General features: G+C 38.1%; 4 protein-coding genes and 1 non-coding gene across 5 annotated transcripts; 3 read left to right on the top strand and 2 right to left on the bottom strand.

The window, feature by feature from the left end:
* Positions 1–2,700: 2,700 nt before the first annotated feature.
* LOC148574185 (uncharacterized) lies at positions 2,701–3,069 on the bottom strand. Its single transcript, XM_088505867.1, has one exon. It carries the CDS (start codon positions 3,067–3,069, stop codon positions 2,701–2,703), a length of 369 nt encoding a protein of 122 aa, XP_088361993.1.
* Positions 3,070–39,943: 36,874 nt separating this feature from the next.
* On the top strand, positions 39,944–51,412 carry LOC148574183 (uncharacterized). Its single transcript, XM_088505866.1, has 4 exons — positions 39,944–40,083; positions 40,185–40,575; positions 50,039–50,566; positions 50,798–51,412. Exons 1-4 carry the CDS (start codon positions 39,944–39,946, stop codon positions 51,410–51,412), a joined length of 1,674 nt encoding a protein of 557 aa, XP_088361992.1.
* LOC148574184 (small nucleolar RNA R71) lies at positions 44,414–44,521 on the bottom strand. Its single transcript, XR_015906099.1, has one exon. It is a non-coding gene; the product is annotated as a small nucleolar RNA R71 (small nucleolar RNA).
* Positions 51,413–51,546: 134 nt separating the features above from the next.
* LOC148574182 (uncharacterized) lies at positions 51,547–51,921 on the top strand. The gene has a single exon (XM_088505865.1). The coding sequence runs from the start codon at positions 51,547–51,549 to the stop codon at positions 51,919–51,921; it is 375 nt and encodes a 124-aa protein (XP_088361991.1).
* A 2,031-nt stretch (positions 51,922–53,952) lies between these two features.
* LOC107625344 (multiple organellar RNA editing factor 2, chloroplastic-like) lies at positions 53,953–57,476 on the top strand. Its single transcript, XM_016327965.3, has 4 exons — positions 53,953–54,441; positions 55,634–55,731; positions 55,815–55,880; positions 57,001–57,476. The coding sequence occupies exons 1-4, from the start codon at positions 54,035–54,037 to the stop codon at positions 57,129–57,131; spliced, it is 702 nt and encodes a 233-aa protein (XP_016183451.2). The 5' UTR covers positions 53,953–54,034; the 3' UTR covers positions 57,132–57,476.
* Positions 57,477–72,089: the final 14,613 nt, after the last annotated feature.

Raw genomic sequence — 72,089 nt, 5'->3', positions numbered from 1 at the left:
AACTTCCTTTCCTTTCATTATTTTTTCTGTTTTCTGTTATGTTATGTTATCTGTTCTCTTGTTCTTATTGCATGATCATTTGCATTTATGCCTTAAAGTTGTAAAATGTTCCATATATCTCTCACCTTGCTTAAAAGAAAATTTTATTTGAAAAGAATTGAGAGATACACGAATTTCAAGTTTAAAATAAGAATAGTTCAATTATCTTGATGTGGTGACATTGCTTTTGTTTTCTGAATGTATGAATAAACAATGCATATTTGAAGTTGTAATTTTAGAATGCTCTTGAAAGAATAAGGAAAAAGGAAAAGTATTATTGGTAATTTGAAAAATCCAAAAATTGATTCTTGAAGGAAGAAAAAGCAGCAAAAAGAAGAAGAAAAAGCATGTTGCAAAAGAAAAAAAATAATATGCATGCGGAAAAAAAGAAAAATGGCAAAAAAAAATAAATAAATAAAGAGAAAAATCCATTACTACCCAAAAATGTAGGAAAAGAAGGGCAGATTGAAAAAGCCAATAACCCTTTAAACCAAAAAGCAAGGGGAAAAAGATCCACGGCTTTGAGCATTAATGGATAGGAGGGCCTGCAGGAACAAAATCCTGGCCTAAGCGGCTCAACCAAGCTGTCCCTAACCATGTGATTGTGGCGTGAAGGTGTTAGGTGAAAATCTTGAGACTAAGCGGTTAAAGTCGTGGTCCAAAGCAAAAAGAGTGTGCTTAAGAACTCTGGACACCTCTTTCTGGGGATTCTAGCAAAGCTGAATCACAATCTGAAAAGTTTCACCCAGTTAAAGTGTCTGTGGCATTTATGTATCCGGTGGTAATACTGGAAAACAAAGTGCTTAGGGTCACGGCCAAGACTTTGAAAGCTGTGTTCAAGAATAAAAAAGAACTGAACTAGGAGAATCAATAATATCATCTGGATTCTAAGTTTTTAAAGATGCCAATCATTCTGAGTTTCAATGGATAGTGAGATACCAAAACTATTCAGAAGCAAAAAGCTACTAAGTCCCGCTCATCTAATTGTAATTGAGCTTCATTGGAAACTTTGAAATTTATTTGTGTCTTAATTTTCTTTTTTTCATCCTACTGTGTTTTTAGTTGCTTGGGGACAAGTAACAGTTTAAGTGTGGTCTTGTGATGAGCGGATATTTTATACGCTTTTTGGCATCATTTTCATATAGTTTTTAATACGTTTTGTTTAGTTTTTATTAAGTTTTTATAGGTTTTAGTGTTAAATTCACATTTTTGGATTCTACTTTGAGTTTATTTGTTTTTGTGCAATTTCAGGTGTTTTTGGGATGAAATTGAGGAGCTGGAGCAACAGTCTGATTCAGAGACAGAGAAAGCACTGCAGATGCTATCAAGATCTGACCTCCTTGCACTCGGAAGAGCCTTTCTAAAGCTACAGAAGTTCAAACAGAGCGTTCTCAATGGCTATGGAAAGCTGACTTTCAGAGCTTTCTAGAAATGGAAAGCTGACCCCCTAGCCAGTGTTCAACACCTTAGAAGCCTACTAGCATATGGATCTCATCAAAGCTCAGCCCAAACACTCACTAAGTGGGCCCCAGAAGAGGATTTTAGCACTAAAAAGACTGTTTTACCCATACTAGTCATTTGTTAAGTATTTAAGGGATTAGATTTATGTAAATCCATCATCAGACATCATCTTCAGCCACTTTACACATTTTTTACCATTATATTTTCTATCAGTATGAGTTTCTAAACCTCCTAGGTTTAGGGGAGGATCCTTGCAGAGTCCTATGAATTAATAAAAGTATTACTATTTTCCTTTGATCTGTGTTTGATTCAATTCTAAGATGTATACTCGTTCTTCAACATGTTGAATAGGATGATCAGTGACAATCAGCTCTGTTCATCAAACTAGGATTGTGTGCCTGACAACCACCCATGTCTACTTGGGTTCGTCTGTATACGTGACTGGAAAGTACGAACCGCCAGCTTGATTATACATCTCTCAGATGGCTAATCCATGACTTTGTTTGGGACTTCTCGAGACACCTGTTCAACCAATTTTCGGGGAGATTAGGGTCTCTGTGGTAGAGGCTAGAACCCAAAGAAGTAGCATTCTCTTATCCGAAAGATTCGACCTTATCTGTGGCGCTTTGAGTAGGATCGATAAGAGAATGAACTGCTAGAGCGTCACCCTCGTTCAGATTGGATGACCACGGCCAATGGCGTTTGATTTGAAGCATAGGAGATTGATGACCACGGCCAATGGCGTTGATCACATACAGCCTACGATAGAATAGATCATTCAGAAGCAAAGGAAGCAGTAATATAAGAGTTAATTCCAAAAGACAAAGCAACTCCAATCCTTAACTAATTCCTTATCCTTGTTTACATTCCAATTCACAAAGCATTCTATACCCTTTTCTTTATTCCTCTTTTTTACATGTCAATCTAGTTTAGATCTCACAAATACAAATTAAGAATAACTCTTCTGATTTGCTTGACTAAGACCTGCAGGATTACCATGGCTTGCTTCAAACCACAATCTTCGTGGGATTGACCCTGACTCACTCAGGTATTACTTGGACGACCCAGTGCACTTGCTGGTACAGCTGTACGAAGTGTGGGGATTCGTGCACCACATGCTATTTCATTGAATAAATGTGAGATAAGTTGACAAAAAATCCACTAAATTCAACACAAGATAAACCACAAATTTGGGGTTTATCAACCCACTCCGGTTGCTGGAGTAACTTTCAGAAACACATGCTCTCCTTCCTCAAATTCTAAAGGCTTCCACCTCTGATTAGCATAGCTCTTCTGATGGCTTTGAGCGATAACCATTCGGCTTCGGATTTTCTTTATTTGTTCAGTGGTTTCAAATACCATTTCAGGCTCTAACAAACTTTTCTCCCCAGTTTCGTACCAGTATAGCGAAAATTGACACTTCCTTCCATACAGAGCCTCATATGGAGCCATTCTGATGCTCACATGGTAGCTATTGTTATATGCAAACTCCAATAGTGGTATATACCGATCCCAGCTCATTGGCTGGTCCAAAACATAAGCCCTCAGCATATCCTCCAAGGTTTGCATTGTTCTCTCCGACTAACCATCTGTTTAAGGGTGATACGCAGTACTTAAACTCAACTGAGTTCCAAATGCTCGCTGGAAAGCCCTCCAAAACCTTGATGTGAATCGAGGATCTCTGTCAGATATAATGGTGGTAGGCACACCATGCAATTTCACAATCTCGTTAATGTATAAACGTGCTATCTCCTCTAACATACAACTCATTCGAATAGAAAGCAAGTGAGCCGACTCTATCAGTCAATCCACAATCACCCAAATAGTGTCATATCCAGCTCGAGTTCTAGGTAAGCCCGACGCAAAATTCATCACAATACTGTCCCAATTCCATTGCAAAATTTCTAAGGACTGAAGGGTTCCTGATGATTTCTAATATTTAATCTTGACTTTTTGACAAGTCAAGAACTTAGATACGTGCAATGCTACATCGTTCTTCATTCTCAGCCATCAGAACATTGCTTTTAGATCTTGGTACATCTTAGTACTTCCCAGATGGATAGAAAATCTGCTTTTGCACACCTCCTTTAAGATATCCTACCGTAAGGTTCCAACATCCAGCACACAGATCCTACCCTTAAATCTCTACAATCCGTCATCATCCCACAATAGTCTCCACCGCTTCCCTTGCTCAATTGCCAGCCATACCTTTTGTAATTCCTTCTCGTCTTGTTGAGCTTTTTCGATCTTGGACTTAAAATCACTTGAAATTTGCAATAAGCTTAAACATAGAGTACCAAACTCCTCTCTAATCTCCAATTTCAGACCTTTGAACACCTTTAGCAATTCTTCCTCTCATAGAATCATCCAAGCAGCACATAGGGACTTTCGGCTCAAAGTGTCCGCAACAACATTCACTTTTCCAGGGTGGTAATTCAACTCGAAGTCATAATCCTTTAGAAGCTCCATCCACCTCCTCTGATGCATATTCAGTTCTTTCTGTTCAAAAAGGTACTTCAAACTTTTGTGATCTGAGAAAACTTGAAACTTAACGCAATAGAGAGAATGCCTCCAAACCTTTAGAGCAAACACAACGGCAGTAAGCTCTAAGTCGTGAGTTGGATAATTCATCTCGTGTGACCTTAACTGCCGTGAGGTGTTTACCACAACATTACAGTGCTGTATTAGCACGCACCCCAGATCCTTTAGTGAGGCATCACAGTATATCTCAAATGGTTCATTCGGCTCAGGCAACACCAATACAAGTGCAATGGTCAATTTTTGCTTCAACATTTGAAAACTTTCCTCGCACTCAGAAGTCTAGACAAATGGCGTATCCTTCCTGGTCAGCTTGGTCAAAGGCAAAGCGAGTTGCGAAAACCCTTTGATGAACCTTCGGTAATAACCCGACAAACCAAGAAAACTTCTAATCTCCGTCACAGAAGCTAGTCGCCCCCAGTCCATTACCGCCTCAACCTTAGCAGGATCTATAGCAATTCCTTGTTGACTTACCACATGACCAAGAAACTTCACCTCACTCTTCTAGAACTTGTATTTAGATAACTTGGCGTACAATTTTCTCTCTATCAAGATTTGTAGTACAGTTCGCAAGTGATCTGCATGCTCTTCAATATTTTTAGAATAAATCAATATTTTCTCAATGAAAATGACTACAAACTTATCCAGAAACTGACAGATAATTCGGTTCAGGTAGTCCATGAACACTGTAGGAGCGTTCGTCAGCCCAAAAGACATTACCATGTATTCGAAGTGACCATATCGCGTTTTAAAAGTAGTCTTCGGAATATCCTCGTCTCTAACCCTTATCTGATGATAACTGATGCGTGAGCATCTTATACCCTTTTTCATATCATTTTCTAATTGTTTTTAGTTAGATTCTATTTATTTTTATTTGATTTTAGTGCAAAAATCCCCTTTGGATGCTGCTTTGAGTTGTTTTGGTATTTTTATGATTTCAGGTGAAATTCGGAGCAATTTGGCAGAGTTTTGAGCTGAAAAGGAAAAGCTGGCAGCGCCCCCCCCCCCCCCAATTCTCGGGAGATAAACGCCTAACTGGCGTTTAACCCCAGCAAGGGACCCAATCCAGCAATGCCACTGCACCCTCTAGGGCGCCAAACGCCTAGCCAGCATTTAGCGCCAGCAAGCTTGGCCCGGATTCCCTCTCTTAGGGATTTCCAACTAGATTTAGCACCTATTAGTTATATTTTATCCTTTTCGTAATTTTTATTTACAAACAATATCTTTTAGTCTTAGGATTTATTATTTTATTTTTATTCCCAAATTAAATTAGGTTAGTATAAAAGGAATAAGATCCATCCTTTCTGAAGGATCAGACTGCCGCATGTTTTCCAGAACGCTAGTTTCTCTGTATATTATGAGCAACTAAACCTCTTGGTTAAGGTTAGAAGCTCTGTTTATTTCTATGGATTTAAACTATTACTTTTCTATTTTAATTAATGTACTGATTCAATTTCAAGGATTGTTTTCATTCTTAATCTTATCAATCTTGGTGGAACGAGAGTATAACCCTTATTTTACTTGAGTTCTTGTGATTCTTGAGAGAGTTAACTCGCTTGAACAACAGCTTGAAAACAAATTTCTCCTAAATTGCTAATTACATGAACTAATTAGGATATGTGACCTATAATCCTGTTAGCTTTGGGTAATTAGGGTTTTTGTGGCCATAAACTAGTTTTTGAACTTAACCCTCTGATCGGAATTAAGTGACCACGAGAGTGGCGGTTAACGAAGGTTAGAGAAGACTGAATCACTAAGAGATTACGGTTTAGTCATTTACAGTTTGCCATGAAATGAATCATGCATTGTTAAAATAGTTGGAAAGAACTTTTAATTTGAGAATATAAACATCTCTAAAGCCTTAAATGTTTTCTCTCACTGTTTACACCAAACCTTTTAATTGCTTTCTTACTCTCTTGTTTATTGTCTTATGCATTTTTAACCATCAAAACCCCTTTTTTGTTCGCCTAACTAAGCTGATTGGATAACCATTGTTGCTCAATCTGACAATCCTCGTGGAATCGACCCTCACTCAACTGAGGTATTACTTGGATGACCCAGTGCACTTGCCGATTAAGTTGTGGGAATTCTAAATCTCGCACCATTAACCGGATCGCTAGTCAATCTTGGAAAATACTCTGGCTCCCTGTATTTGGTCCATTAGATCATCAATCCTTAGTAACGGATATTTATTCTTCACAATGACTTTATTTAGTTGCTGGTAGTCCACACACAGACGCATACTCCCATTTTTCTTCTTTACCAATAGTACTGGTGCTCCCCACAGAGAAACACTCATCCGAATAAAACTATTACTCATTAGTTCTTCTAGTTGAGATTTGAGTTCAGTTAATTCTAGTGGTGACATTCGATATGGAGCAATTGAGATTGGCTCGGCTTCAGGCACCAACTCAATCGCAAACTCGATCTCTTGAGCAAGAGGGAATTTAGGAATGTCGTCCGAAAATACTTTAGGAAATTCACATACAACTGGAATTTGCTCTAAGCTTTGTTTCTCACCTGACACATTTGCCACCAACAGAACAACACCCTCGCATTCACACCCACTGTAGTTCACAACTACAGAGTTCAAATAATAATCCTTCGCCACAACTGGCCCTTCCGACCCTTCCCTTATAAAGTGCAACATCCTTTCAGAACAGTTTAACAACACGCGGTTCTTAGACAACCAGTGCAATCCCAAGATGAGATCAAGACTAGTCATCGGTAGACAAATCAAGTCATGAACAAAATCACGCTGTTTAACTTGGAATGACACTTGTGGACAGCCTAACCTAGTCACGACGGCTTCAGAAGTAGTTCACTAGCCTTGTCAAATACTATAAATAAATGCGTTGCTCCCAAATCAAACAAAGCATTTAAAAGTTTACCAGCTACTTCACAGTTGCCTCTAATCAATGTCTCAGATCCCTCGTCACCTGCTACAAATGTCGTGAACACTCTTCTCGATTGCTGTACTCTACCGGTCTCATACTTCTTCTTTAGCCAATTTCAGGTCAGGTGTCTCAGTTGTCCACAAAAGTAACATACCCCCGATCCTAGTCTACATGGAACTCCAGGATGATACTTCCCGCACCTCTGACAACTTAAGTCAGTCTGTGGCTTCTTTCCATACCTTCTTCCTTGATCAGCATTGTTATTCGGCCTTCTGAAGTTGATTTGACCCTGATTGTACTATGGAACGAAACCTCTATGCTTAAAGTTTCTACCCCTCAGTGCAAAGTTCCTTCCTTGAGTCCTTTGAAAAGGCATCCTCTGACTTTCTTTCTCCACTACTACCTTCCTCAGACACTCCTCAGCCACCCGGCTTTTGTTTACAAGCTTAGAGAATACTCTAATTTCCATCGGCCCAACAGAGCTCAAAATATCAGTTTGGAGTCATCCCTCATACTGTATGCACTTTCATTCAGCAAAATCCTCTAGGGAACCTTGACAAATTCAATAAAACCGACACAGTTTTTTGAACTTGTTCGTGTACTCAGTAACAGTCATCTGGCCTTGTTTTAACTGCAGTCTCAAGCTCCTTTGCATTTCTAACCAAACTGGGAAAGTACTTCCTGTAAAACTCCATTCGGAACACCTCCCAAGGTATCACAGCACAACCAAGCTGCAGGATACATCGTGTTCCCTGCCACTAGTACTGGGCTTCACCCTGTAACTGATAGGTCCTGAATTTGACCCACTGTTCCTCAGGAACCTACTGAGCCTGCAGAGCCCGTTCGATCGCCTGAAGCCAATTATCTGCTTCAGTGGGGTTTGTAGTCCCCTTGAAGGTCGGCGGGTGCACCTTTGGAAAAGAGGCAAGCGTCATTGATCCCTTGATGAGTCCATATTTTCCGATATATTTTAGCTTGATTTGGATGAATTTCATCACAATAACTCAAACTTAAGCACCAAAATAGCATATTTGTTGTGTTTGATCCCATATTGAACCTGAATGTGAAAACATGCATTTTTGTGCTTAAATTAAGCAATTTAATCCCACTTTTATTCCATTCGATGCCATGATATGTTTGTTGAGTGATTTCAGGACTTAGAGGCAAGAATGGTTTGGTAGAAGTAGAAGAAAGCATGTACAAAAGGAGAAAACATGAAGAAAACAAGGAGGAAGCACACAGCCATGTGTGTACGCACAAGCAAGCGTGTGTACGCACAAGAAGGAAATCAGCATGTGTGCGTGCGCACAACAACCTGTGCGTATGCACAAGAACCCAAGCAGAGCAAATCCAGAGCATCGCGAAGTGTGCGTGCGCACAACCCTCTATGCGTACGCACGAGTGCAAATTCGGCGAAGTGTGCGGACGCAGACATCTGTGCGTCCGCACAGGTACCAGCGCATGCATCCATTAAAAAGTCACGTGATGTGCGGTTTTGGGGATCTCTAGGCCCTTTTTTGAAGTGCTGAAGGCTGGTTTGAGAGGCTATATTAAGGGCATATCAACACATAACAAGGAGAGCTCACTTGTAGGGTAGAAACTCATAGTAGGAGTAGGAGTAGAATAGTATAGAAAATTCTCTCTTAGGGTTCTAATTAGGGTTTGTAGCATTTTATACTTCAAGTTTGATTTTGGATTATAGCAATTGAATTGTAAGTATTTCTTTAATTTCTCTTTTAGTTACTACATTTGTTCTACACTTTCTTTTATTTTCATTTCTCTTGGCAATATATACATAGTTTTGCAATTTTGATTTTCTAGTTGGTTAATTTGATGTTTGATGATTATTGCATGTTTGTTTGAGTTTCTTTTATTGATTTTGAGCATTTGTGATTCATAGCTTTCATTAATTTTCCAATTTTTCCATATTTTATGATTATGCATATTAGGTGTTTGATGAAATGTCAATTTTGATTATGGGGTAATTTCCACCCCTTGGCTAGGGAAAAATGAGTTTATAGATTACTAGAGCCATAATGTCCAACATTTAGTGATAATTCTTGGGTTGTTAATTATTTTTGTTCCCACTAACGCTAATTTGTTGCTAAGGTAATTAGCAAGCAATTTAGGACTTGTGGGTTGAGAACACTTATGCTCATTTAACTTACTCTCCGATGTGAGGGTTGACTTAGTGAGATTAATCCATCATAATTATCATAGTTGTGGTTATGGCAATGAAGGAATTCCATGACTCATCCCAAGTCAAGGTTTCATTTATGTTTTAAACCATTTTTCCATCACTTTATGGCCTTACTTGTCCATATTACATACATAGTTCTTTTGATCTTTTATTACTTTATCAATTGTAATTTTGGATTGTTCTTTAATTCCTTTATTTTGTTTGCTCTCAACCATTAAAAACCCCCTTTGATCTTCACAACCAAAATGGTGCACTTATTGGCATTAGTTCCTACGGAAGACGACCCAGGATTTAAAACTCCCGGTTAATTTGTGTTGATTGTGACAATCTTTAGAATGATAATTTGATTGATGATCAATGGTTGGATTTGGACTATACTTGCAATGGACAAATTCTATTTTTAGTGTGAAAATCTGAACCCGTGCTTTTGGTCATTCATCAAATTTTGGCGCCGTTGCCGGGGAACTAGCGTCATGAGTACTATATTTTGGTTGTTGTAAATATGTCCATAGTGTGAATAGATACTTTTTGGTTGCTTGTTTACTTTTGTTGGTAATTAGGATTTTGTTTATTTTATTAATTGATGTCTTTAGTTGTTATTTTCAATTTTCTCTATGAGTTATCACCCTCTTGGTTTGGAGTTTGGTTGTGCTTATTTTGTAGGGCTTGATAACCTCAATTTTGGATTGCATCATGGGATTAGAACATCAATTTTGGAAGGAGCCACCTCCTCTATATTATAATGAGCCATACCCTTCCCAATGCACATACCCAACCCAAGGATATGGTGGATTTCACTTTGATTATGCACCTCCACCACCATATGCCTATGACCCTTACCCCCAACATAACCCTCAATTACCACATTTTCAAACACCACATCAATACCAACATCCACCTTCTTACATACCAACTCTAAACACTTGCCAACATGAGTCACCTCCCACATATACAACCTTTCTCCCAAATTATGAATATCAATTTTCACCCCAATGTGAAGCTTTCCCACCCTTGGCCCAAGACCAACAAGACCTTCAAGCCTTTCTCTAAGAAAAAGAAGGATTCCGAAGCACACAAGGGCAATTCATTGCTACCATAGCCAAAGCAGTGAACCGCTTGGTTCTACTACGCTCATCCAATCAAGGCACTCCTCTTGAAGAGTGTGAAGGAGCAATTGAAGGGTGTAGTAATGAGGAGAGCATGGAGCCACAAGGGAAAGAAGAAGAGATGGAGCATGAACTGAAGCAAGAGGGAGAAAGCGGAGTATTGGAACCGGAGGAGAGAAATGAGGAGTTGAGGGAGATTGATCAAGATGAGGATTCCATCATTGATGATTTTTTGTCCTCCTTAGTTAATCCCCTCAATGATCCTAATAAGCCTCTCCCCATTGAGTTTGAGAGAGACATGGAGGTAGCTTTCTCACAACCTCCTTGTTATTATTTGAGTGATGGGGAAGAGGATGTTGGTGAGGAAGAAAGTCCGTTCCAAGAACATATTGAGTGGGTGGCAATTTCACCTTTGAACTTCATTGGCCCACATCAATATGTTATCTTGGAGACGGCCTACCAACTCAAAGTCCTTCTTGGGTTGGTACATGATGGAGGAAGGGGTGTTGGTTGCCAAGAGAATCCAAGGCCATTCAAGAAGAACAATTCAAGAATCGGAGTTCAATTGGCGTGTAGAGCACAATTGGGTAATTTTTGGAAAATGTTAGGTTGTTACAAGGGTCAATTAGGAGCTTTTTCATCCGGCTTGGAGCATGGAAATCAACAAGAAGGTGACCGGATGCCTAGAATATGGGATCCCGGAGGACCTATGAAGTGCAAGCATGGATGGAGATTCAAGGAAGAGTGGAAACACAAGCCACCCTAGCAAGAATCTCCTCAACAAGTCCAACTTAAGGACTATAAACCAAAGTGCTAGGTGGGAGACACCCCACCATGGTAACATCTTTTTTACCCTTTCTCTTTATTTATAATCTTAGTTTCTTGTATATTTGCTTGTCTTAGTTAGCTTAGGATTAGTTTAATTTGAGCTTAGATATGTTAATTTGCATATGGATCATGATTTTATGATGTTTTGAATGTTTTGGGGTTGAAATATTGATTGAGCTAAGGCATAACACCTTAGAAATGAAATTTTTTTTGTAAATCAGGGCATCTGTGCGTACGCACGCTGCTCTCCGTGCACACACAACTGTGAGTTTCGCGACCTGTGCGAGCACACAAGCCTGTCGCCCGCACACTCTTTGTATTGCCCTCTGTTCGCAGCGCCAGCGTGGTCTGTGCGTGGGCACGTCCTTGTTTTCCTTGGTCTGTGCGCGTGCACCACCTTGTGCGCGCGCATGCATGTTCCTTATCCCGCCCTCTGTGCAAGCGCACAGCTTTGTGCGTCCGCACGCGCACTTGCAGCTCTTCTGGTGGGAGCGTTAGCACAGCCTGTGCGCCTGGACCCCCAACCCTTTTTGTGCATGCGCACGGACCTGTGTGCGCATGCACACAAGATCCTGCTTCTAAAAAAATAAAGAAAGAGAGAAGTGCGTTCTGTGTGCGCGCACAGGCTTGTGCGTGCGCATAGTTCTATTTTCGCCTTCTGTTTGGAGCACTTGCACACCTTGTGCGAGCACACACACCCCTATTTCGCCTTGTGTGCGTACGCACACGTACCTGTGCGTGCGCACAGGTACTGTTTTGGGCAACTTTTGTTTGCACACTTCCTTAAGCCCTAACGCACTTCCCGCCCACTCCATCCCTCTCTTCTCTTTCTTTTACCTTATTTTCTACTTGTTTTACTTCATTTTCATTGCATCTCATTTTTGTTTTAGTAATTATATTAGTTTTAGTTTAGTTGTTTCTAATTAAATAAGTTGCAAGTGTTTGTTTGATATTGATTGGGTTGCTCCTTGATTGAATTACACCAATGCACTTATACTTGCTTAATTTACTAGTACCTAGTGGGTTTGAATACTCATGTTTTGGTTGTACCACTAGGACAAATTATATAAGTGTATTGAATTGAGTGACTAGAGTTGAAATTACTTTTTCATCATGATCTTTCATATTAAATTCATCACATGAACGGTACTTGTTCCTTGTTAATGCTTTGCATTTGTTTGAGTGACTCAACTTGATTCTTATCAAGCTTCTCACTTTTTGTAACAAGTATCTTTATCATGTGACTTTTTCTTAATGTTTCATTATGAATAAGTGGTTCTCTTTTCATTAATGGATTGGTTGTTGTTTATTGTACTATTTTATCTCACTCTTGCGCTTTTACTTGCACAATTTCAATATCCAATACCTCATATACTCAATTCAACCTTGAGGTTACCTAGGTTTGCTTGCGCTTAAAGTTTTGCTTATTCTTTAATAGCAACCTAGGCCATCTAATTGAGGAACACATGCTTACTTTTTTATTCTGTGGATGGCTTTTTAACCGGCCGTTGTGTGTATTCTAACCGCGTACACACTTGGAATACACACATGGCTCCTCTTTCTATCAAACCACACCACTATGCAAAATTCCTCAATTAGATGCTTATTTACTCTCTCCTTTTCCATTTTTGTGCTACTTGCCATGTGAGTCCTAATTATACTTTATTCATTCTTTTCCAGGATGAGACATAAAGGTGAGGAGCCAGGAGAGGAGGAGGACACCGAGGACGAAGATGCCGAGCATACGTTGGACTTGGCGATCTCCACACAACCCAAGCCCCTGCATCCTCCAGCTGAAGGTGGAGGAGCGTAAAGCTTCATTCTCCCCGGATTGTGTTGTGCACGGAAGTCCATGCAATGCTTAAGTGTGGGGGAAGATTCGTCATTTTGGGGCGTAAACTTTCTTTTCCGAACACTTTGCACTTTGTTTTGTTTCTTTTTATTATGTTTCTTGTAGATATTTGGAGTGTTTTTTATTGGTTGCATTGCATTTTTTTCATAGTTTATATCCTATTGCATTTTGCATCTTTTGCATAGTATATATTTTATAGATAGAAGTTGTGATTGGATGATGTGAATAGTATAGCACCTAGTTCAATTTTGTCCTAATTGTTCATATTAATTTTTGTGATGTTTAGAATTAGGAAATTTTTGAAAATTGCATCCATCACATCACACATGTAGGAAATAATTTTGGTGAAAAACAACAAGAATTTTCAAAGAATTTTGTTTAAGGGCATTCTATTGAATTGATTGACAAAACTATTTTCAAAGTTGCTTGAATGATTTCTTTATGGATCATAGAAGAGTGAAGAATAAATACCTTGTGAGTTTTTGAGCTATATTGAGTGGTACACATTCTAACCACTAATTTTGTTTATTGTGTGATTTTTCTCCTTCAATGATTGTAATCTTGGTTTTTCTTGATTCTTTATTTCCAATGTTCGATGTTGTGATTGCATTTAGCATGATTGAGGCTATTTTTGAATTAAACTCACTCACCCATATGGACCTACCATTGCATCTATCTTTGTTAACCCCTTTTGAGATTATTAATCCCCTTTATTCTAATTATTAGCACATCACAACTCTAAGCGAAAAAACCATGAATTATCTTGAATTGCATCTTTGATTAGCTTAGGTTGAGATGTGTGTGTCATTTAAGTGTGGGGGAAATTTTGGGAAGCATTGGTAGAGAAAAATTTTTATTTTGGGTAATTATTAAAAAATTTGAAAAATGGGTGCACATTCATGTTTCAATTTGCTTTAACCATATGCATTTGTCATAGAAAAAGAAAAAAAAAGAAATAGAAAAGAAAAACAAAAGAAAAAAAACGATGAAATGGAAAAAATAATAAGAGGGGACAACAGTTGCCCCAAAAAAAGAAAAAAATGAATAAGAAACGCATATATGTTTTGAATAGAAGCTAAAGCATGAATGTGTGTGTGAAAAGAAGTAATGGGTGGCAAGGATGCATTGTTGTGATTTGATTGATATAGGTTGAGTTGGATACTTAAGCTAATCAAAGATTCAATCTTTTAGTCCACTTAGCCATATATTCATCTTACCCTTACCCCAACCCCATTACAACCTTCTAAAGACCTCATGATACTTGCATACATACATCAAATACTTGTTGATTGTTAGATGAAAAGCAATTCCTTGAAAGCATGATTAAAGGAGACCTGAGTGATTAAACCCTAAACACCGAGTGATTAGAGTGCATACACACCTAGTGAGGGTACGATCACTCAACTCTATGTTTCCATACTTCTTATCATGCATTCTTGCAAGTTGCTTCTTTTTTATGATTTAAATCAATTCTTTAGATTTTGATTGCATTGAGTTACTCCTTTGCTTAGCCCTATATGTCTATATACTTGCTTGGAAATTTGTTTGTTTATTTTTACCAATTTTAGGGGATACTATTGATAGGTAGATATATATAGATAGTATATAGCATAGTTGCATGCACATACATAGTTGCATTGACTAAGTTGCTTGCCCTTTTATCCTCCTCCTTGTTGGTTTAGCATGAGGACATGCTATTGTTTAAGTGTGGGGGAATTGATGAGTCCATATTTTCCGATATATTTTAGCTTGATTTGGATGAATTTTATCACATAAACTCACACTTAAGTACCAAAATAGCATATTTGTTGTGTTTGATCCCTAAATTGAACCTAAATGTAAAAACATGCGTTTTTGTGCTTAAATTAAGCAATTTAATCCCACTTTTATTCCATTCGATGCTGTGATATGTTTGTTGAGTGATTTCAGGACCTAGAGGCAAGAATGGTTTGGTAGAAGTTTAAGGAAGCATGTACAAAGAGACAAAACATGAAAAAAACAAGGAGGAAGCACACAGCCATGTGTGCGTACGCACAAGCAAGCGTGCGTACGCACAAGAAGGAAATCAGCATGCGTGCGTGCGCACAACAATCTGTGCATACACACAAGAACTCAAGCAGAGCGAATCCAGAGTATCGCGAAGTGTGCGTGCGCACAACCCTCTGTGCGTACGCACGAGTGCAAATTCGGCGAAGTGTGCGGACGCACACATCTGTGTGTCCGCACAGGTACCAGTGCATGCATCCATTAAAAAGTCACGTGTTGTGTGGTTTTGGAGGGTCTCTAGGCCCATTTCTGAAGTGCTGAAGGCTGGTTTGAGAGGCTATATTAAGGGCATATCAACATATAACAAAGAGATCTCACTTGTACGGTAGAAACTCATAATAGGAGTAGGAGTAGAATAGTATAAAAAATTCTCTATTAGGGTTCTAATTAGGGTTTGTAGCATTTTATACTTCAAGTTTGATTTTGGATTATAGCAATTGCATTATAAGTATTTCTTTAATTTCTCTTTTAATTACTACACTTGTTCTTCACTTTCTTTTATTTTTATTTCTCTTGGCAATATATACATAGTTTTGTAATTTTGGATTCTAGTTGGTTAATTTGATGTTTGATGATTATTGCATATTTTTTTGAGTTGCTTTTATTGATTTTGAGCATTTGTGATTCATAGCTTTCATTAATTTACCAAATTTTCCATATTTTATGATTATGCATATTAGGTGTTTGATGAAATGCCAATTTTGATTATGGGGTAATTTCCACCCCTTGGCTTGGGGAAAATGAGTTTATGGATTACTAGAGCCATAATATCCAACATTTAGTGATAATCCTTGGGTTGTTAATTATTCTTATTCCCACTAACGCTAATTTGTTGCTAAGGTAATTAGCAAGCAATTTAGGACTTGTGGGTTAAGAACACTTATGCTCATTTAACTTACTCTCCGATGTGAGGGTTGACTTAGTGAGATTAATCCATCATAATTATCATAGTTGTGGTTATGATAAGGAAGGGATTCCATGACTCATCCCAAGTCAAGGTTTCATTTATGTTTTAAACCATTTTTCCATCATTTTATGGCCTTACTTGTCTATATTACATACATAGTTATTTTGTTCTTTTATTACTTTATCAATTGCAATTTTGGATTGTTCTTTAATTCCTTTATTTTGTTTGATCTCAACCATTGAAAACCCCCTTTGATCTTTATAACCAAAATGGTGCACTTATTGGCATTAGTTCCTAGGGAAGACGGCCCGGGATTTAAAACTCCCGGTTAATTTGTATTGATTGTGACAATCTTTAGAATGATAATTTGATTGATGATCAATGGTTGGATTTGGACTATACTTGCAATGGACAAATTCTATTTTTAGTGTGAAAATCCAACCCCATGCTTTTGGTCATTCATCATCCCTCTTCACCATTGTTCCCATTATTCCCGTTGTTCATCTGATTTTCCAACGCCTCGGCTATCACCTGCATAGCCGCAGCCATATTTTCTAGGGCAGTCATAAAGTCTACAGGTTTATTCTCTACTGATTCAGGACTTGCATTTCCTAATTTACCTCTGCCTTGCCCCCGACCGTGTCCACGAGGCACCATCTGGTTTTTATACACACCAAACAAGTGATACCAAGTTGATCAGTCTCAATATCGCAAGCCTAGTGCTTCAAAGTCCCAAAAGCATGCTCATGAATGTTTATGCTACATATATCAGTTAGATATCCTAGTGGCACATAGACACACACACTAAGAATGTACAGATGCATAGACAGTCCGTTCCTTAGGCTCTACAGGAACAAACAGCTCTGATACCATAATGTAACACTCTACCACACAGAGCTTTATGATTAAGTTGTAAAGCAGAAGTGGTATGGTATTACGACCTCTAAAATAAAACATATATACGTATAATACCTGAAAGAATATAATATATGAGGAGCCTTGAAGGATAGGTAAAACAACATCGCAAAATTAAAAGCGCCACACTAAAGAGTAAGGATTTCTTGTGTACGAAGAAAGCTAAGGTGCATAAACATATATATGTAAAAAGTGAGAATAGAAGGTCAAGAGTACAAAATAACAAGCTCCTAACTCAGCCTGCGAAGCTAAGGCTAGCCGGAGAATATTTACATACATATATGTGAAACTCATAACCCAAAATATACAAAAGTAACCCTAGTTCTCCATACACCTCTAAGAGGCACAAAAGTAAAACAAGTTATTAAGAGAGTTCTATACGTAAGGTCATCTATAAACAGTACACAAAATAATGTCCCAAAAGATCCACTTCGCTGCAGAAACTCCAGACGTCTAGCGAGATGCCTTTCGACCTACATCTAAAAGATACAAATATCTGTATAGAATGAGAATCGGGGGTTCTCAGCATGGTAAAGGTGCCGCATACATAAGATATAAGGTCCCAGAAGAGCCAGAGGAAATCCTAGAACTCCGACACTCAGATTATAAAACTTAAAGAACTAAAATAGAAACCATAAACGGGTGGTCTTCTGAGGTTCTAACTTAACCAAAACCAAACTACAATCCTCAAATCCTCCACCTTTACTCTGATCCTCCAATACCGGTGAAACCGCACAGACAAACAAGCAGACAATGACAATCATAGGTAGAATACAAGTACTGCAGATAACAAATATAATAATTAAGCATATTAAATTCACTGTGGTGTTCCATATTAATGCACAAGCAAGCAATTCAACAATATGCATATGATGTATGCCTATCCTATGGCTGATAAGTCTCATCTGTCAGTTATCAAGCCAACCCGATAAGTCCGGCTGCTAAACCCTGGACTATCCATCGTCACGCATCCCTAAGAGTCTACGCATATCTTTTTCTCATATATAAAATTTGCTCAATGGGGGTATCTGATGTGCGGATATTTTATACATTTTTTGGCATAGTTTTTATATAGTTTTTAGTATGTTTTGTTTAGTTTTTATTAATTTTTTACAGGTTTTAGTGTTAAATTCACATTTTCGGATTCTACTTTGAGTTTGTGTGTTTTTGTAAAATTTTTGGCTAAAATTAAAGAGCTGGAGCAAAAGTTTGATTCAAAGACAGAGAAAGCACTGCAGATGCTGTCCAGATCTGACCTCCTTGCACTCGGAAGAGCTTTTTTAGAGCTATAGAAGTCCAAATGAAGAGTTATTAATCGATAAGGAAAGATGACTTCCAGAGCTTTCCAGCAATATATAATAGCCCATACTTTGCTTCGGATTAGAAGGCCCAAAACTGGCGTCCAACGCCAGTCTCCTGCCCCCTTCCAGGTGTCCAGCGTCCAAACGCCCAGAGAGGCCCCCTAGCCAGCGTTTCATGCCCTAGGAGCCTCATAGCACGTGGGCCTCATCAAAGCTCAGCCCAAACACTCACCAAGTGGGCCCCAGAAGTGGATTTTAGCACTAGAATGATTGTTTTACCCTTACTAGTCATTTGTTTAGTATTTAAGAGATTTGATTCATGTTATTCGAACACCTTTTTGACACATTTACCATTATTTCGAGTTTTACATTGTATTTTCCTTTCAGTATGAGTTTCTAAACCTCCTAGGTTGAGGGGAGGAGCCTTGCTGAGTCCTATGAATTAATAAAAGTATTACTGTTTCTTCTTCGATCCATGTTTGATTAATTATAAGATGTATAGTCGTTCTTCATCAATATGAATACGTTGAACTGGCATAAGGTTATCACATTCTACATCGGTTCAAAGTGCGTCTTTCATCGGACAATGATGAACCACCAACTTGACTATATGTCTCTCAGATGGCTAATCCACGACTTTGTTGGAGACTTCTCGAGACACCAATTCAGCCGATTTACGGGGAGATTAGGGTCTCTGTGGTAGAGGCTAGAACCCTAAGATACAGCATTCTCTGATCCAGAAGATCCGACCTTGTCTGTGGCATTTTGAGTAGGATCATTGAGGAGAATGGACTGTATGCGCTTCACCCTCAAGCAGAGATGGATCCGCACTAACCCTGGAGTTTAGATCCGGAGGCGCATTGACGACCGCTCAAAAAAGGCATTGATCACATACAGCTTGCCATTGAAGAGATCACTCACAAGCAAAGAAGACAATAATTACCAGAGTTAATTCAGAAAGACAAAGCAACTCCAATCCTTAACTATTCTCCTTTCATAGTTTACACGACTTCTGCGTTCTAATTACTCTTTTTCTTTATTCCTTTTCATGCAATTAAAAATAACATACCAACATCTCATACTCTTTCATCTGCCTGACTAAGACCTGTACGATAACCATAGGTTGCTTCAAATCACAATCCTTGTGGGATCGACCCTAACTCGCTCAGGTATTACTTGGACGACCCAGAGCACTTGCTGGTACAGCTGTACGAAAGAGTGGGGATTCGTGCACCAAGTTTTTGGCACCCTAGATCAGGTAATTTATTTTGTTTTATTTTGTTTGAGTCTTTTATTTTTTTTTCGTCTTCTTACTTTCAAAAATTTTAAAAAATACTTTTTCAAGAAATATTTGTCTTTTCTTTATTTAATCTTTGTTCTTGGTTTGAGTCTTTCTTGTTTCCTGTCCTTCAATTCCAAAAATTTTAAAACTTTACCAAAAACCTTTATCTTTTTTGTCACCTTCCTTCTTTTATTGAGTCTTTGTTCTTGTTCTTGTTTGAGTCAATTTTCGTTTTCTTTAAGTCTTTCTTTCTAAAATTTTTTTTCAAAAATATTTTCTTTGGTTAAATCCTGTGTCAATTTTTAAGTTTGGTGTCTTCTTGTTGCTTTTCTCTTAATTTTTGAAAACTGTGTTTTGGTTCTCTAAAAATTTTAAGTTTGGTGTTCTTCATATGTTCTTGTGTTCTTTAAATTTTTTGAGTCTTGTTCTTTGTGTTCTTGTTAGTCTTCAAAGTGTTCTTGTGTTTTCTTTTTGTTATGATCTTAAAATTTTTAAGTTTGGTGTCCCTTTGTGTTTCCCTCCAAAATTTTCGAAAATAAGGTGCACTAGATCTAAAAATTTTAAGTCTTGTGTCTTTTACTTGTTTTTTCTCTCTCCTCGTTAAATTAAAAAATCAAAAAAATATCTTTTCTACTTTTATTTTATTCAATTTTCGAAATTTTAAACTAAAAATTAAGATTTTGATTTTTAATTTTTCATCTTATCTTATTTTAGTTTTAAATTTTCAAAATCAAATCTTTTCAAAATCAAAAATTGTATTTTTTTTTTCAAAATCTTATCTTATCTTATTTCAAGTTTAAAATTTCAATTTTAAAATTTCAAAATTCAAATTTCAATTTTCAAAATTCAAATTTCAAAATTTAATTTTAAATTTCAAATTTCAATTTGCAAAATGAAACATTTTCAAATATCAAATCTTTTTTCAAATTTCTATCTTATCCCCTTGACATTTTCAAAAAAAAAAATTCAAAATTTAAAATTTAATTTTTAATTTTTAAATTTTAAATTCAAATCTTTTCTTAATTAATTACTTGTCTTCTTTCTCTTCTTTTTCAAAACTAACTATTCTCTCTCCTAATTTTTTAAATCTCCTTTTCTAATCCTCTTTCTTCTTTTTCAAAATTCATCAATTAATTCCTTTTAATTAATTAATTTTAGAGGTAAATACCAAATCGGTACTCGAAGAATTTTGGCGCTGACAAAATAGTACCTGACTTTTGTTATTGACAAAATAGTCCCTAAAAGATTTTAAAATTTGACAAACGTGTCCCCAAGCTCGCCGGAGCAAATCTCCGGCAAGCACAATTGATGAATCCATATTTTATGATATATTTTGCTTTGATTTGAGTGGATTTTATCATATAAACCCACATTTATTCATCCAAATAGCATACTTTTGTGTTCTTTCTCTTATTTGAGCTTAATTGTGAAAACATGCTATTTTGTGCCTAATTTAACCTATTTTACCCCATTTGCCTTCCATTCGATACCTTGGTGTTGTTTGTGAGTGATTTCAGATGTAGAAGGTAGGAATGGCTTGGTAAAGATGGAAGAAGAGCATGCAAGAGGGAGAAAACATGAAGAAAACAAAGGAGAAACACACATTGGAGTGTGCGTGTCCACAAACCACTGTGCGTACGCATAAGAACTACACAGTCATGTGTGCGTGCGCACAACATCCTGTGCGTTTGCACAAGAAGAAAATCAGCATGTGTGCGTACGCACACACCTGTGCGTACGCACACACCTGTGCGTATGCACAAGTCTCAGCACGTGACTCAATTAATGCAAATCGTTGGGGGCGATTTCTGGGCCTCTAGAGCCTAGTTTTTGGACTTTCTGAAGCTAATTCTTGCTATATCAAAGGAGGCCTCATTCCATGTGAAGGGGGGAGAAATTAAGGTTAGTTTAGCATTATGTAGGTTGTTTTCTAGAGAGAGAAGCTCCCCTTTCTCTCTAGAACTAGGGTTTCTTAGTTTAATTTCTTTGTAATTTCTCTTTTTAATTCTTGTTTTCATCTATTTTCTTTTACCTTTCTTTGTTCTATTATCCTAATTTTCTTAGTTTATCTTGTTAATTTCTCATTTTGGTTATTTTTATATTTATGCACACTCTTGTTATTTTAATTTACATTTAATGCAATTTATATTTTCATGTCCTTTATTGCTTAATTGAGTTGCTATTTTTACTTTCCTTGCTTAGTAGTTGTAAAATTTATTATTTCTTGTTATTTTACCATTCTTTCTTTTTATGCCCACCAAGTATTTGATAAAATCCTTGGTTGGATTTTTGCCTAGTTTTTCACACTCTTGGTTAGAAAATTGGGTAATTGGGTGAACTTGAGTGGTGGATGTCCATTCCACATTGTGTGAGGATTGTTAATTAATTTGGTTTCCACTAACACTAAGCCTTCCATTAATAGAGTTGGCAAGGACTTGTGGATTGAAATCAATTATGCCCTTTTGACTAATTCTTGATGTTAGAATTGACTAATTAGGATTAATTCCACACAATCACCATGTTTGTGGTCCATAACTAGGATAGGAATCCCTAATTCCCCAATTCCTACCAAGAGCTCTTTTTGCCATTTAATTCCCATTTTCATTGCTTTACTTGCTTTCCGTTTAATTACTTGCCATTTTAATTTCTTGCCTCTTATAATCAAAACCCCAAAAATCCCACATAGCCAATGAAAGAACACTTAATTGCAACTCCTAAGGACAACGACCCGGGAGTCTAAATACTCTCGGTTAATATTTGTTTTGCATTGTGACAATCTTTTGAATTAAATTTGATTATTGGCCCATTGTTGGGTTGGGAACTATACTTGCAATGCCAATTCTATTTTGAGAAAAATTCCTAACCCGCTTTAGGCCATCACCAACAATGCTGACATGGCCATTGTATTCTGGTGACCTAGAAAACCATCCCCACACCCTAATCACTTCCTCCCAATGCAGACTCTCCCTCCATCTCCCTCCCAATCGCAGCCCTTCCCCTACCCAATGTAACCCCCTCCCCCTTCCTCCCCATCGCAGCCCCTCTTTTCTCTCCCTCCCCATTACAGCCCCCTTCCCTAATGCACATTTCCCCCTCCTTCTCCCTCCCCATCACAGCCCCCTCCCCAAAGCATACTCCTCCCTCCCTCCCTCAACACCACCACTCGCCGCAACAATAACCTCAACATAACAACAACAACCCCAACACATACTTCGCTCTCACTCTCTCTCTCTCTCTCTCTCTCTCTCTCTCTCTCTCTCTCTCACTCACTCTATTGCAGCAACAATCTCAACAGCAACAACAATCTCAACTGCAAGAGCACCATCAAGGACCACCGCCACTACCATCGAAGCCTCAACAAGGCCTGGAATAGTCGTATCCCCTCAACTCCTTAGCCTTTCTCTCTTTCTCTCTTTATATTTATATATGCATGTTACGTGTTCGTGTAAATGTCTCTCTCTCTCTCTCTCTCTCTCTCTCTCTCTCTCTCTGTGTGTGTGTGTGTGTGTGTGTGTGTGTGTGTGTGAATGAATATTATTATTATTATTGTTATGGTCCTCCGAGAAGAGAAGGAAAGAAGCAGGAAAAAGAGAGAAAGAGGAACAATCAAGGTTAGGTTCTGAATGTGCAGGTTCTTCTGTTGATTCTGTTTGGGATTTTGATGGTGTTGTTTCTACTGTTATTGTTACTTTTGCTACTGCAATTAGGGAGGCAGAGGGAATAAGGAGTGTGCATTGGGGAGAGAAGCTATGATGGGGAGAGAGAGGGAAGGGGGTTGCGATGGAGAAGGAGTGTGCATTAGGTAGGGAAGGGCTGCGATGGAGAGAGAGAGGGAGGGGGAGTGTGTATTGGGGAGGGAGGGGGAAAGGGGGGCTACGATTGGGAGGGAGATGGAGAGGAGTCTGCGTTGGGAGGAAGGGATTAGGATTTGGAGGATGGTTTGCCAGGTCACCAGAATGCGGTGGCCATGTCAGCATTGTGCTTGCCGGAGATTTGCTCCGGCAAGCTCGGGGACACGCTTGTCAAATTTTAAAATCTTTTAGGGACTATTTTGCCAATAACAAAAGTCAGATACTATTTTGTCAGTGCCAAAATCTTTCGGGTACCAATTTGGTATTTACCTCTTAATTTTAATTTCGGATTAAATAAATAAATAAAATAAAATAAAAATATTTTAATTCTTGTTCATATTTTCTTCTTCTATTCCTTCTATCTTCATCATTCTTTCTCTTCTTCTACCCTTCTTCATCATGAACCCCGATGGGAATGAAGAGTTCAGAAGAACTCTAGGATCTTATACAAATCCTACTACTGACTTCTATGGAACAAGTATTAGCATACTTCATATCAGAGCAAGTAGCTTTGAACTCAACCTCAACTTATTACTCTAGTGCAGCAAAACTGCCAATATTCTGGGCTTCCTTAGAAAGAACCTACAGAATTCCTGGTAGATTTCTTAAAGATTGCTAACACAGTACACAGTAAGGGAGTAGACTAAGATGTCTACAGATTATTACTTTTTCCTTTTGCTGTAAAGGACCAAGCAAAGAGGTGGTTGGATAACCAGCCTAGATCTAGCTTAAAAACTTGAAAATAGTTAGTAGACAAGTTTATAAATCAATACTTTCCTCCAAGAAAGATGACCCAGCTGAGGCTGGACATCTAAGGCTTCAAACAAGGTGATAATGAATCTCTTTATGATGCCTGGAAGAGGTATAGAAAGATGCTAAGAAAATGTCCTACTGAAATATTTTCAGATTGGGTACAGTTAGACATCTTCTACTATGGAATTTTAGACATGGCTAGAATGTTTTTGGACCACTCTGCTAGTGGTTCTGTACATATGAGAATGACCATTCAAGAAGCCCAAGAGCTTATTGAGACAGTTGCCATCAATCAGCATCTGTACTCATCTGCTGAGACTCCTATAAAAGGAGAGGCCAAGGCAGTATATACTGAACCTAACCTTCCAGAATAGGATGACCCATTCACTCAGCAATTGCACGCCCTTACTCAGCTACTGCTGGAACTGCAAGAGGCTCTGCGAGAAACTCAAGCTTCTAACAAAAATGTAGAAGCACAACTGAGTCAGACAAGGCAGTAGTTATCTAAACATATAACAGATGAATGCCAGGACATTCAATTAAGGAGTGGCAAAACCTTGAATACCCAACCTTAGGACAACAGGAGGTTAGGAAAAAAACAACTAACAGAGGATAACCAGGTCTCTGCACAAGATAATTCTGGGCGTTCAAACTCCCAGAAAGGTATCACTCTTGGCGTTAAACGCTAGGAAAGGGCAAAGACTGGGCATTCAAATGCCCAGGAAGGTATCCCTCTTGGTGTTGAACGCCAGGAAAGGGCAGAGATTGGGTGTTCAAATGCCCAAGGGGGTAGCAGCATGGGCGTTGAACGCCCAAGCAAGGGAGGTCAGTCGCTCACTGATAACAACCCTCCTAAGCAAGCTAGTAACTCTCCTTCCAACACATATGGAATTCGGCCTCCATCAACCAAGGTTGATGCGTATAAGGCTAAGATGTCATTTCCTCATAAACTCTGTCAAGAGGAAAAAGATAAACAGTTTGCTCACTTTGCGGACTATCTCAGAATATTAGAGATAAAGATCCCTTTTGCAGAGGCTCTTAAGCAAATACCTTCTTATGCTAAGTTCATGAAGGACATCCTAAGTCATAAGAAGGACTGGAGAGACACAAAAATAGTCCTCCTTATTGAAGAGTGCAGTGCAATCATTCAAAACAGCTTGCCAGAAAAGCTTAAGGATCTTGGAAGCTTTATGATACCATGCACTCTAGGTGATGCTTGTACAAGGACAGCTCTGTGTGACCTTGGAGCAAGCATCAACCTAATATCTACTTCGTTAATAAAGAAGCTTTGTTTGACGGATGAAGTCAAACCAACCTGCATATGCCTTCAACTTGTTGATGGTTCTATTAAGATACCATCATGAGTAATTGAAGACATGATTGTCAGGGTTGAACCCTTTACTTTCCCCACTGACTTTGTAGTGTTGGACATGGAAGGGCACAAGAGTGGATCCCTTATCCTAGGAAGACCCTTCCTAGTTACAGGACGGACCCTCATTGATGTTGAAAAAGGGGAAGTAACCCTAAGAGTCAATGACGAAAAGTTCGCACTAAATGCTGTAAAAGCTATGCAGCATCCAAACATCCCTGAGGAATGCATGAGCATTGACCTCATTGATTCCCTAGTGAAAGAGGTCAACATGGCCAAAAACCCCAAGGAAAGGCTAAATGATATCCTTGATGATATCCAGCCTGATTCAAATGAACCTCTGGAAACCTCTGAGGAAAAGGAGAAGCCTTCAAAGCTTGAGCTTAAGCCATTACCTTCCTCCCTGAAATATGCATTTCTGGGAGATAGAGATACGTATCCTCTTATCTTAAGCTCTGCCTTAGAACCATAGGAAGAAGAAGCACTAATTAAGGTGCTCAAAATGCATAGGACCGCCCTTGGGTCGACTATAAATGACCTTAAGGGCATTAGCCCAGCCCGATGCATGCATAAAATCCTACTGGAGGATAATGCCAAACCTGTGGTACAACCATAGAGGCGATTAAATCCGACTATGAAGGAAGTAGTACAGAAGGAAGTCACTAAGCTCTGGGAGGCTGGGATTATTTATCCTATTTCTGACAGCCCCTAGGTGAGCCTTGTCCAGGTTGTTCCTAAGAAGGGAGGCATGACAGTGGTTCATAATGAAAAAAATGAGCTGACCCCAAAAAGGACAGTTACAGGGTGGCGTATGTGTATTGACTATAGAAGACTCAATGACGCCACCAGGAAATATCACTTTCCTTTACCCTTCATAGACCAAATGCTAGAAAGACTAGCAGGTCATGCTTTTTACTGTTTCCTGGATGGATATTCCGGGTACAATCAAATAGCAGTAGATCCACAGGATCAAGAGAAAACAGCATTCACATGCCCATCTAGCGTGTTTGCCTACAGGCGAATGCTATTTGGCCTGTGCAATGCACCTGCCATCTTTTAGAGATGTATATTATCCATTTTCTCTTATATGGTAGAGAAGTTCCTTGAAGTATTCATGGATGACTTCTCTATTTTGCAGACTCATTTGACTCTTGTCTTGATCATCTGACCCGAGTTCTGAAAAAATACCAAGAAACAAACCTAATTCTAAACTGGGAAAAATGCCATTTTCATGGTAACTGAAGGCATTGTTCTTGGACATCGGATCTCAAATAAGGGATAGAAGTGGATCAAGCTAAGGTGGAAGTGATAGAACGCTTGCCTCCACCTACTAATGTCAAGGTAATCAGAAATTTCCTAGGACATGCAGGATTTTACAGGCGGTTCATCAAAGATTTTTCAAAAATCGCAAAATCCCTGTGCAATCTCTTGGCCACTGATGTTCCATTCGTCTTTGACCAAGAATGCCTGTACACCTTTGAAACTCCAAAAGCCAAGCTTGTCACTGCTCCTATCATCTCTGCACCCAGCTGGGACTTACCATTTGAACTAATGTGTGATGCCAGTGATCATGCAATTGGTACAGTTCTGGGGCAGAGACATGATAAGTTTTTGCATGTCATTTATTATGCTAGTCGCGTATTAAATGATGCACAGAAAAACTACACTACTACAGAAAAGGAGCTACTTGCAATGGTCTATGCCATTAACAAGTTCAGATCCTACCTAGTAGGATCTACGGTCATTATTTATACTGACCATGCTGCGCTAAAGTATCTGCTCACCAAGCAGGATTCTAAACCCCGACTTATAAGATGGGTATTACTCCTGTAAGAGTTTGATATAGAAATTAGAGACATAAAAGGGACAAAAAATCATGTGGCTGATCACTTATCCCGGATTGAGCCAGTAGTAGGGACTTCTTCTCCCTCTACTGACATATCCGAATCCTTTCCAGATGAGCAACTCTATGCCATCCGGACAGTACCTTGGTTTGCAGACATTACAAATTACAAGGCTATAAGGTTCATTCCTAAGGAATTTACCAAGCAGCAAGCCCAGAAACTCATGCATGATGCAAAATATTACCTATGGGATGAATCATATCTCTTTAAGAGATGCTCGAATGGAATAATCCGACGTTGTGTGTCTAAAGAAGCAGCACAGAGAATTCTATGGCATTACCATGGTTCTGACTATGGAGGACACTTTAGAGGTGAGCGGACAGCCACCAAGGTACTCCAAAGTGGCTTTTATTGGCCAACTCTCTTTAAGGATTCTAGAGAGTTCGTCCGTAACTATGATAGTTGCCAAAGGGCTGGCAATCTCCCTCATGGTCACAGCATGCCTTAGCAAGGAATCCTAGAGATTGATTGTTTGACGTATGGGGCATAGATTTCATGGGACCCTTTCCGCCTTCATACTCAAACATCTACATCCTTGTGGCAGTATATTATGTGTCTAAATGAGTTGAAGCAATAGCAACACCCACTAATGACACCAAAGTAGTAATGAAGTTCCTTCAAAAGAACATCTTCAGTAGATTTGGTATCCCTAGGACACTAATTAGTGATGGAGGTACTCATTTCTGCAACAGACAGTTGGATTCTATCTTAAGTCGTTACGGAGTTCGCCAAAAAGTAGCAACACCATATCATCCCCAGACAAATGGGCAAGCTGAAGTCTCAAACAGAGAACTTAAGCAAATCCTAGAGAGGACAGTAAGTGCCTCTAGAAAGGATTGGGCTAGAAAGCTTGATGATGCTTTGTGAGCATACAGAACAGCTTTCAAAACCCCCCATTGGAACTTCACCATACCAGTTGGTATATGGGAAGTCCTGTCATTTGCCAGTGGAACTAGAACATAAAGTGTATTGGGCTACAAGATTCCTCAACCTTGATGCTAAGGCAGCAGGAGAGAAACGACTTCTCCAACTAAATGAGTTGGACGAATTCCGCTTAAATGCATTTGAAAATGCAAAGATCTATAAGGAAAAGGCAAAAAGGTGGCATGATAGGAAGTTAGTTTCTAGAGTCTTTGAACCAGGACAGAAAGTCCTAATCTTCAACTCAAGACGCAAATTATTCCTTGGAAAACTCAAATCCCACTAGAAGGGACCGTATGTAATTACAAATGTATCACCTTAAGGGGACATAGAACTACAAGGTAAAAACCCTGAAAATAGGTTCACCATCAATGGACAGAGAGTTAAGCATTACCTTGAAAGAGATATAGAACCAGAAGGTTTGACACTGTTGCTAATCTAAGCACAGTGAAGTCCAGCTAAAGACATTAAAGAAGCGCTTGTTGGGAGGCAACCCAATATTCACTCATACATCATTAATTTTCTGGTTGTTTCTATTTTAATTAATTATCTTTTCAATTAGTTTTCATTATGTTTTAGGTTAATTTTAATGATTAGTGATCATGGATAGTGCTTAAACACAGACAGAATGATGCAGAACAGCAAACAGAATACCTTGGAGTAAGGATCTCTCTGGCGTTAAACGCCAGAAAGGGAAGGCAATTGGGCATTTAAAACACCCATGGAGGCAGCAAGCCTGGCGTTAAACGCCAGCCAGAAGGCCCTGGCTGCGCGTTTAACGCCCTAAAGGGAGCACAAGCCTGGCGTTAAACGCCAGCCAGGGAGCACTGACTGGGCGTTTAACGCCCAAGAATGAGCATCAGCCTGGCGTTAAACGCCAGCCAGGAGGCCCTGGCTGGGCGTTTAACGCCCAAGAAGGAGTACATACTGGCGTTAAACGCCAACCAGGGAACCCTGGCTGGGCGTTTAACGCCCAAGAGGGAGGATTACTCTGGCGTTAAACGCTAGAATGCCAGCATTCTGGGCGTTTAAACGCCAGCAAGGGAGCATGGAGGTAATTTCAAAATTCTAATATTCTCTTGATTCAACTCATCTTTTTCCAATTCAATTTCAAATATTCTTTGATTTTTAAATCAAATCTTGTTCAAATACCTTATTTTCAATTTAATTTCAAATTAAACATATCTTCAATTCTTTTTAAAATCTTTCTCAAAATTTTATATCTTTTTCAACTTGTTTTCAAAATTCTTTCAAAATCCTTTTTTTATCTTTAAAATTTTTGTTCATATCTTTTATTAAACTTTCAAATATTTTTCATTCTTCTTATCTTATCTTTAAATTCCTTTATATCTTGTTAAAATCTTTTCTTATCTTTCAAGTTTAACAACTTATCTTTGTCTATTTTTTTCAAAAATCTTTATCTTTATTTCATGATTATTTTCAAAAATTCCTCCTCCTCTCCCTATATATTTGTGACCGTGCCTCTCTCCCTCACTCACCACCTCTCATTCAAATTCCATTCTCTTTTCTTCTTCTTCCTTTCGTACTTTTTGCTCGAGGATGAGCAAATTTTTAAGTTTGGTGTGGCAGTAGTCCTGTTCTCTCATCAAGAACTCAATCCCATGACTCCAAAAAGTGTCAAGACCTCCCCAAAGAATAAGAAAGAAGATAACTCAACAGTTATTTTTAAACCTGTTCGATTCCTTAACAAGTAACATAAAGAACATTATCACAAGATAATGAGTAAAAGGCCAATAATCCCTGAGGTGGGATTCAACTTAGGAGAAGAAGAATACCCAGAGATCCAAGAGCAAATCCAAAGGAGAGGATGGGAGATTCTAGCCGATCCTCAGTCTAAAGTCGGATACACCATGATTCAAGAATTCTATGCAAATCTGTGGATGACAGATAAGCAAAAGAAAGATGGAACAGCCTTCCATACTTTTTGCACTATGTTCAGAGGGAAGATCATGTACTTTCATCTGGATAGGATGAGAGAGATCTTCAAATTACCTTTGCAAAGGGATGACCATGAATCATACAACAGAAGGGTTATAGCCAACCAAAAGCTGGATCAAGTCCTAGAGGACATATGTCTACCCGAAACTGAATGGATTGAGAATACAAAAGGCCAGCCATGCCAGCTAAAAAGGGCAAACCTCAAGCCAGTTGCTAGAGGATGGCTAGACTTCATTGGGTGTTCTATACTCCCCACAAGCAACCGCTCTGAAGTCACCATTCCAAGAGCTGTAATGATTCACTGCATAATTATGGAGAATGAGGTGGAAGTCTATCAAATAATTTCCCGTGAGATTTACAAGCTGGCAAACAGGGTGTCTATGAATGCCATGCTGGCTTATCCAAACCTCATCTTTCGCCTATGCCAAGAGGCTAAGGTAATGATCCAAGTGGACAATTTCATTCCAGTAGAAAACCCAATCACCAAGTAGGTGATGGAGAGCTCCAAGATAGAAGACGATCACCCCAAAAGGAAGGCACCTGAGCCTTTCCAAGAGATCCCTCTAATGGAGTATTGGGACCAGCTAAAGGTGTTTGTAATACACTTGTAGAGCACTTTAGATCAGCTCAGAGAGGAGCAAAAAGATCAGACTAGCCTGATTTGCAAACTGATCAAGGAATAGGAAAAGCAAGGGGCGTGAGCTGGAGGAGCTGAAGTGCCAGAAGCTCTCTCCTGAAGAGCCCAGTGTCCCTCAAGCTGAAGAGCCATGCGTCCCAAAACCTGAAGAGCCCAACATCCCTCAAGCTAAAGGTTGTTGAGTTTCAACTCTGTGGCTATTCTAATTCTTGTTTTTTTTTCATATTTCTGTTATTTTATTTCCTATGTCTCATATTTAGGTTTACATAATCACTAGTAGTAATTAAGCTTTTATTTATTTTATGTCTTTTAATTTTTAGAATTAAAATAAGCATTAGTAATAATTAGTTTTATTTTTCCAATTAGCTATAAATTATTCCTCTTATCATCATTAAACATGAATAAAATAGTGGATTCTTTTAGAAGAATTAAGATGCATAAATTTTTGAGTTTTCCAATAAAGAATAGTTAATTATTTTGATGTGGTGTCATTGCTTTAGTTTTCTGAATGTATGAATAAACAATGCATATTTGAAGTTGAATTTTAGAATGATGGCTCTTGAAAGAATGAAGAAAAAGGAAAAGTATTATTTATGATCTAAAAAATCCAAAATTTGATTCTTGAAGCAAGAAAAAGCAGAAAAGAAAAAGAAAAAGCATGATACATTGAAAAAAATGGCGAAAAAGAAAAGAAAATAGAAAAAGAAAGAAAAAGCCATTAGCTCTTTAAACCAAAAGGCAAGAGCAAAAAGCCAGTAACCCTTTAAATCAAAAGGCAAGGGTAAAAGGATTCAAGGGTTTGAGAATCAGTGGTTAGGAGAGCCTAAAGGAAACAAAATCCTGGCCTAAGCGGCTCAACTAAGCTGTCCCTAACCACGTGCTTGTGGGGTGAAGGTGTCAAGTGAAAAGCTTGAGACTGAGCGATTAAAGTCGTGATCCAAAACAAAAAAGAGTGAGCTTAAGAACTCTGGAAACCTCTATCTGGGGACTCTAGCAAACCTAAGTCACAATCTGAAAAGGTTCACCCAGGCAAAGTGTCTGTGGCATTTATGTATCCGGTGGTAATACTGGAAAACAAAGTGTTTAGGGCCACGGCCAAGACTCTAAAAAGCTGTGTTCAAGAATAAAAAAGAGCTGAACTAGGAGAATCAATAATACCATCCGGACTCTAACTTCCTAAAGATGCCAGCCATTCTGATTTTCAATGGATAGTGAGATGCCAAAACTATTCAGAAGGAAAAAGCTACTAAGTCCCGCTCATCTAATTGAAATTGAGCTTCATTGGAAACTCAGAGATTTATTGCATCCTAATCTTCTTTTCATCCTATTTTATTTTCAGTTTCTTGGGATCAAGCAATAGTTTAAGTTTGCTGTTGTGATGAGCGGATATTTTATACGCTTTTTGGCATAGTTTTCATATAGTTTTTAATATGTTTTGTTTAGTTTTTATTAAGTTTTACAGGTTTTAGTGTTAAATTCACATTTTTGGATTCTACTTTGAGTTTTTGTGTTTTTTTACAATTTCAGATAATTTCTGGCTAAAATTGAAGAGCTGGAGCAAAAGTCTGATTCAAAGACAAAGAAAGCACTACAGATGCTGTCCAAATCTGACCTCCTTGCACTCGGAAGAGCTTTTCCAGAGCTATAGAAGTCCAAATGGAACGTTCTTAACGGCTGTGGAAAGCGGACTTCCAGAGCTTTCCAACAATATATAATAGTCTATACTTTTCTTTGGATTAGAATGCCGAAAACTGGCATCCAACGCCAGTCTCCTGCCCCCTTCAAGGCGTCTAGCGCCGAAGGCTTTGAGCCCAGCGTCCAAACGCCCAGAGAGGACCCCCTAGCCAGCATTTCACGCCCTAGAAGCCTTATAGCACGTGGATCTCATCAAAGCTCAGCCCAAACACTCACCAAGTGGGCCCCAGAAGTGGATTTTAGCACTAGAAAGAATGTTTTACCCTTACTAGTCATTTGTTTAGTATTTAAGGGATTTGATTCATGTTATTCGAACACTTTTTTGACATATTTACCATTATTTCGAGTTTTACATTGTATTTTTCTTTTAGTATGAGTTTCTAAACCTCCTAGGTTGAGGGGAGGAGCCATGCTGAGTCCTAGGAATTAATAAAAGTATTACTGTTTCTTCTTCGATCCGTGTTTGATTAATTATAAGATGTATAGTCGTTCTTCATCAATATGAATGCGTTGAACTGGCATAAGGTTATCACATTCTACATGAGTTCAGAGTGCGTCTTTCATCGGACAATGATGAACCACCAGCTTGACTATATGTCTCTCAGATGGGCTAATCCATGACTTCGGTGGAGACTTCTCGAGACACTAGTTCATCTGATTTACGGGGTGATTAGTGTCTCTGTGGTAGAGACTAGAACCCTAAGATGCAACATTCTTCGATCCAGAAGATCTGACCTTGTCTGTGCAGTTTTGAGTAGGAATATTAAGGAGAATGGACTGTACGCGCTTCACCCTCAAGCAGAGATGGATCTACACTAACCCTGGGGTTCAGATCCGGAAGAGTATTGACGACCTCTCAAACAAGGCGTTGATCACATACAGCCTCCCATTAAAGAGATCACTCAGAAGCAAAGAAGACAGTAATTACCAGAGTTAATTCAGAAAGACAAAGCAACTCCAATCCTTAACTATTCTCCTTTCATAGTTTACACGACTTCTGAGTTCTAATTACTCTTTTTCTTTATTCCTTTTCATGCAATTAAAAATAACATACCAACATCTCCTACTCTTTCATCTGCCTGACTAAGACCTGCAGGATAACTATAGCTTGCTTCAAACCACAATCTTCGTGGGATCGATCCTGACTCGCTCAGGTATTACTTGGATGACCCAGTGCACTTGCTGGTACAGCTATACAAAAGTGTGGGGATTTGTGCACCAGTATCCTTCCCAGGAATTTATACGAGCCCGGTCACCCTTACAACGTAGGGTCAACAAAGTATCGAGTCTCAACCTGCATGGTGGCAAGCCACTGCTCTTTACCCAGAGAAACTCGTATCCCAGATAAATAAAGTGCATAAGCCTAAAAAACATTCATATTCATTCATAATCATTCATTATAGCCATAGCATCACGCATATACTCCATATCTTTGCACTTTCATACATAATTAATCATTTCCAATCTTACTTTATTCCCAAGTTACCAAATTTTCCTAGATTCACCTCATCACTAGTCATACCACTAAGGTCTAGGGGCTAAAAGAGTAAAAATAGAGGTTGAATGGTTTGAAATTAGGTTTTAAAAAACAAAAGTTCATTTTGCTAAAAACAGTATGCGTGAGTTCGTATTTTTCCTTGCTCACATACACCAGCACCTTGCTCGCGTACGCAAGATGCCAAACTCGAAAGGGTTAGTCACGTCGCGTGTAGTGGTCGCGTACACAAGATATGCATAGTGACAAAAATGTTGAATGCTGCAGAATTTTAGTTTTGCACTCCGAACTTTTGACGCGCATAACTTTTCTGTTTTAAAATATTTTTCTTCTGTTCTTCAAACGGCATGAACTTCATGAACCCAATTTTCATATGAAACAAATTTTAAACAATTTGGGAGTTTGGAAGCCGAGTTATGGCTCGTGAAAATTTGGCCAAAAATCAGATTTTCACAAAAGTTCATAAACCTTTATTTTCACCAAAATCAAACTCAATATCAACATTCTATACATACATACAGCACCACAGCATACCATTTATAGCACCACAGTCCCCGCATCCTACCACAATCAACCATACCTCAATTTTACATAATCTCATACATAAATTTCTCAATTAACCAACAAGATCATCGATAATTCCTCATATATACACATTCATTCTTAACACCTGGTCAATCATCATTAAATCATCATTTAGCATTCTATTTCCATCCCCAATATCAAATAACAAACCAATACTCAACCTAGTTCAACAATTATCATCAAGGCACTAAGCAATTAACATACTCATGCATTCCCACCAATCCTATGATCATCTAGCCTAAGTTTTCACAAGACATTATATATTAAATACGAGAAACCAAAATCATACCTTGGCCAATTTCCTTGTATAACCCAGAGACACCACCAAATGGCACAAAACTCAGTCCCAAGGATTCACAATCTCCAAGATAATAGCACCCAAAGCTCCACCAAGCTTCCAATACTTACAACTATGCTCCAATTTATATAAATACACACCTAACACATATTATCACATATACGTACTCAAAATTCAATACCCAACACACTTAATCAAGGAATGAACTAGGGTTCAAGAATATTTACCTTACCTAAGCACTAATGAAGCAAGATTAAGCATTTCTTTCAAACTAATCAGATCCTATAACATCAAGAAACAAAATCTCAACACTCTATTCATTGAATTTTCAAAAATTTGGGAAAGAAAGAACTAAGATTAAAACTAAGACTTCCTTACCAAATTAGGCACTAGACTTTGTAGAGCTCGTCACTGCAGATGCGTGGCTGCAAACGGTGCGGCGATTGGAGCTCAGAGTGAGAAGATATGGTGATTTGAATCAAAGCCAAGGGTTTTGTTCTTGCTCCCTTTGCCTTGAGTTTGCTTCAGTGTTTTTGCTGAATGGAGGAAGAAAAATGATTCTTCTTTTAGTGTATTGGGCTGAGTCGGTTGGGCCTTGGGCCCAATATGGGCCCGGTTCGGCCTAATCTTAGGCCAAATTCTTTAAAATTAGTGTTAAAATTCTTATTTTAATTAGATTTACCTCATTAAACTATAAAATTCATATTTCTAATTTTTTATTAAAAATTAATTTATTAACTAATTATTCGTTAATTTTACGGGATTTACAGATTATGGATCAAATAATATTTTCTCAAAACGTATGTGACTAGTATGAACAACTCATATAAAAAAATAAATAATAATACCAAAACAAAGAACATAAACTTTTACATTTTCACCGTGAACTTATAAACATACACCAAATAAATATGTAACTAGAAATTGGGTAACAGAAAATTTCTTGCTAAATTGAAAAAATAAAAAAAAATTATGTTAAGAAAAAAATATTATTTGGTTGGAAGTAACGTTAGTAGCACACCTGGTACGTTAACATTGACAATAGATGACAAACAGAAGTAAATTTAGGAGATTTATTGAGCGATTTACACGGTATAGCTAGTAATAAAGATCGGTAGAAGATGTTTTCCATTTACATAGAGAGAGTATCCCTTTGGCATTCTTTTGCGAAATAGGAAATAAAACTATGGAGAGAGAGAGAGAAATTGAAGAGAGAGAATGAGAGGTAGAGAGAGAGAGAGGGGGTGGGAAACACCGGGAGGGATAGCAATAGGTTTTTGCGTAGAGATCCTGGGATTTGGAATCGAAAAGAGTACTACCACTTAGAAAACGAGTCGTTTTCTATTTTTGTAGAACACCTTCCTGACGATATATCAAGAAAGGAGTTGTATCAGTTGTTCAACTGGACTGGACGCATAAATTGAAAAATAGAAGTGCATACATTTTTGCGTTCATCTGGTATACAATAAAGGGTGGAGTTTTGAAAACTATTGCGGAAATGGATAGATTGAGGGTACGAGGCAAGGTTTTTCAGTAGGAGAAGCTCGGTATCGACGTACAAAAGAAGTGAAGAATATTTAGAGACAGAAGGAGACGAATAAAGTTCAAAATAATGTCAAGGTTCAACCTCAGCATGAGGATAGTCAGAGGGTTCCATGGAGATATGGAAAAGGGTTGAGGGGAGAGGAAAAAAAAAGAAAAAAGAAAACCCTGACGGTAGCGGGTGGACAAAGAAGATGGAAGTGCCTGTGGCAAAAGAGAATCTGGTCTGGCTACAAAGGAGTCTAATAGGTGGTACGACAAAGGCGATTGACTATAAGTCGTTGAAGGCCATAATTGAAAAGAATTTGCCGCAAGTTGTGGAAGTACGAGAACTAGGAGCATACAAAGCACTCCTGACTTTCGATAGTATATTAAGTGCTAAACAAGCCTACACGTTCAAACTGAATAATATCTTGAAGTTTTTCCATAGCGTGTAGAGATGGGATAAGGAGGAACGGAGTGAAACCCGAAGGGTATGGTTAGAGTGCTTTAGTGTTCCTTTGCACACGTGGTCGGTGGAGACGTTCAAGCTGATAGGAAGTCAATGGGGAGAAGTTGTTGGATGTGACGAAGCCACAGAATCATGTATATCGTTCAGTGTGGGACGGGTACAAATTGACACTTGTATAATGGACATAATTAACGAATGGATTCACATCACAGTTGGTGCTAGTGGCTTCGACATCCTAATTAAAGAGATCGGTCACGAGAGCTATGAGTCACAATGCAAGCTTGAAGACATAAGTAAACCTTGTCTCTCAAGAGCATGCGAAATTTTGAGTGCAAGTAGTTCGAACGTGACAATGCCAGTGATAAACAAAGATCCGGTGGTTGAGATGGTAAGGGCGGATCCAAAGGAAGAAGAAGACGAAAAGGGTAGATTGGTAATTCCCGAAAATAGTTTGAATGAATGGACTCATTACTCATTATTTCCCATTCAAAATTCAACGGCAACTGCTAATTCTGCTGTTAAGGGAATCGCTAATTTAAGGGGATCTTATGATTTGTCTAATGATGCTGAATCAGATAAAACGATAACTTGTGATTATACTAATGCTGGGCTATGTAAAGGGTGCTGTTGGAGGAAGACTCCTAACCTAAACAGGCCTAATTTCTGGCCCAAAAAAGCAATGTATGGCTCATATGCTGAAGGAGGGAGATTGGGCTGCCACAACTCAGGCCTGTGTAGCGCTGAAGAAGGAATGGGAGGGATGATGCTGGATCCGGGTTGGGCTGGCCCAACCAGATGCACCCCAAATATTGCTGGGCCGGGAGTCACAGGTGATGAACTCGTCAATGAGGAGAATGCGGATGAAGATTGTGCGGCTGATCCACGAAGCGGAGGCGATGATGAGCGAATAATTTATACGCTTTTTGGCATTGTTTTTAGTATGTTCTTAGTAGAATCTAGTTACTTTTAGGGATGTTTTCATTAGTTTTTATGTTAAATTCACATTTCTGGACTTTACTATGAGTTTGTGTGTTTTTCTGTGATTTCAAGTATTTTCTGGCTGAAATTGAGGGACTTGAGCAAAAATCAAATTCAGAGGTTGAAGAAGGACTGCTGATGCTGTTGGATTCTGACCTCCCTGCACTCAAAGTGAATTTTTTCGAGCTACAGAACTCAAAATGGCGCGCTTCCAATTGCGTTGGAAAGTAAACATCCAGGGCTTTCCAGCAATATATAATAGTCCATACTTTGGCCGAGTTTAGACGATGCAAAAGGGCGTTGAACGCCAGTTCTATGCTGCAGTCTGGAGTTAAACGCCAGAAACACGTCACAAACCAGAGTTGAACGCCAAAAACACGTTACAACTTGGCGTTCAACTCCAGAAGAAGCCTCTGCACCTGTAAACTTCAAGCTCAGCCCAAGCACACACCAAGTGGGCCCCGGAAGTGGATTTATGCATCAATTACTTACTTCTGTAAACCCTAGTAGCTAGTTTAGTATAAATAGGACTTTTTACTATTGTATTTTCATCTTCGGATCACATCTTATGATTTTTAGTTCATCTTTAGATCATATTGATCACGTTTGGGGGCTGGCCATTCGGTCATGCCTAAACCTTTATCTCTTATGTATGTTCAAACAGTAGAGTTTCTACACTCCATAGATTAAGGTGTGGAGCTCTGCTGTTCCTCATGAATTAATACAAAGTACTACTATTTTTCTATTCAATTCAACTTATTCCGCTTCTAAGATATTCATTCGTACTTCAATATGAATGTGATGAACATGACAATCATCATCATTCCCCCACGAACGCGTGCCTGACAACCACTTCCGTTCCACCTTAGATTGAATGAGTATCTCTTGGATCTCTTAATCAGAATCTTCGTGGTATAAGCTAGATTGATGGCGGCATTCATGAGAATCCGAAAAGTCTAAACCTTGTCTGTGGTATTCCGAGTAGGATTCAGGGATTGAATGACTGTGACGAGCTTCAAACTCGCGAGTGCTGGGTATAGTGACAGACGCAAAAGGATAGTAAATCATATTCCAGTATGATCGGGAACCTCCAGATGATTAGCCATGCAGTGACAGTGCATTGGACCATTTTCACAGAGAGGATGGGATGTAGCCATTGACAACGGTGATGCCCTTACATAAAGTTTGCCATGGAAAGGAGTAGGATTAATTGGATGAAGACAGCAAGAAAGCAGAGGTTCAGAGGAACGAAAGCATCTCTATGCGCTTATCTGAAATTCTCACCAATGATTTACATAAGTATTTCTATCTTTATTTTCTATTTATTTATTATTATTATTCGAAAACTCCATAACCATTTGATATCTGCCTGACTGAGATTTACAAGATGACCATAGCTTGCTTCATACCAACAATCTCCGTGGGATCGACCCTTACTCACGTAAGGTTTTATTACTTGGACGACCCAGTGCACTTGCTGGTTAGTTGTGCAAAGTTGTGAAGTTATGTTTGGACCATGGTATTGTGCACCAGTTGTTGGCGCCATTGCCAGGGAGAGAACAAACAACAAATTTTACAACCTCAGAGTAACAATTTCGCATTTTAGGCGACCACCGAGCCGGCAAGCAAGAACGCGGCGGTGTTGAATGCGAAGTTACAGGTCTGGTGGCCGAAAGCTGGGTGGCTGGGTTGGAAGATGACAATCGAGCTGATGAGCAAGAAGGCGGCTGCGTGGATCGAGTCACTGCAGGCCTTGTAGCGGGTAATTGGGCGACTGGAAAAGAAACATTAAGCGGCAGTGAGATGCATCCAGTACACCATAATATCTCATTGTCGGCGAAGGTAAGGTTTAGTCTCTTCGGGGAAGACGTGCGCGGTGGGTTCAGCAAGGAGATGGATACGGTGATGGGGAAGGACGTCCTGGGCTTGCGGGTTGGACTCCTTGGAAATGGTGAAGATTCACCACTAGGGGACGACATGGCACTGGATACTGCGAGACTTGATGAGGGAACCGACGAGAATGGGGTGGACAGTGATATTGAAGTGGGACACTAGGATGTTGAAGGTAGGGACGAGAATGGGGCGACTGTGGATATTGGCTCGATACAACATGAGATTTGCGGTGGGAACGCTATGGATAGAGAAGAGCAGATGCTCGAAAATAAAAGGGCATGGGAACTGGCAGTTGAATCCGGAGCAGTGCAGTACAACGAAGAACATGATATAATGGCAATTTTACAAGAACAGAATGAAGCACTAGCTCAGAAGAGGAGGTTGGCAAAGCAAAAAGAAAAGGCTCGAAGGTGTAGACCAAAAAAATTAAAAAAGGTGTGTAACAAAGTTTTATTATGATTTTTAGCTCTTGGAATGTTAGGAGGTTAGGAGGGGTTGGGAAGTTGAGTATAGTCAAAGAGCTAAAAAAGAAACAGAAACTGAATATGCTAGGTTTGGTTGAGTCTAAAATGCAAGCTGTGACTAAGTTTGATGTAGTACGAATCTGGGGGAGCGATGCTGTGGGGTGGGAGTTTGTAGGATCGGAAGGCACGTCTGGGGGTCTCCTGTTAATGTGGGATGACATGCTGTTCAGAATGAATAACTGTTATAAAAGGGAGAGATGGCTCTGTGTTGAAGGAGTCCTGTTAAAAAATGAATTTCATTGCGCTTTCTGTTTGGTATATGGTGCTCATAATAGAATGGAAAAACTTGCTGTGTGGGAGGAACTGAGCTTTATAGCTGCTTATGTCAAGTCCCGATATGCTATATGGGTGACTTTAATGAGGTTATTGATGAGCGGATAATTTATACGCTTTTTGGCATTGTTTTTAGTATGTTTTTAGTAGAATCTAGTTACTTTTAGGGATGTTTTCATTAGTTTTTATGTTAAATTCACATTTCTGGACTTTACTATGAGTTTGTGTATTTTTCTGTATTTTCAGGTATTTTCTGGCTGAAATTGAGGGACTTGAGCAAAAATCAGATTCAGAGGTTGAAGAAGGACTGCTGATGCTGTTGGATTCTGACCTCCCTGCACTCAAAGTGGATTTTATGGAGCTACAGAACTCAAAATGGTGCACTTCTAATTTCATTGGAAAGTAGACATCCAGGGCTTTCCAGCAATATATAATAGTCCATACTTTGGCCGAGTTTAGACGACACAAATGGGCGTTGAACGCCAGTTCTACGCTGCAGTCTGGAGTTAAACGCCAGAAACACGTCACGAACCAGAGTTGAACGCCAAAAACACGTTACAACTTGGTGTTCAACTCCAGAAGAAGCCTCTACACGTGCAAAATTAAAGCTCAACCCAAGCACACACCAAGATGGGCCCCGGAAGTGGATTTATGCATTAATTACTTACTTCTGTAAACCCTAGTAACTAGTTTAGTATAAATAGGACTTTTTACTATTATATTAGACATCTTTGGATCATCCTTGATTGTATCCTTTGATCTATTGATCACGTTTGGGGGCTGGCCTCTCGGCCATGCCTGAACCTTCATCACTTATGTATTTTCATCGGTAGAGTTTCTACACTCCATAGATTAAGGTGTGGAGCTCTGCTGTTCCTCATGATTTAATGCAAAGTACTACTGTTTTCTATTCAATTCAACTTATTCCGCTTCTAAGATATCCATTCGTTCCTAAGAACATGATGAATGTGATGATTATGTGACGCTCATCATTATTCTCACTCACGAACGTGTGCCTGACAAACACTTCCGTTCTACATGCAACAAGCTAGAATGAATATCTCTTGGATATCTAATACAGGGGACCGAGTCCGAGATATTAGAATCCTCGTGGTATAAGTTAGAACCCATGGATGGCCATTCCTGAGATTCGAAAAGTCTAAACCTTGTCTATGGTATTCCGAGTAGGATCTGGGAAGGGATGGCTGTGACGAACTTCAAACTCGCGAGTGCTGGGCGTAGTGACAGACGCAAAAGGATAGTAAATCCTATTCCAGTATGATCGAGAACCTCCAGATGATTAGCCATGCCGTGACAGAGCATTTGGACCATTTTCACAGAGAGGATGGGATGTAGCCATTGACAACGGTGTGCCCTTACAGAAAGCTTGCCATGGAAAGGAGTAGGAAGGATTGGATGAAGACAGTAGGAAAGCAGAGGATCAGAAGAACGAAAGCATCTCTATACACTTATCTGAAATTCTCACCAATGAATTACATAAGTATTTCTATCTTTATTTTCTGTTTATTTATTATTATTATCCGAAAACTCCATAACCATTTGATATCCGCCTGACTGAGATTTACAAGGTGACCATAGCTTGCTTCATACCAACAATCTCTGTGGGATCGACCCTTACTCACGTAAGGTTTTATTACTTGGATGACCCAGTGCACTTGCTGGTTAGTTGTGCGAAGTTGTGAAGTTATGCCTAGACCATGGTATTGTGCACCAGTTTTTGGTGCCGTTGCCGGGGATTGTTTGAGTTTGGACAACTGACGGTTCATCGTGTTGCTCAGATTGGGTAATTTTCTTCTTATTTTATTTTCAAAAATTTTTCAAAAAAAAAATTTTTCAAAAGTCTTTCAAAAATTTTCCCTTTGTTTTCGAAAATTATTTCATAATTTTTAAGAGTGAATTCTAGTGTTTCATGAAGCATGTTGAAGCCTGGCTGGCTGTAAAGCCATGTCTAAATTTATTTGGACTGGGGCTTCCAACCCAACATTATCAAGAGCAAGCTAGTTGTTGCTAATCCACCTGCTGCTGTTCCTGATCCACCTGATTTACATGCTAAAGCTTGACTGGCTATTAAGCCATGTCTAACCCTCAGATTGGAGCTTTAGACTAAAGAGCATAAGATTCCTGGAATTCATATTAAAAATTTTGGAATCCTTATTTTTTCTTTTTCATATAATTTTCGAAAAATCCAAAAAAAATTTAGAAAATCATAAAAAAATTAAAAATATTTTGTGTTTCTTATTTGAGTCTTGAGTCAGATTTTTAAGTTTGGTGTCTTGCATGTTTTCTTTGCATATAAAATTTTTCAAAAATATGTTCTTGATGTTCATCATGATCTTCAAAGTGTTCTTGGTGTTCATCTTGATATTCATAGTATTCTTGCATGCATTCATTGTTTTGATCCATAATTTCCATGCATTGAGTCTTTTTCATGTTTTTCTCTTTCATCATTAAAAATTCAAAAATCAAAAAAATATCTTCCCCTTTTTCACTCATAAAATTCAAAAATTTGAGTTGACTTTTTCAAAAATTTCTAAAATTTAGTTGTTTCTTATGAGTCAAATCAAATTTTCAATTTAAAAATCTTATCTTTTTCAAAATCTTTTTCAAAAATCAAATCTTTTTCATTTTTCTTATTTATTTTCAAAAATTTTAAAAATATTTTTCAAAAAATCTTTTTCTTAATTTTATATTATAATTTTCGAAAATATCATCAACAATTAATGTTTTGATTCAAAAATTTCAAGTTTGTTACTTGCTTGTTAAGAAAGATTCAAACTTTAAGTTCTAGAATCATATCTTGTGATTTCTTGTGAATCAAGTCATTAATTGTGATTTTAAAAAATCAAATCTTTTTCAAAACTAATTCTAATCATATCTTCCTATCATATCTTTTTTTAAAAAAAAATCTTATCTTATTCAAAAAATTTGATTTTCAAATATCTTTTCTAACTTCTTATCTTCTTATCTTTTCAAAATTGATTTTCAAATCTTTGTCAACTAACTAATTGACTTTTTGTTTGTTTCTTATCTTTTTCAAAACTACCTAACTAACTCTCTCTCTCTAATTTTCGAAAATATCTTCCCTCTTTTTCAAAAATTCTTTTTAATTAACTAATTGTTTTAATTTTTAATGTTAATTTGATTTTATTCCTAATTTTTGAAAATCATTCTCTCTCATCTCCTTCTATTTATTTATTCATCTACTAACATCTCTCCCTCACTCACCAAAAATCTGAACCCCCTCTCTCTCTGAGTTCAGATTTTCTCTTCTTCTTTTCTTATACTCACATAAGGGAACCTCTATACTTGGGCAAAAAGGATCTCTATTATTATTATTATTCTATCCCCTCTTTTTCATATGAGCAGGAGCAAGGACAAGAACATTCTTGTTGAAGCAGACCCTGAACCTGAAAGGACTCTGAAAAGAAAACTAAGAGAAGCTAAAATACAACAATCCAGAGATAACCTTACAGAAATTTTCGAACAAGAAGAGGATATGGCAGCCGAAAATAATAATAATGCAAGGAGGATGCTTGGTGACTTTACTGCACCTAATTCCAATTTACATGGAAGAAGCATCTCAATTCCTACCATTGGAGCAAACAATTTTGAGCTTAAACCTCAATTAGTTTCTCTAATGCAACAAAACTGCAAGTTTCATGGACTTCCATCTGAAGATCCTTTTCAGTTCTTAACTGAATTCTTGCAGATCTGTGATACTGTTAAGACTAATAGAGTAGATCCTGAAGTCTACAGGCTCATACTTTTCCCTTTTGCTGTAAGAGACAGAGCTAGAGTGTGGTTGGACTCTCAACCCAAAGATAGCCTGAACTCTTGGGATAAGCTGGTCACGGCTTTCTTAGCCAAGTTCTTTCCTCCTCAAAAGCTGAGCAAGCTTAGAGTGGATGTTCAAACCTTCAGACAGAAAGAATGTGAATCCATCTATGAAGCTTGGGAGAGATACAAGCAACTGACCAAAAAGTGTCCTTCTGACATGCTTTCAGAATGGACCATCCTGGATATATTCTATGATGGTCTGTCTGAATTAGCTAAGATGTCATTGGATACTTCTGCAGGTGGATCCATTCACCTAAAAAAAATGCCTGCAGAAGCTCAAGAACTCATTAACATGGTTGCTAATAACCAGTTCATGTACACTTCTGAGAGGAATCCTGTGAGTAATGGGATGCCTCAGAAGAAGGGAGTTCTTGAAATTGATACTCTGAGTGCCATATTGGCTCAGAATAAAATATTGACTCAGCAAGTCAATATGATTTCTCAGAGTCTGAATGGAATGCAAGCTGCATCCAACAGTACTCAAGAGGCATCTTCTGAAAAAGAAGCTTATGATCCTGAAAACCCTGCAATAGCAGAGGTAAATTACATGGGTGAACCCTATGGAAACACCTATAATCCCTCATGGAGAAATCACCCAAATTTCTCATGGAAGGATCAAAAGCCTCAACAAGGCTTTAATAATGGTGGAAGAAACAGGTTTAGCAATAGCAAGCCTTTTCTATCATCCACTCAGCAACAAACAGAGAACTCTGAACAAAATATCTCTAATTTAGCAAATTTAGTCTCTGATCTATCTAAGGCCACTATGAGTTTCATGAATGAAACAAGGTCCTCCATTAGAAATTTGGAAGCACAAGTGGGCCAGCTGAGTAAAAGAATCACTGAAAACCCCCTAGTACTCTCCCAAGCAATACAGAAGAGAATCCAAAAGGAGAGTGCAAGGCCATTGAATTAATTACCATGGCCGAACCTGTAAGGGAGGTTGAGGACGTGAATCCCAGTGAGGAAGACTTCCTGGGACGTCCAGTGATCAATAAGGAGTTTCCCTCTAAGGAACTAAAGGACTCTGAGGCTCATCTAGAGACCATAGAGATTCCATTGAACCTCCTTACGCCCTTTATGAGCTCTGATGATTATTCTTCTTCTGAAGAGAATGAGGATGTTACTAAAGAACAAGTTGCCAAGTTCCTTGGTGCAATCATGAAGCTGAATGCCAATTTATTTGGTAATAAGACTTGGGGAGATGAACCTCCCCTGTTCACCAATGAACTAAATGTATTGGATCAACTGAGATTGCCTCAGAAGAAACAGGATCTTGGAAAGTTCCTAATACCTTGTACCATAGGCACCATGACCTTTGAGAAGACTCTATGTGACCTTGGGTCAGGGATAAACCTCATGCCACTCTCTGTAATGGAGAAACTGGAAATCTTTGAGGTACAAGCTGCTAAAATCTCATTAGAGATGGCAGACAATTCCAGGAAACAGGCTTATGGACAAGTAGAGGACATGTTAGTGAAGGTTGAAGGCCTTTACATCCCTGCTGATTTTATAATCCTAGATACTGGGAAGGATGAGGATGAATCCGTCATCCTTGGAAGACCCTTCCTAGCCACAGCAAGAGCTGTGATTGATGTTAACAGAGGTGAATTAGTCCTTCAATTGAATGAGGACTCCCTTGTGTTTACAACTCAAGGTTATCCTTCTGTAAACATGGAAAAAAGGCACAGTAAGCTTCTCCCACTGCAGAGTCAACCAGAGCCCCCACAGTCAAACTCTAAGTTTGGTGTTGGGAGGCCACAACCAAACTCTAAGTTTGGTGTTGAACTCCCATATCCAAACTCTAAGTTTGGTGTTGGGGAGTCTCAACAATGCTCTGAACATCTGTGAGGCTCCATGAGAGCCCACTGTCAAGCTATTGACATTAAAGAAGCGCTTGTTGGGAGGCAACCCAATTTTTATTTATCTAATTTTATTGTTTTTTTTCATGTCTTATTAGGTTCATGATCATGTGGAGTCACAAAATAAATCAAAAAATTAAAAACAGAATCAAAAACAACAGAAGAAAAATCACACCCTGGAGGAGGATCTTATTGGCGTTTAAACGCCAGTAAGGAGCATCTGGCTGGCGTTCAATGCCAGAACAGAGCATGGATCTGGCGCTGAACACCAGAAACAAGCATAGAACTGGCATTCAACGCCAGAAACATGCTGCATCTGGGCGTTGAACGCCCAGAACAAGCATCAGTTCGGCGTTTAAACGCCAGAATTGCATGCAAAGGCATTTTACATGCCTAATTGGTGCAGGGATGTAAATCCTTGACACCTCAAGATCTGTGAATCTCACAGGATCATCTCAGGATCTGTGGATCCCACAGGATCCCCACCTTCCCTCCTCATAATCCTAGTTTCTTCCACATCTTCTTCATCTATTCTTTCTTCTCCTACTCGAGGGCGAGCAACATTCTAAGTTTGGTGTGGTAAAAGCATTGCTTATTTTGATTTTCCATAACCATTGATGGCACCTAAGGCCAGAGAAACCTCAAAAAGAAAAAAAAAAAGAGAAGAGAAAAGGGAAGACAAAAGCTTCCACCTCTAAGTCATGGGAGATGGAGAGATTCATGTAAAGGATCTATAGCTCAGTGGTAGAACATTTGGCTGCAAATTAAGAGATCCCTGAGATACCCCAAGGGATACATTTTCCCCCACACAATTATTGGGAGCAACTAAGGATAGTAGCACCAAAATCACTAGGGATCAAGCAACAGAGACAAGGAAGAGACATAGAAGAGCTCAAGGACATCATTGGTTCCTCAAGGAGAAAACGCCACCATCACTAAGGTGGACTCATTCCTTGTTCTTAAATTCTCTGTTTTTCGTTGTCTTTATGTTAAATGTTTATCTATGTTTGTGTCTTTATTACATGATCATTAATGTCTAAGTGTCTATGCCTTAAAGTAGTGAATATGAATCCATCACCTCTCTTAAATGAAAAATGTTTTAATTCAAAAGAACAAGAAGTACATGAGTTTCGAATTTATCCTTGAACTTAGTTTAATTATATTGATGTGGAGACAATACTTTTTGTTTTCTGAATGAATGCTTGAACAGTGCATATGTCTTTTGAAGTTGTTGTTTAAGAATGTTAAATATGTTGGCTCTTGAAAGAATGATGAACAGGAGACATGTTATTTGATAATCTGAAAAATCATAAAAATGATTCTTGAAGCAAGAAAAAGCAGTGAATACAAAAGCTTGCAGAAAAAAAATAGAAAAGAAAAAAAATAGCGAAAAAAAATAGAAAGAAAAAGAAAAAGCAAGCAGAAGAAGCCAAAAGCTCTTAAAACCAAAAGGCAAGAGCAAAAAGCCAATAACCCTTAAAACCAAAAGGCAAGGGTAAATAAAAAGGATCCCAAGGCTTTGAGCATCAGTGGATAGGAGGGCCTAAAGGAATAAAATCCTGGCCTAAGCGGCTACCCCAAGCTGTCCCTAACCATGTGCTTGTGGCGTGAAGGTGTCAAGTGAAAACTTGAGACTGAGCGGTTAAAGTCAAGGTCCAAAGCAAAAGAAGAGTGTGCTTAAGAACCATGGACACCTCTAATTGGGGACTTTAGCAAAGCTGAGTCATAATCTGAAAAGGTTCACCCAATTATGTGTCTGTGGCATTTATGTATCCGGTGGTAATACTGGAAAACAAAGTGCTTAGGGCCACGGCCAAGACTCATAAAGTAGCTGTGTTCAAGAATCAACATACTGAACTAGGAGAGTCAATAACACTATCTGAACTCTGAAGTTCCTATAGATGCCAATCATTCTGAACTTCAATGGATAAAGTGAGATGCCAAAACTATTCAAGAGGCAAAAAGCTACAAGTCCCGCTCATCTGATTGGAGCTATGTTTCATTGATAGTTTAGAATTTATAGTATATTCTCTTCTTTTTATCCTATTTGATTTTCAGTTGCTTGGGGACAAGCAACAATTTAAGTTTGGTGTTGTGATGAGCGGATAATTTATACGCTTTTTGGCATTGTTTTTAGTATGTTTTTAGTAGAATCTAGTTACTTTTAGGGATGTTTTCATTAGTTTTTATGTTAAATTCACATTTCTGGACTTTACTATGAGTTTGTGTGTTTTTCTGTATTTTCAGGTATTTTCTGGCTGAAATTGAGGGACTTGAGCAAAAATCAGATTCAGAGGTTGAAGAAGGACTGCTGATGCTGTTGGATTCTGACCTCCCTGCACTCAAAGTAGATTTTCTTGAGCTACAGAACTCAAAATGACGCGCTTCCAAATGCATTGGAAAGTAGACATCCAGGGCTTTCTAGAAATATATAATAGTCCATACTTTGGCCGAGTTTAGATGACGCAAATGGGCGTTGAACGCCAGTTCTACGCTGCAGTCTGGAGTTAAACACCAGAAACACGTCACGAACCAGAGTTGAACACCAAAAACACGTTACAACTTAGCGTTCAACTCCAGAAGAAGCCTCTACACGTGCAACATTAAAGCTCAGCCCAAGCACACACCAAGTGGGCCCCGGAAGTGGATTTATGCATCAATTACTTACTTCTGTAAACCCTAGTAACTAGTTTAGTATAAATAGGACATTTTACTATTGTATTAGACATCTTTGGATCATCCTGGATTGTATCTTTTGATCTATTGATCACGTTTGGGGGCTGGCCTCTCGGCCATGCCTTAACCTTCATCACTTATGTATTTTCAACGGTAGAGATTCTACACTCCATAGATTAAGGTGTGGAGCTCTGCTGTTCCTCATGATTTAATGCAAAGTACTACTATTTTCTATTCAATTCAACTTATTCCGCTTCTAAGATATCCATTCGTTCCCAAGAACATGATGAATGTGATGATTATGTGATGCTCATCATCATTCTCACTCACAAACGTGTGCCTGACAAACACTTCCGTTCTACATGCAACAAGCTAGAATGAATATCTCTTGGATATCTAATACAGGGGACCGAGTCCGAGATATTAGAATCCTCGTGGTATAAGTTAGAACCCATGGATGGCCATTCCTGAGATCCGGAAAGTCTAAACTTTGTCTGTGGTATTCCGAGTAGGATCTGGGAAGGGATGGCTGTGACGAACTTCAAACTCGCGAGTGCTGGGCGTAGTGACAGACGCAAAAGGATAGTAAATCCTATTCCAGTATGATCGAGAGCCTCCAGATGATTAGCCATGCCGTCATAGAGCATTTGGACCATTTTCACAGAGAGGATGGGATGTAGCCATTGACAACGGTGATGCCCTTACAGAAAGCTTGCCATGGAAAAGAGTAGGAAGGATTGGATGAAGACAGTAGGAAAGCAGAGGATCAGAAGAACGAAAGCATCTCTATACGCTTATCTGAAATTCTCACCAATGAATTACATAAGTATTTCTATCTTTATTTTCTGTTTATATATTATTATTATTCGAAAACTCCATAACCATTTGATATCCGCCTGACTGAGATTTACAAGGTGACCATAGCTTGCTTCATACCAACAATCTCCGTGGGATCGACCCTTACTCACGTAAGGTTTTATTACTTGGACGACTCAGTGCACTTGCTGGTTAGTTGTGCGAAGTTGTGAAGTTATGCCTAGACCATGGTATTGTGCACCGGTTGTTGGCGCCATTGCCAGGGAGAGAACGAACAACAAATTTTACAACCTCAGAATAACAATTTCGCATTACCAGTTATACAGGTTGAAGAGAGGAAAGGTCAGGACAGATTAACCGCGTCAGCTGAAGATTTTAAGAGTTGGGTTCAAGATATGCAGTTAGTGGACTTACCTTTGACTGATTGCAAATATACATGGTTTAGAGGCTGCTCATGCAGTCGTATTGATAGAGTTCTAGTCAGTGTTGAATGGACAGAAGAGTTTCCAGAGGTTCGGTTAAAAGGGGGTCCAAGAGGCCTATCAGATCACTGTCCAATTATAGTTCAGAATACCATGTGCAGAGGTGGTCTGCGTCCTTTTCGAAGCTTAGATTCCTGGTTCACGCATGAAGGCTTTCTAAGAATGGTCAAAGAGGAATGGAGGAATCTTGGTGAGGTGCAATTCATGGATAAGCTGAAGGCTCTTACGGTGCCTTTGGGAAAATGGCATAAGGACAAATTTGGTAACATGGATAAGAAAATTCATCAATTCGAGGAGGAGACCAGGAAGATAGATGAGTTGGCAGGAAATAGAGTTTATGATGATACAACGGAGGCTAGAAGGAAGGCTATAGTAAGCTGTTGCAAGCAGTGGTATATGAGAAAGGAAATACACTAGAAGCAGATGTCGCGCTCCAAGCATGCAAAGGATATGGATAAAAATACTAGGTACTTTCATAACTTGGCATCGGCAAGAAGGAGGAACAATAGAATTGATGCCCTGATGATCAACGGAAGGTTGATAAGAAATCAAGCTCGGATCAAGATTGCTATCAGAGATTTTTATAAAGATTTATATCACCAGGAGAGATCACTGGTGGTGGAGTTTAGGGACGGACTGGTAAAAAGGATTTATGAAGAGGAATCCATAGCGTTGGAGAGATTACCGACATCGGAGGAGATTCGAGAGGCTATTTGGGATTGTGAGTCATCCAAAGCACCAGGAAGTGATGGGTATAACATGAATTTTGTTAAGAAGTGCTGGGGTGAGATTGGTACAGAGTTTACCAAAGCGGTTATGGATTTCTTTCGATCTTCAAGGCTGCCTTCTGACACCAATATTACTTGGGTGGCTCTTGCACCTAAGTACACTGGAGCCAAGGAGATTAAGGACCTCCGGCCGATCAGCATGGTAGGTTGTGTTTACAAAGTGATTTCAAAAGTGATGGTTAGGAGGATGAGAACAGTCATGCCAGGTCTAGTGGGGGAGACGCAGAGCGCCTTTGTGAAGGGTCGGAACATACATGATGTGGCTCTTATTGCTTGCGAAACAGTGCAATGGCTGAAGACAAGAAGGAAGAAAGTGGCAATCATCACACTAGACTTTCAGAAGGCTTATGATCGGGTTAAATGGAGCTTTGTGGACATTGTACTACAGAAGATGGGCTTTGCCTGGAAATGGAGGGAATGGGTCAAATAGTGTGTTGGCACAGCGTCTATGTCGATCCCGGTAAATGGCTCACCATCTAAACTTTTTAAGATGGAGAGGGGTTTGAGACAAGGTGACCCGCTGTCTCCGTTCTTGTTTGTTCTAGTGGTTGATGTTCTGCCCAGATGGTAGGGGAGGCAGTCAGGAACAGATGTATTGTGCCGCTGCTAGTTGGTAAGGACAATATAGAGTTGTCACACCTCCAGTTCGCAGATGACACTATATTGTTCTGTCCACCAGAAGAGGAGACCATCAGAAACTATGCCAGATTGCTAAGGTGCTTTGAGGTGATGTCGGGGTTAACCATTAATTTTGATAAATCAAGTTTAATTCCAATCAACTGTGAACAGCAGTGGACGTACAACATGTGCAACTTGTTGGGGTGCAAGGAGGCCTGCCTCCCATTCAGATATCTTGGCATTCCTTTAGGAGCGAACCCAAGATTGGTCAGGATCTGGAAACTGATAATTGACAAGGTGGAGGAGAAGCTCAGCCTGTAGAAGGCAAAGGTCCTCAATAAAGCGAGTAAGCTGGTCCTTATTAAATCTATGTTAAATAGCTTGCCGGTATACTACTTGAGTCTGTATAAGATGTCAAAGGCAGTGGCAGAAAAGTTGATATTGCTGCAGAGAAGATTCCTGTGGAGTAAGGAGGAAGGCAGGAATGGTTTGGCGCTAGTTAAGTGGGAGATGGTTCAAGCCCCTAAAAAATTGGGTGGATTGGGAGTAGGTGATGCCGTGGTCAGAAACACTGCACTACTATTCAAGTGGTGGTGGCACTTTTCAAAAGAAGAATGTCCTTTATGGAAGAAGGTGGTGTGCTCTTGCTATGATTTAAGCCCCAGTGTGATGTTATATGCTCAAACATTACCTACTAAAGGGGGTCCATGTAAGGATATCTGTCAACTGCAGTTCAAGGATAGTGCTATGAAGGATAAGATGATTGCGGAGTTGTCTATGGAGGTGGGGGACGAAAGGCGGACTCGATTTTGAGAGGATATCTGGCTACAAAGTGGTCCGTTAAAGATGAGTTTTCTGAGGCTTTTCTCCATTTCAAACCAAAAAGGATCAGTTATAGGGGATTGTGGGTTCTGGGATGGGCGAGAGTGGATCTGGAATTTCCAGTGGAGGCGAGACTTATACCAATGGGAGTTCGATTTAGTGGTTCAATTGCATGAGATGTTAAGAACTGTAAAGCTGGCACATGATAAGCAAGCCAGAATTTTTTGGAAGTTTGATAAAGAAGGTATATTTTCAACTAACTCTTTTGTGCAGGTAGTACAACCAGAATCGCTCCCGGAGGACATAACCAGCTACAGTTTCACAAGAACCCTATGGAAAAGTTTGGTGTCGCCACGAGTGGAACTATTTATTTGGTTTACACTGATAGGAAGAGTGAATACTAAAGAAAGGCTACTTAGATTGGGAATTATTAGTTAAGGTGATAACATGTGCGTTTTGTGTAATAAAGAAGTTGAACATACTCATCATTTGTTTCTGGGTTGCGAGTTTACTTGGCAGGTGTAGTGTTAATGGCTACTTGAATTTAGGAGATCGTGGACTATTCCGAGCTCACTAAAAGAACACTTTGAGAGTTGGACAGGTGTTGCTAACAGAAAGGTAGAGCGCAACAAATGGCTTATTTGTTTCTTTTCAGTTATTTGGAACACTTGACTAGAAAGGAACTGTTGGATTTTTAATAACAAGGAAGGGAGTGCAGATGAGGTATTCCAGAAATCTTTAAACAGTGTTAGAGAATGGAGTAGTTTAGATCCTTTTTGTTGTTGATGGTTATGCCGGAGATGACATTAAAAAAGTTTTTTTTCCTACTTGTTCATGTTGTAGTTTCGATCTGGTTGTTGCTCTACTTTTTTGTATTGAGCTCTCTTATTCAAAAAAAAAATAAATAAATAAAGATCGGTAGAAATTCTTCTAGTGGAAAGAGAAGTCAAGTGTATCATTGAGCAGAGAAAGAAGTGATATAGATACGACAACATAAACAAATAGAGAAATAAAAAACTCAATAATTATAATTAAGAAAAATTAAAAAAAGTAAAAGGTCTAACTTTTTATTTTTAATTTTTAAAAATTAAAATTATTAAAATAACTATGACATGGCGTGTTAAACTCATTTTTATTGGTAAGTGTTTAATTACACATGCTAGTTGTCACAATTAATATTTTATATCATTAATCGTTGAGAAAATTGTGAATGAAATGATAGAAAGAGATTATTATTTAATTTGTAATCTTGAAATGATTTAATTGATAAAATATTTTAGAATTAAATTTAATAAAATAATTCATCTTTAAAGAAATAATTTAACCATTAATTATATATACTCGTAATAAGCGACATCAAAATCCAATTTCCAATATTTAGTTATTTTGTAATTCTTTAAAATTTTTTGAGATCATTTTAATGATTTTAAGCTTTTAAAAATATTTTTGTTATTATTTAAAATTTTTTTAAATTTATTTTTTAATACTTTATTAAATATATAAATAAATAAAGTAAAATCCCCAATTTCTGCTTCGGTGTTTCCACTTCCGTTTCTACTCTTCATAATATCTGATATATCACTTCATACCATCCATAGTGGTTATTTCAACCATGGCGATGGCAAGATCACTGTCTGTCTGCTCCCTTCGCTTCTCTTTCCTCCTTCCACGCTGCCTTCACTCCACTGCCGCCCCTCCGCTCCCAACCCTCATCCTCGCCCGTCGTCACAACCCCGCTGCCGCCGCCCTCTGTCGCTCCCTCCCTCCCGTTGCCGCCCGCTTTACCGCCGTCCGCTGCAATGCCAACCGCGCCGCTGAGAACTTGGCTTACTCGCCGCTGAACAACAGCTCGTCGGGTTCCAACTTCAGCGAGCGGCCGCCCACCGACATGGCCCCGCTGTTCCCAGGGTGCGATTACGAACATTGGCTGATCGTCATGGACAAGCCCGGTGGCGAGGGTGCCACCAAGCAACAGATGATCGATTGCTACATTCAGACCCTCGCCAAGGTCCTTGGAAGGTATTGCTGATTTTTTGATATATTTGTTTTAATTTCTTTGTTGTAGCTGAAATTTGAATAATCTTGAGTTTGAATGTTGTTTGACAAAATGTGCCAAAACTTAGTTTGAATGAAATTGGAGCATTTTGTAAAACATTATTTATCTTTACAGTTGCCTTTGCGTTTGCATTTATGTACCCTGACCTTTACAGTTGCCTTTGGATTTTCTATCTATAGTTTGTGTGTTTCTTATCTAGTTTTGTCTTAGAGACAATCCAAATAAAGCCTAGAGGACTATGAGTGTTTCTGTTTTCGTCTTTTTTAGAAGGCTAAATTGTCAATTCCATAATTTCAAGGGAATAAATTTGTTGTTCTCTCGATAATTTTTTATTCTTTGAGTTTTGTGAATGTAATTATGTATTGCCATTGAGTTTATATTTATTTTATTTTATTGGGTTTAAGCATATGAATTATCTTTATCTCTGTTTTGTTGCTTCGGTTTTAAGTTTTTGTTATAATCTGGACTTGCCTCTGGTTTATGGTAAATGACATATGCTTCAACATATTCCAAGGGACCTCTGGTTGTATTAGTCACTGTAGTTACAGTAATTACAGAAAGAGACAGCAAATACTTGAATCATCAATTTCTATACTCTATTACAAGTGTCGTTAATAGTTGTTTGCAAGTTGGGGTTTAAGAGGATACGGGAGGAAAGGGAAGGTTTGTAGTGTAAAAGTTCAATGTTTAACAAGTTGCGAATATAGAAGACTCGAATAAACACAATGAGTTTTATTATAGAAGACTTTATCTCCCTCATTTTGCTAGTTTCCTCATACATATACGAAACAAAGTACTATATAAACATCACTCTTGGTTCGTTAAATTTCCTATCTTTTGGATTTCTGATATAATTTTGGCTCATAGGTTACTACTGACATGTCCTTTTTATTTTATGTTTTTTACCAGGTCTGTTAAGCATAGAAAAAGTATTTTGTTTTTGTTTTTTAAAATTGGTGTTTTGTGTTTTAATTGATTATTTGGTATATGAGTCTCTCTTGAAGATAGAAAACATTCAATTCTTTTTGGGGGATGATTTATCTTAGCATATTGGTAGCTTGTGTTGTTTATTTTGCATGTATGCCCAATATGATTTACTGCACTGTTGTTAGTTTTGCACGAGTAATGAGTTGTATCATTATTCTTGGTTTTTAGTGAAGAGGAAGCTAAGAAGAAGATTTACAATGTTTCATGTGAGAGGTACTTCGGGTTTGGATGTGAGATTGATGAAGAGACCTCTAATAAGCTGGAAGGTTTGTAATGGAAATGTGTATGCCTTATTAGTACTGCATTTTGCTGCAGTTGTATTTACACTTTCCGTTTCTTCTTTTAATAGGGTTGCCTGGAGTTCTGTTTGTTCTCCCAGATTCATATGTTGATCCTGAAAACAAGGACTATGGTGGTGAGTGTTTATCTGCTTCTATTTTGAGCTCCTGTATGTTTATACTTTTTGTACTTTACATCCTGGGGTTCTCATAAAAGTAATAAAATGTTTAGCTTACTATTTGACTTGGCTTGGAAAACTAGTGTGGTGGGTAAGGAATATCTTTGAGTTCTAACTGCTAGCAAACCTAGTGAAATGTTACACAAGCTTCTGGTGCTCCAATTAGTTTGTTCCTTAAGAACACATCCATCTCCAAAATGCTGTACCTTCTATTAAGGTCTGGCACTCTGGCTTATGTCGTAATATTGTCAGGATTTTTGTCATCTTTAACAGTTAAATATACAGAAATGCATTGACATTAGTCTGAACAAATTATAATAGTCCGCCAACATACATTTTAGCTTGTTAGATTCACTATCATTACTATCATTTCATCAATCCTGTAGTTGCAGAATCATTGGAGTTGATACATGAAACCACATCACATCCACTTACAACTTTCCTTCATCTGTTCTATAGTCCTGCTTTGCTTTATAGATTCCCTAAATCAGAAATCAATTGATTCTTTTTACCAAAATTTTAATTTTGAAATTATGCTTGTACTCCCCTGTAGCTGTTGATATTATTTTTGTTATCTATCTTACCATCCATATCGGTCAGTATTTTTCTACTTCATCTGCATATAACACTGTTTTTTGTCCCTTCATTAGTAGTCTGGCTTTACTAGGTAATGTCTAGCTCTGAACGCTAATGGACTAACATTGAATTTCACTCCTACCCTGTTCTGTTGGTTCATCAATCATACTGATGCCGAATTATTAACTAACTTCAACTGCTCTTCATTAGGCTACTTGTTTCTGATGTTGGTTGATAAATCACAGGGTCTGCCCCAATATAGTATTTGCACGAATTTCAAATATCAGAATTTGTTATACTCCTTATTAATGATCTTATTCACACCAAATTTCTCCACCATTCTCCATAGATTTGATAATTTTGCAGTTGTTTATCTCGTTCTATATTACTATATTTAGCATTAAAGTATAACATACTGGACTAGTGGAAGCTGAGTTCTTTTCGCCTCCATGTTATGTTTCATGGCTCAGGCTAATAGTCATTTTCAAATGCATTGGTCCAGCTGAACTATTTGTGAATGGAGAAATCGTCCAGAGATCACCTGAAAGACAGAGAAGGGTGGAGCCACAGCCACAACGGCATCAAGACAGGCCAAGATACAATGATAGAACAAGGTATGCTCGACGCAGATAAAGCATAAGGTGAAGGAGCAAGTGTTGATGAGAGGGAGAGAGATGTAGATGCTTTGCATAAGGATTGGAATCTGCTTCAGTTTGTAGCCTTTGGATGCCAACACAATTAAACAAATCATGTTTGCATCATGTTATAAGGCAGAGATATATTTAGGTGGCCAGATATGTTCTAAATAACAATACTCAGTTGGAAACGTATCAGGTGGATTCTATTCTTTGTAATAGCTTTTCATATTTAGCAGAATGCTGACCATAAAAGATATCTCCGTCTAATGTTACTGTTTCTAATCTTTATGCTGTTAGCTCACACTTGATCTGAAAAAGTGCTTTTCCTTGGTTTTTTGAAGTTTGACGGGTCTTATTTTGAGTTGAACCTGGTCTTGATATATAATTAGCATTTGGTCTAGCAACTTGCATTTTTTTTTTTCGTCCCTTGTGTTGATATATGGATTAGCTAATAATGGATAGCTATTTATATCAGTAGGAAATTAAGTTAGTGCAGCTAGTTTTCATTTAGAAGTTAGTTTTTATGTTATATAAGGCAACGTTTTCGTTAGAGAGATGGACAGTGAGACATGGACACGGTAGTATATGTCCATTGTTTGTTTGTTAAAACACAGATTTTTGATAGATAGAGTAGTACACAGATATACATAAAATATATGTTTTTAGTGTCCTTCCTTTATTCACTTTATTAGATTGATAAGATTTATTCACTTTCAAGATTAGATTCAGAATGTGAATGAAGGCAAACGTGAATGAAAATTATAATATTCACTTAGAAGCATTTGAAACTAACTCAGCAGTGAGTTGGAACTAAAGTAAAATACGACTAAAATTGAACAAATTTTCATAATGAAGATTGAAAACTCACTGAGAAAGTGACATAGAGAATTCAAATAAATAACCTAAAAATCACAAAACAAGTGACATAGAACTCCAATTGACACGAAAAGCAAGGTACAAAAGAATTAAGAAAAATTGAGGAAGAAGGAAGTAGAAAGGGTGTCAGGAGGGATTGCAGTAAACCTCAAAGGATCTAGAGAGCCATAAAACCTCCGAGCATAGAAGAAGGACCTACATTGTGGATCGTAGAAAACGCAGAGAAGAGAATTAACACATAGAACAGGGAATCAAAAGAATATTAACACACAAAGGAATTAACAGATTATGAAACAGAAGAAGAATTTTGTATAAAAACCTAGATGTAAGAACGAAGACAGAGAAGACGAGATGATTAGAGGCAGCGAGGTGATGAGCAGCGGCAACAAACCGTCAACATAAATTTAGTGGGAATCATTAAGAGAAGCTGCAGGCTCAACATAAATATATAGAAATAAATTAACCTGAACAAACAATTGAGCAAGAAAAAAAAAAAAGCTTCAATTGCAACCAAATCTAAGCAAAAAATGGAAAGAGAAGCTTGAATGCCAAAAATTAAATATTACTACTTTGATAACAAAAAAAAAAAAAACTTTGAATTGCAACCTCATCTGTTCATTTCCAAGTTCTTAATCATGTAGATGCTTTAAAATCAGCATGTCATTGAATTCATGTTGCTCCCATACCCTGCACCCCAAACCAATTCTTTTAAAAAAGAAAATTTATGACTCAGATAAAAAATTTGAAACTTTAAATGAAGCTGGAAGATAAACAACAATAAAAGATTCTAATGTGGTATTTTTTTTCTATGTTACAATAATTCATGCTCCATTACTTAGAAATCTCATTTGGTTTTATTGGATGCAAAATTAAAGATAAAAGAGAAATAAATTAAGACCTTTTGGCAAGGAGAAATTAAAATTCTGGTAACAACAGTGTGATTTTGGATTTTCTACAACAACAGCTCCACACCATATAAAGCCGTCTCTACAACAACAACGACAACAACGACAACAACGAAAACAACATTACAAATATATACATCAAATCAAATAGTAAGGAACACACACAACTCATCATTGCAAACCATCACCAATCTGTCATTGGAAAAAGAGAAAAGGAAAAAGAAGAAATCACCTGAGGTGGGAGTGTGTCTCTTGAGAGTGATTTGGTGTTGCTGCCTACTATGAAGACACAGTTTAAATAAAAAAGATAATATTAAAAATTAAAAAAAACTATGTGCAAGGATATTAAAATCTTTTACTTTAATTTTCTCAGAGAGTTTGTTGGGCAGTTTGTTGCAAAATGTCCAGAAAATCCCCATAGTTGTAGCAGCTTCCGCCACCACAAATGCTGCCGTACCTACCTCTGCATACGCCTCCTCACTGGTTGCAATCCTTGACCCAGCCCACCATGGTTGTAGCATCCATGACCGTCATTGCATCCTCCACCTTATCCACCATCACCATGTCGACCATCACCACTAACTCCACTGCAACCACTGGGCCACTGCTACCTTAGACTCCTCAATCACCATAGCCGCCGCCGCAACCTCATCTATTGCTGTAACCCCTGCCACAACTATTGTTGTCCGTTTCACCGTGACAGAAAATAAATAGATCTCACCGCTCTGTTCTTGTCACCGCCGCTGCTGTGCTCTCCGCTCACCTATTCTCGCTGCATGTGCTTTCTGTGGAAGCCGCTCAGTTTTTTCACCGATCTACTCTCTTTCACTACTTCCTCCTCCTATCCACCATCATGACATCGATAAACACTACGCACTTGGCACGACATCACGAAATGATGGAAAAAGGTTATCTGGTGACAAAGATATCAGAAGAAGAATAAGAAGAAGAGAGAAAAATGGAAAAAAGATAATGAGAGAGAATGTAAATGATAAGAATAAATCTTTTTTTTATTTTGATTTTGAATTAAAATTTTAAATTTTAAATTTTATGGGAGTACATACATGTAAAGTAAACTAAAAAGGGAAGATAAAGAAATCCGATAAGGTCATGAAAATTATGGTGTAATGAGAATAGTTTATGTAGGGATGTTATTGTAATAAAGGTTATGGTCATGAAAACTGTGGTGTAATGAGAATAATTTGATGTAGAAATGTTATTGTAATAATAGATGAAGGTGTTTGTTTTTGTCTGATGATAAATATATACGTACCGGTGCGATAAAAACATGGACAAATTAAAACATGACATGTAGATTATATTTTCCACGTCAGTAATTAATTTTTTTTAAATATATATCATATCAATGTTTTTATTAAACTACCCTTATACTTTAATAAAAATAAAAAAAAATTTTATTTAATTTTACAAAAAGACTTAAATAACTTTTTTTTTTATATTGGACAAAAACTACCCTAATCTTTTTAATTTAGTCAAAATTCAATTAGTTTTAGTTTTATAATTTTAAATATGAAATAATTTAAAAATCAAAATAAAAATACATTCCATTATTCATATACACTAAAAAATTGTTTTGTTTCTCATGAACCCTGATCTAATTTCTCGTAACCCCATCATATCACAAACAAGAACACATTTGAAAAATTGTTTTTTATCATTGTATACCAATCTACTAATAAAGTGCAACCTCACCACTAATCTCCTATCCGGACAGCAGCAGCCTATCCTCACCCTCTCCCTTCCTCGTAGCCGCCCTCTCTCTTCGTCGTTCTTCACGCAGTAGCAGCACGCACCAGCAGCCGCCTTGTCGTTCTCCACGCATCGACAACCCTGTGTCGCCTTCCGTGCAGTGCAGCCATCGTGTCGTCCTCCACGTAGCAGCAACCCCGTATTGCTCTCCAGCGTCGTGCCTTCCTCCACTCCTCCCTGCAATTGCCACTCTCTGTCTTCCGTTTGCAGCTGTTTAGCCCTGTCGTTTCCACCACCTAGCCCCACAGTTTTTGTTGACACAGTTAGCCCTACCATTTCTGCTCTTCATGGTTGTGAACTAAGGCTGTGTTTGGTTAGTGTACACCAAAGGACATAGACACTGAGATATAAATAAAGAATACATAGACACAAAATACATGTATTCATATTTTATGTTTGGAACATAAATACACAAGACACATAAATTATTAAAAAGTCTATAATATCCTCATCATCTACCTTTACCACCACCATTACCATGAAAGAGCCCAACAGCGAAAACAACACAAATATCTAACACAAGAACAATATGAAAGCACTCTCAACACAATAAATCAGTAACTATGAACAAGCAAATATAGCAAGTAAAACAATAACAAGAACACACCGAGATTTTAATGTGGAAAATCCCCTCAATGTAAGAGGTAAAAATCATGAGTCGTCAAGACCAATGAAATAGCTCCACTATAATCAAATGAGGTACAAGAGAGTCTCAAACAAAGTACAAATCGTGCATATAACCAGCCAAAACATCAAAGCACTAAAACTTACAAATGAGAAGCAAGAAGATGAAAATACCCAAAAAGAGAGTTGCTGTTCGAAGCCTATTTCTCCCTCTGCAAACCTCTAATCAAAATCGCCACCATTCAGAATGAAGAACAAGATGAAAAAAATTTGCAGTCCAAATTTCACGTCGATCCAATGGTGAAACATATTTTCTCTCTTGCAAAGCTAATTTCTCCCACTGCAGACTTTCAATCAACATCTCCACAGTCCAGAATGAAGAAAAAGATGAAAGGAAAACGCAGTTTAAATTTCAAACAGATCCAACGGTGTACAAATAAGAAATTGCTATTTGCAATTTACTGGTTTGCATAAAAAAGGGAATTCTGTTTTTCCTCTTCTATCTCACTTTGATGGCTACACTCTCTACCTCTCAATGACCCCAAAAATCTAATTAGGGTAGAGACACAAGGGTGCAAGAATACACCCCAAAAAATTTGGACTTGAGCCTCAAAAAGGAGAGAAAAAAGCCTAACAAATCTCCCCCTTCTCGACTAGGTGGAGGCCCTCGCCATTCCGGCGATCAAACAATAAGTTTCAAGCTTATCTCTTGACAATACTTTTGCCATCGTATCAGCACCATTGTCATCAGTATGAACTTTCTCAAGTTCCAATAACTTGGAGTCTAACAAATCCTGTATCCAGTGATACCTAACATTAATATGTTTAGATCTTGCATGAAAAGTAGAATTCTTGACAAGATGAATAGCACTTTGACTATCACACAACAATACGTAACGGTCTTGCTTGAAGCCAACCGCTACAAGAAACTTCTTCATCCATAATAACTCTTTATATGCTTCAGTTGTTGCAATAAACTCTACCTCTGTGGTAGAAAGTGCAACACATTTCTGTAGCCTTGACTGTCATGAAATAGCTCCCCCCTGCAAACTTGACCAAATAACTTGAAGTAGACTTTCGAGAATCAATATCTCCTGCCATGTCTGTATCAGTATAGCCAACTAGCAAAGGTTTCTCACCACCAAAACTCAAACTCAAGTTAGTTGTTCCTTTGAGATATCTCATAATCCATTTAATAGCATTCCAATGTTCTTTACCTGGATTAGAGAGAAAACGACTCACAATACCAACCGCATGAGCAATGTCTGGTCTAGTACACACTATAGCATACATCAAGCTTCCAACAGCTGAGGCATAAGGAATTTCATCCATTGCTTGTTTCTCCTCATCAGTGGTTGGACACTGCTTGGTGCTCAACTTAAAATGAGGAGCAAAAGAACTAGCAACACATTTGGCATCATTCATGCCAAACTTTTGAAGCACCTTCATTATGTACTTCTCCTGTGACAAATAAAGCTTCTTGGAATCTCTATAATGATAGTCATGCCCAAAATCTGTTAGGCAGGACCCAAGTCTTTCATAGCAAAGAACTTGCTCAACTATTTCTTTAACACATTAATCCTCAAAGCATTCTTGTCCACAATCAAAATATCATCCACATAAAGCAAAAGAATGATAAAATCACCATTAGAAAATTGTGCACAAATACACAATGATCTGAAGTTGTCTTACGGTAACCATGCTCCCCCATAACAGATTCAAACTTCTTGTACCACTGTCTTGGGGCTTGCTTCAACCCATAAAGACTCTTCTTAAGCTTATACCCAAAATCTTCCTTTCCTTTAACAACAACGCCCTTCGGTTGCTCCATGTAGATTCTTTATCCAAATTACCGTGAAGAAAAGTTGTCTTCACATCCATTTGCTCAATCTCCAAATCAAGAGAAGCTACTAATCCAAGCACAGCATGAATGGATGACATCCTTACAACAGGACAAAAAATCTCATCATAATCAACACCTTTTCTTTGGCTAAAGCCTCTAACAACCAATCTAGCCTTATACCAAGGCTTAGAATTGTGTTCTTCATTCTTGATTCAAAATACCCATTTGTTCTTCAAAAATCTCATATCCTTAGGTAGCTTCACCAACTCATAGGTATCATTCTCAAGCAAGGACTTTATTTCTTCTTGCATAGCTTCAAGCTATTGAGCTTTGCTTTCATCTTCAATAGCCTCTCCGAAATATTTAGGTTCTCTTCCATTAGTCAATAAAACAAACTCATGTAGAGAATGCTTTGACGAAGGCTTCCTCTCTCTTGTAGACCTTCTAAGTGCATTTGCAGGAATTTCTAAAGTTTGTTGTTCATTTTGATCATCATCACCAACTTCATCAAGTATCGGATCAACTATTCCATCTTCACCTGCACTTATATCATGCTCATTATTTTGAGCTTCAACTCTACCATCTTCCACCATAGGTATAAAGGGAGTAATATCCAAGTCAGAAAAATCATCACTAGGCTGAACCATTGGCTTCTCCGCATTATCAACATCCTTCGATGTTTGGTCTTCAACAAAGACAACATCTCTACTCCGAATCACCTTCTTGCTAATAGGATCATAAAATCTGTAACCAAACTCATCCATGCCATAGCCAATAAAAATACACTGCCTAGTCTTTACAACAAGCTTAGATCTCTCATCTTTGGGGATATGAACAAAAGCTTTACATCCAAAGACACTTAAATGATCATAAAAAACATCTTTATCTGACCATACCTTCTCTGGCACTTCAAATTGCAAGGGAACACATGGTGTCCGGTTCAAGACATGAACAACAGTGCTCAAAGCTTCACCCCAAAAGGATTTTGCCAACCCAGATTGTGACAATAAGCACCTAACTCTTTCAACTAAAGTTATGTTCATCCTTTCAGCCAAGCCATTCAACTGAGGAGTCTTTGGAGGAGTCTTTTGATGTCTTATACTATGCGTTTTGTAATAAGCATCAAATGGACCTGGGTACTCACACCATTGTTAGTACGAATGTATTTTAACTTCTTCCCAGTTTTTCTTTCAACAGAAACTTGAAATTGCTTGAACACATTCAAAACTTGATCTTTGGTATTCAAAGTGTAAACCCATAATTTCCTAGAATGGTCATCAATAAAGGTTATAAAATAGATAGATCGTCCAAGTGTTCTTGTCTTCATCGACCCACATACATCAGAATGCACCAAGTCAAGTATTTTCGGCTTCCTTGAAGGTGGATGACTCTTGAAAGAAACTCTGTTTTGTTTTCCAGCAAAGCAATGGTTGCACTTTTGCAAAGCAACCTTGCAACCAGATAAAAGATTCCTCTTGGATAACATATTCATTCCTTTCTCACTCATATGACATAATCTCTTATGCCATGAATCAGTTTCATCAACAAACTCAGCAGCATTAACAACATCTTTCACAATCTTTGCTTGAGTTAAATAAAGAGTAGAGTGTCGTGTACCTCTAGCAACAACCATGGAACCCTTGGTAAGCTTCCAACTATCACGAGAGAATGAGCTATCTAAGTCTTCATCACACAACTTACCAACAGAAAGTAAGTTCAACCGAATATCTGGAACATGCTTCGCACGCTTCAAAGTCAACTTGGTACCGTTGGAGGTTTTTAAGCAAACCTGTCCAACACCGGCACATTTTGCAACACCTTGATGAGCTATTTTCCCATCACCAAAATCACCAGTAGTATAAGATGTAAACAAATTCCACCTAGAAGTAACATGAATAGAAGCACCACTATCAATCACCCAACTAATGTTATTATCAACAAGGTTAATAGATTCAAACTCCTCAACAAGAAAAAAATCATCAAGAGTTACATTGACCTTGTCTTCATTGCTACCATCATCTTTATTTTTGCTCTTGTCTTTATTTGCCTTGGCTTTCTCCTTCTTTAGTTGCCAAAAAAATTCTTCACATGTCCCTTTTGACCACAATGATGACACTCAATATTGTTATACTTTCTTCGAGACTTGCTTCTGCTTTGATCTCTACTTTTAGGACCTCGACTTTTATTTCTCCCCCTAGACTCAAAAACAGCAAGATCTAAATGTGTAGTCGATGTTCTAATGTATGAGCATCTTATATACTTTTTCTAGTTATTTTTATATTGTTTTTAGCTAGATTTTATTTATTTTTACTTAGTTTTAGTGCAAAAATCACCTTTGGATACTACTTTGAGTTTTTCTTGTGTTTTTATGGTTTTTGGTGACATTCGGAGCAATTTGAAGAAGCCTGGACCAATAAAGGAAAATGCTGGCAACACCCTCCCTGGGCACTGAATGCCCACCTGGCATTCAACGCCAGCAGGGGGCATAAGACCAGAAGTGCGCTTCCCTCCTTGGGCGTTCAACGCCCATTCCTAAAGTTGAATGCCAGCAAGCAGCCCGTTTCACACCTCTTTGGGCCTCCAAGTGGATTTAGCACTTATTAGTTTTATTTTATTTTCTTTTTATAATATTTATTTACCAATAATATCTTTTAGGTCTAGCATTTATGTTAGGTTAGTATTTAAAGGAAAAGATCAATTAGGTTTAGGATCTTCTTCCTTCTGCACTTTCTAGACCCTATTTTCTCTATAAGTCATGAGAAACTAAACCTCTTGGTTAAGGTTAGGAGCTCTATTTATTTATATGGATTAGAACTATTATTCTTCTATTTTAATTAATGTTTGATTCAATTCTAAGGTGTTGTTTTCATTCTTAATCTTATGAACTGGGTGGAACGAGAGTATGACCCTTTTCTACATGAGCTCTTGTGATTCTCGAGAGAGTTATCTCACTTGAGCTACAGCTTGAAAACACTCCTCCTGAATTGCTAATTACATGAACTAATTGGGATATGTGACATATAATCCTATTAGCTTATGGTAATTAGGGTTTTTGTGGCGTTAAACTAGTTTTCTGAACTTCACCCTCTGATTTAAATTGAATGACCACGAGAGTGGCATTTGATGAGGATCAGAGGAGATTAAATCACTAAGAGATTAGGGTTTAATCACTTATGGTTTGCCATAGAATGAATCATTCATTGTTAAAATAGTTGGTAAGACGTTTTAATCCGAAAAAGTAAACATTTTCGAGATCTTAACTGTTTTCTCATTATTGTTTTTACACCTAATTCTTATTGCTTTCTTTATCATCTTTGTTTATGCGTTTTACACCAATAAACAACCTTTACTGTTTGCCTGACTAAGTCCAACAGGATAACCATTGCTTGCTCAGACCGACAATCCTCGTGGGATCGACCCTCACTCACCTGAGGTATTACTTGGATGACCCGATTCACTTGCCGGTTAAGTTGTGCGAGTTCTAATTTCGCGCACCACGTTTTTTACGCCATTGCTGGGGATTGTTCATGATTGATAACTACCGGTTGTCTTGTTGCTTAGATTAGGTATTTTTGTTAGTTTTTATTTATTTATTTCTCTTTTCAATTTTCAATTTTCGATTTCTATTTTGTTTAATTCTCTTAATTTTTTATTTTTACCCTATTTATTTTCTCTTATTTTCTGATTTTTAGTTTGGTGTCTTTTAGTGTTTTCCTTTTTTCTTTGAATTTTGAAAATTTTTAAATCCTTTTCTTTCTAATTTGCAAAAATTTTTAGGATTAAATCTCGCATTCTTATTTTCGAATTTTCTTATTAATTGCTTACCTTGTTTTGTTTTAATTTTCTCTTTTTACATAGAATATCTCACTGGGAGTGCTCTATACTTTGACATAGAGACTCCCACTTTTTCTTTGTTTCTTGTTATTTATGAGCAGGAAAAGCAATAAGAAACCCCTTCTTGATTTTGATACTGAGCCTGAGAGAACCTTAAGGCAGCGTTTGCAACAAACTAGAGCTTACAAAGCCAGAGAAAATCTCACGGAAACCTTTGAGAAGGAAGCTGAAGAGACTACTATGGCTGCTAATGGAGGGAATCTGAACGCTGAAGAGAAAGCAAGGAAGGTGCTTGGCTCATACACTACATCCACAGCTAACTTATATAGGCGTAGCATATCTGTACCTGCCATTGGTGCCAATAATTTTGAACTTAAGCCTCAGCCGGTCACTCTGGTGCAACAGAACTGTCAGTTTTATGGACTCCCGCAGGAGGACCCCAACAAATTCATATCTTACTTCCTGCAAATATGTGACACGATCAAGAAAAATGGAGTGAACCTTGAGGTTTACAAGCTCATGCTCTTCCTTTTGTTGTAAGGGACAGAGCAAAGTTTGTGGCTTGATTCTCAGCCCAAGGAGAGCCTGGACACATGGGACAAGGTGGTCACTGGATTTCTAACCAAGTTCTTTCTACCCCAGAAGTTGAGTTAGCTTAGAGTGGATGTCCAAACCTTCAGACAGAAAGAGGGAGAGTCCTTCTATGAGGCATGGGAGAGATACAAGCAGATGATCAGGAGATGCCCGTCAGACATGGTTTCATACTGGACCCAACTGCAGATCTTTTATGATGCCCTCTCTGAGATGGTCGAAATGTCATTGGATCACTCTGTAGGTGGTTCTCTACACATGAAAAAATACCTGAGGAGGCAGATGAGCTTATTGAGATGGTCGCCAACAACCAGTACATGTACACTTCTGAGAGGAACCCTGTGAACACTGGGACCACTCAAAAGAGAGGAGTCATAGAGTGGACACACTAGATGCTATTTTGGCTCAGAACAAGCTCATATCCCAGCAGATAAGCATGATCTCTTAGCACTTGACCGGGATGCAAGTTTTAGTTGTCAGCACTCAAGATGCATTATTGATGAGCAGATAATTTATACGCTCTTTGGCATTGTTTTTAGGTAGTTTTTAGAATATTTTAGTTATTTTTTATTATATTTTTATTAGTTTTTATGAAAAAATCATATTTCTGGACTTTACTATGAGTTTGTGTGTTTTTTTGTAATTTCAGGTATTTTCTGGCTGAAATTGAGGGACCTGAGCAAAAATCTGATTCAGAGGCTGAGAAAGGACTGCAGATGTTGTTGGATTCTGACCTCCCTGCACTCAAACGCAATTTTTTGGAGTTACAGAAGTCCAATTGGCGCGTTCTCAATTGGGATGGAAAGCTAACATCTTGGGCTTTCCAGAAATGTATAATAGTCCATACTTTACCCGAGATTTGATGGCCCAAACTGGCATTAAACGCCAGCTAGAGACCCTTTTTCTGGCGTAAAACGCCGGAACTGGCACCAGAACTGGAGTTAAACGCCCAAACTGGCATCCAAGCTGACCTTTAACTCTAGAAAAGGCCTATGCACGTGTAAAGCTCAATGCTCAGCCCAAGCACACACCAAGTGGGCCCCGGAAGTGGATTTCTGCACTATCTGCACTTAGTTACTCAATTTCTGTAATCCTTAGTAACTAGTTTAGTATAAATACTAGTCTTTCCTATTGTATTCGGATCTGATCACCTTTATCATCTTTTATCAACTTCATGCTTGGCTGGCCTCACGGCCATGCCTAGGCTATTTTCTCTTATGTATTTTCCAACGGTGGAGTTTCTACACCTCATAGATTAAGGTGCGGAGCTCTGCTGTTCTTCATGAATTAATGCAAGTACTATTGTTTCTCTTTCAATTCACGCTTACTTCTTCTCCAAGATATACTCTCGTACTTCATTCAGTTAAGTCAGAATGAAGGGGTGACCTGTGACAATCACCCACTATCTTCGTTACTCGCTTAGCCAAGATCTGCGTGCCTGACAACCACAAGCGGTCTACATGATGTTCAACGTAGTCATTGGACGACAGCTGGAGTATAGTCTCTTGGGTCTCTGATCCATGGATTTGACTTGCCTCTTCTGACAACAGAGCATTCAAATCCGTGAGATTAGAACCTTCGTGGTAGAGGCTAGAACCAATTGGAAGCATTCCTGAGATCCGGAAAGTCTAAACTTTGTCTGTGATATTCTGAGTAGGATCTGGGACGGGATGACTGTGACGAGCTTCAAACTCACGAATGTTGGGCGCAGTGACAGTGTGCAAAAGGATAGAGAGATCCTATTCCGACACAAGTGAGAACCGACGGATGATTAGATGTGCGGTAGCTATGCCTGGTATTTTTCATTCGAGATGAGAGATCCGACAGTTGATTAGCCGTACAGAAACCGTACCTGGACTATTTTCACTGAGAGGACGGATGGTAGCCATTGACAACGGTGATCCACCAACATACAGCTTTCCATGGAAGGGAGCACGCATGATTGGATGAAGATAATAGGAAAGCAGAGGTTCAGAAGCAACAAAGCATCTCCAAATGCTTATCTGAAATTCCCACCAATGAATTACATAAATATCTTTATTTTAATTTACGTTTTATTTATCTTTCAATTATCAAAACTCATAACTAATTGAATCCGCCTGACTAAGAATTACAGGATGACCATAGCTTGCTTCAAGTCGGCAATCTCCGTGGGATCGACCCTTACTCGCGTAAGGTTTTATTACTTGGACGACCCAGTGCACTTGCTGGTTAGTTGTACCAGAGTTGTGAAAAGTGTGATCACAATTCCGTGCACCAAGTTTTTGGCGCCGTTGCCGGGGATTGTTCGAGTTTGGACAACTGACGGTTCATCTTGTTTCTTAGATTAGGTAACCTTCTTTCTTGTTTCAACCTTTATTTTCTTTTCAAAAAGTTTTTAAAAATATTTCAAAAAAAAATACAAAAAAAATTTAATAAAATCATAAAAACTAAAAAATTTTGTGTTTCTTGTTTGAGTCTTGTGTCAAATTTTAAGTTTGGTGTCAATTGCATTTTTTTAATTTTCTTAAAATTTTCAAAAATTCATGCATTGTGTTCTTCATGATCTTCAAGTTGTTCTTGATGATTTTCTTTGTTTGATTTTTACATTTTCTTGTTTTATGTCTTTTCTTGTTTTTCATATACATTTTCAAATTGTTAGTGTCCCTAGTACAAAAGTTCTTAAGTTTGGTGTCTTGCATGTCTTTCTTTTCTTAAAGGTTTTAAAAAATATGTTCTTGATGTTCATCATGATCTTCAAAGTGTTCTTGGTGTTCATATTGACATTCAAAGTGTTCTTGCATGCATTATTTGTTTTGATCTTAATTTTTTATGTTTTGTTTCATTTTGTTGTTTTTCTCTCTCCTCATTAAAAATTCAAAAGTAAAAAAATATCTTTTCCTTATTCTTCTCATAATTTTTGAAATTTTGAGTTGACTTATCAAAAATTTTTAAAATTTAGTTGTTTCTTGTTAGTCAAGTCAAAATTTCAATTTAAAAACTTTATCTTTTCAAATCTTTTTCAAAATCAATTCTTTTTCATTTTTTTATGATTTTCGAATTTCATTCTTAAAATTTTTCAAAATTTTTTTTCATTTTTCTTTTAATGTTTTCGAAAATTTTAAAACTAAGTTTTCAAAATCTTTTTCTTAATTTTATTTTATATTTTCGAAAATCCTTGCTAACAATTAATGTTTTGATTCAAAATTTCAAGTTTGTTACTTTCTTGTTAAGAAAGGTTCAATCTTTAAATTCTAGAATCATATCTTTTAGTTTCTTGTTAGTCAAGTCATCAACTTTAATTTTAAAAATCAAATCTTTTTAATTTCTTTTTCAATTCTTTTTCAAAATAAATTTCAATTATATCTTTTTAAAATTTTAGTTTCAAAATCTTTTTCTAACTTCTTATCTTTTCAAAATTTATTTTCAAATCTCTTTCAACTAACTACTTGACTTGTTTGTTTTAATTTTAAAAAGTTTACTATTTCTTATCTTTTTCAAAACCACCTAACTACTTTTCCACTTCTAATTTTCGAAAACAACTAACCACTTTTTCAAATTTCTTTTTAATTAACTAATTGTTTTAAATTCTAATTTTATTTTATTTCTTTTAATATTTTCGAACACTAACTAAATAATTAAAATAAAAACAAAAATATTTGTTCTTTTATTTTACTTAAAAAATTTGGAATACTCTCTCTCTCTCTCATCTCTTTCTATTTATTTTATTTAATTACTAACAATTCTCTTCTACTCATAATTCGAACCCCTCTCTCTTCTCTCTGTGTTCAAATTCTTCTTATTCTCTCTCTACCTCATTCTTTTATTCTTCTTTTCCTCTGACACATAAAGGAATCTCTATACTGTGACATAGAGGATTCCTCTTCTCTCTTTGTTCTCTTCTTTTTCATATGAACAGGAACAGGGATAAAGACATTCTTGTTGAAGCGATCCTGAACCTGAAAGGACTCTGAAGAGGAAGCTAAGAGAAGCTAAAGCACAACACTCCGGAGAGGACCTTACAGAAAATTTTGAAAGAGAAGCAGACATGGCGGCCGAACCCAACAACAATGCTAGAGATGCAATGAAGATGCTTGGTGACTTTATTGCACTAACTTCCAACTTCTATGGAAGAAGCATCTCAATTCCTGCAATTGAACAAACAACTTTGAGCTTAATCCTCAATTAGTTTCTCTAATGCAGCAGAATTGCAAGTTTCATGGACTTCCATTAGAAGATCCTCATCAGTTCTTAGCTGAATTCTTGCAAATCTGTGACACTGTTAAGACCAATGGGGTTGATCCTGAGGTCTACAGACTTATACTTTTTCCCTTTGCTGTAAGAGACAAAGCTAGGATATGGTTGGACTCACAACCTAGAGAAAGCCTAAACTCTTGGAAAAAGTTGGTCAATGCTTTCTTGGCTAAATTTTTTCCACCTCAGAAGATGAGTAAGCTTAGAGTGGAAGTCCAAACCTTCAGACAAAAGGAAGGTGAATCCCTCTATGAAGCTTGGAAAAGATACAAGCAAT

The sequence above is a fragment of the Arachis ipaensis genome, chromosome B2 (assembly GCF_059453495.1).
Source record: "Arachis ipaensis isolate K30076 ecotype BB chromosome B2, ASM5945349v1, whole genome shotgun sequence".
Lineage (NCBI taxonomy): Eukaryota > Viridiplantae > Streptophyta > Magnoliopsida > Fabales > Fabaceae > Arachis > Arachis ipaensis.
This window is presented reverse-complemented; position numbering and strand designations above follow the sequence as displayed.

Bases quoted from the DNA above. Each gene is read 5' to 3' on its own strand.
- LOC148574185 (XM_088505867.1), bottom strand. From the start codon at position 3,069: ATGCAAACCTTGGAGGATATGCTGAGGGCTTATGTTTTGGACCAGCCA.
- LOC148574183 (XM_088505866.1), top strand. From the start codon at position 39,944: ATGGATAGAGAAGAGCAGATGCTCGAAAATAAAAGGGCATGGGAACTG. The intron at 40,084-40,184 runs GTTGGCAAAGCA...TTGGAATGTTAG, and splicing joins GCACTAGCTCAGAAGAGGAG to GAGGTTAGGAGGGGTTGGGA. The intron at 50,567-50,797 runs GTAAGCTGTTGC...TTATATCACCAG, and splicing joins AGGCTAGAAGGAAGGCTATA to GAGAGATCACTGGTGGTGGA.
- LOC148574182 (XM_088505865.1), top strand. From the start codon at position 51,547: ATGGTAGGGGAGGCAGTCAGGAACAGATGTATTGTGCCGCTGCTAGTT.
- LOC107625344 (XM_016327965.3), top strand. From the start codon at position 54,035: ATGGCGATGGCAAGATCACTGTCTGTCTGCTCCCTTCGCTTCTCTTTC. The intron at 54,442-55,633 runs GTATTGCTGATT...CTTGGTTTTTAG, and splicing joins CTCGCCAAGGTCCTTGGAAG to TGAAGAGGAAGCTAAGAAGA. The intron at 55,881-57,000 runs GTGAGTGTTTAT...GCATTGGTCCAG, and splicing joins TGAAAACAAGGACTATGGTG to CTGAACTATTTGTGAATGGA.